The sequence below is a fragment of the Drosophila yakuba genome, chromosome 3L (assembly GCF_016746365.2).
Source record: "Drosophila yakuba strain Tai18E2 chromosome 3L, Prin_Dyak_Tai18E2_2.1, whole genome shotgun sequence".
Classification (NCBI taxonomy): Eukaryota; Metazoa; Arthropoda; class Insecta; order Diptera; family Drosophilidae; genus Drosophila; species Drosophila yakuba.
Window position 1 is genome coordinate 10,926,493 of NC_052529.2, and position 69,467 is coordinate 10,995,959.

The 69,467-nt window shown below is 42.3% G+C and overlaps 10 protein-coding genes across 14 annotated transcripts; 6 read left to right on the forward strand and 4 right to left on the reverse strand.

Moving 5' to 3' along the window:
- The first annotated feature begins 15,509 nt into the window (after positions 1-15,509).
- LOC6533623 (zinc finger MIZ domain-containing protein 2) lies at positions 15,510-34,748 on the forward strand. Of its 3 annotated transcripts, none has more exons than XM_002094294.4 (11): positions 15,510-16,342; positions 28,190-28,748; positions 28,865-29,026; positions 29,490-30,268; positions 30,330-30,448; positions 30,514-30,646; positions 30,714-30,927; positions 31,017-31,756; positions 31,822-31,951; positions 32,078-32,476; positions 32,550-34,748. In XM_002094294.4, the coding sequence occupies exons 1-11, from the start codon at positions 16,278-16,280 to the stop codon at positions 32,679-32,681; spliced, it is 3,432 nt and encodes a 1,143-aa protein (XP_002094330.1). In that variant the 5' UTR covers positions 15,510-16,277; the 3' UTR covers positions 32,682-34,748. The 3 variants fall into 3 exon arrangements, with proteins under 3 accessions (XP_002094330.1, XP_015050191.1, XP_015050192.1); XM_015194705.3 differs by having other exon boundaries at positions 15,511-16,728; XM_015194706.3 differs by lacking the exon at positions 15,510-16,342 and having other exon boundaries at positions 27,990-28,748.
- LOC6533624 (ATP-dependent RNA helicase DDX42) lies at positions 34,521-37,213 on the reverse strand. The gene has a single exon (XM_002094295.4). The coding sequence runs from the start codon at positions 37,145-37,147 to the stop codon at positions 34,778-34,780; it is 2,370 nt and encodes a 789-aa protein (XP_002094331.1). The 5' UTR covers positions 37,148-37,213; the 3' UTR covers positions 34,521-34,777.
- Positions 37,214-37,287: 74 nt separating this feature from the next.
- LOC6533625 (biogenesis of lysosome-related organelles complex 1 subunit 4) lies at positions 37,288-38,069 on the forward strand. Its single transcript, XM_002094296.4, has 2 exons — positions 37,288-37,525; positions 37,580-38,069. The coding sequence occupies exons 1-2, from the start codon at positions 37,382-37,384 to the stop codon at positions 37,943-37,945; spliced, it is 510 nt and encodes a 169-aa protein (XP_002094332.1). The 5' UTR covers positions 37,288-37,381; the 3' UTR covers positions 37,946-38,069.
- An 860-nt stretch (positions 38,070-38,929) lies between these two features.
- Positions 38,930-40,304, reverse strand: LOC6533626 (pollen-specific leucine-rich repeat extensin-like protein 1). The gene is made up of 2 exons (XM_002094297.3): positions 40,199-40,304; positions 38,930-39,998 (listed from the first exon to the last, which is right to left on the reverse strand). The coding sequence occupies exons 1-2, from the start codon at positions 40,208-40,210 to the stop codon at positions 39,027-39,029; spliced, it is 984 nt and encodes a 327-aa protein (XP_002094333.1). The 5' UTR covers positions 40,211-40,304; the 3' UTR covers positions 38,930-39,026.
- Positions 40,305-41,071: 767 nt separating this feature from the next.
- On the forward strand, positions 41,072-42,198 carry LOC6533627 (MIP18 family protein galla-2). The gene is made up of 2 exons (XM_002094298.4): positions 41,072-41,293; positions 41,347-42,198. Exons 1-2 carry the CDS (start codon positions 41,173-41,175, stop codon positions 41,694-41,696), a joined length of 471 nt encoding a protein of 156 aa, XP_002094334.1. The 5' UTR covers positions 41,072-41,172; the 3' UTR covers positions 41,697-42,198.
- A 62-nt stretch (positions 42,199-42,260) lies between these two features.
- On the reverse strand, positions 42,261-44,506 carry LOC6533628 (mitochondrial inner membrane protein OXA1L). 3 transcript variants are annotated; one of them, XM_039374336.2, is made up of 4 exons: positions 44,368-44,506; positions 43,935-44,004; positions 42,767-43,823; positions 42,261-42,694 (listed from the first exon to the last, which is right to left on the reverse strand). In XM_039374336.2, exons 1-4 carry the CDS (start codon positions 44,421-44,423, stop codon positions 42,510-42,512), a joined length of 1,368 nt encoding a protein of 455 aa, XP_039230270.1. In that variant the 5' UTR covers positions 44,424-44,506; the 3' UTR covers positions 42,261-42,509. The 3 variants fall into 3 exon arrangements, with proteins under 3 accessions (XP_039230270.1, XP_015050193.1, XP_002094335.1); XM_015194707.3 differs by having other exon boundaries at positions 43,935-44,208; positions 44,394-44,504; XM_002094299.4 differs by having other exon boundaries at positions 43,935-44,208; positions 44,368-44,504.
- Positions 44,507-47,837: 3,331 nt separating this feature from the next.
- On the forward strand, positions 47,838-48,597 carry LOC6533629 (pupal cuticle protein Edg-78E). The gene is made up of 2 exons (XM_002094300.4): positions 47,838-47,944; positions 48,115-48,597. The coding sequence occupies exons 1-2, from the start codon at positions 47,933-47,935 to the stop codon at positions 48,505-48,507; spliced, it is 405 nt and encodes a 134-aa protein (XP_002094336.1). The 5' UTR covers positions 47,838-47,932; the 3' UTR covers positions 48,508-48,597.
- A 1,318-nt stretch (positions 48,598-49,915) lies between these two features.
- On the forward strand, positions 49,916-50,812 carry LOC6533630 (pupal cuticle protein Edg-78E). Its single transcript, XM_002094301.3, has 2 exons — positions 49,916-50,020; positions 50,305-50,812. Exons 1-2 carry the CDS (start codon positions 50,009-50,011, stop codon positions 50,695-50,697), a joined length of 405 nt encoding a protein of 134 aa, XP_002094337.1. The 5' UTR covers positions 49,916-50,008; the 3' UTR covers positions 50,698-50,812.
- A 1,203-nt stretch (positions 50,813-52,015) lies between these two features.
- On the forward strand, positions 52,016-52,884 carry LOC6533631 (endocuticle structural glycoprotein SgAbd-8). The gene is made up of 2 exons (XM_002094302.3): positions 52,016-52,395; positions 52,460-52,884. Exons 1-2 carry the CDS (start codon positions 52,384-52,386, stop codon positions 52,814-52,816), a joined length of 369 nt encoding a protein of 122 aa, XP_002094338.1. The 5' UTR covers positions 52,016-52,383; the 3' UTR covers positions 52,817-52,884.
- Positions 52,885-53,624: 740 nt separating this feature from the next.
- On the reverse strand, positions 53,625-57,221 carry LOC6533632 (diphosphoinositol polyphosphate phosphohydrolase 1). Its single transcript, XM_002094303.4, has 4 exons — positions 56,031-57,221; positions 54,882-54,980; positions 54,656-54,811; positions 53,625-54,592 (listed from the first exon to the last, which is right to left on the reverse strand). The coding sequence occupies exons 2-4, from the start codon at positions 54,978-54,980 to the stop codon at positions 54,314-54,316; spliced, it is 534 nt and encodes a 177-aa protein (XP_002094339.1). The 5' UTR covers positions 56,031-57,221; the 3' UTR covers positions 53,625-54,313.
- Positions 57,222-69,467: the final 12,246 nt, after the last annotated feature.

Below are 69,467 nucleotides of genomic sequence, written 5' to 3' on the forward strand. Positions count from 1 at the left end.
CATCCCATCCCATGGTATCCCATCCCATGGCACGGCCCTCGTTTGATTTTTTCCTTGCATTTCTGGTCTGGCGGCACGGCATCCCTTTTTCGTATTTCGGCATCAAAATTAATAATAACAATAAATTGAAAATGGCAGACCGGCAGAGCGAGTGGGTGCCAGGGGGTGGAACGGGAAGCCGACTTATAACCAGGAGGTATTGTACCATTTTACGAGTGCATGCAACAGATAAGGAAGGAATTGTAGTAGTTCTTACAACTTTCAATATGCAAGCGTGTCAGCAAAAACTCATTAAAACGTTAATAAATAGGAGGGGTGGAAAAAATCTTTGAGCTTTACTTTTAATCTCTAAGACAGCTAGATGATTTTGTATGTATTTCATTATCAACAATTTAAATAATTAAGAAATTTTAAGATTCCACAGAACTATCTGTAAGTCAAATGTAAAATCATAATAAATTAAATATTTTGTTTTAATTACATTTTGGCTTATAAATATTATGAGGTTCCAATCCAATCTCTGTTTAACTGGTATTTTTGTTAAAAGTTAAGTTTAGCCCTATTAATGTGACCCCTGCTGTGCGTATCTATTCTGCCCGACTGTCTGTCAACATTTCGCTGCGACCGTGAGTGTGTGTGGTGCTGGTGGTTGACGGCTTTTTCGGTTTCCATTGCAATTGCATTTTCAGCACACAAAGTGGGTTGAGTGGAGTGCAGGGGAGGTGGGAAGTGGGCTGGGAAGTGGGGTGGGTGCTGGTGCTCATACCTCCATTTGACACTTGGCCAGCGTGTTGCCATTTATGCTTTTCCATATTGATTTTCCCAACCGCCCCGTCTCTCTTCTTCCTGGCTACCCGTCTTTGTCCGAAGTGCTTGTGTATTGAATTCCAAATGAATCGATTAGCCACGTTGCCTTCACTTAGCCCATTGATTTGCCATCGTTGTTGTCGCTTTTGTTGTGCTATGCTGTTCTCTTTTCCATTTCCACATCCACTTCCACATTCACTTCCTCTTCCTCCCTGGCCCTCTTACCCCTGATTGTTGTTTGCTTTGCCTTGCATTTAATTAACTTTTATGAGCATTTCCCATCTCTGAATGGCAACAGTACTTGGCTGAATTACCTGAGATGAGAGATACTTCGAGTGCGACTGCCCCATCGATTTGATAAATCGGTGGTTTATTCAGTGGATTATTACACCAAAATTAAATAGTTATGGGGGTCAATTTACTGGGTAAGAAGAGCACCTCTTCTCAAAAGGGTTTGAGTTTAGTAATCAGTTAATTCGATTGCCAAAGGTCAAAGTGAGCATTCAAATAAAAGCATTAACCTTTTAATACCTCTGTGTTCATTCAGAATGGCTCATTAAACTAATATTTCCTAAGCATTGTGGCAGAAAAGCAATCCTTAGAATAAGAGAACTAATGTTTAAGCTTTATTTGAATACATCTAATTTTCTATAGAATAAATTTGCTATAATTTCCATGTTATCTCAAATACACAAAGATCTTGGATAGCACATGCCACAATTATAAGCAAGTTCCCGTTGCTAATCAAACTCGATCAAACACAATTTTAACAAACTGCTGCCCAAACCGTTGGCCAATTAAGACTCATTTCAATTTGCAAACGATTCCAACTGGCGCAACACAAGGACTCAAGTATCTGCTACCCTATAGCATTTCCTCAAGGACGACAATTTGAAACAATTTCCTTTCATTATGCCTTCCAATTTTCCCTCGCTGACTTTCAACACTTTTAATTTGCTTAGGCTGCCGGCACTCAGGCAGTCGGCAGTCAGGAGGCTGGCACAAATCGCATCGTTCAGCAGATCGCCTCGAGCTCCCTTTTCGAAGCAGCGATTTCTCGGGGTTTGTTGCGGATTTGGCTGGCAAATTTTATTAGCCTGTCCTGGGGGCTCGACTCGCAAAGAGCAGGGCTCAAGGATAACCGTGGCCAGGCGCTCAGCAAAGCCAGAACCTAAACGGATCTGGACGGGCGGCGAAGCGGGAAACCAACCCCGCCATACAAACAACATCCGCACCACCATCGACAACACCACCACCATCGCCATCGCCACCACCGTATCACCACCACAGGGCTCAGTGAGTGGTTTGACATTTGTGCTGACGCGCGAACGTATGCACACAAGGATGTGGACCACGGCGATAAGAGGGATGGGTTTCGGGAAGAGTGATGAGGATGTGCACGTAGCAAAACGATTCATTAGTTTGAAATATTTGCTTCCCTGCCAAGTTAATTACCTAATTACCCCATTCAAATACGCCACATTTGCGATAGCAAGGCAACACTTGTAGTATTAGTGTGACCAGGTGTACAAATGATTCAAACTACAATCAGTTTGTGTAATGATCTATTTTCTCTAGAGCGGTATACATACATTGTACTTACAGCAGTGTGCCTTTAAACAGGAGTAGCTTGCTGCCTTAATCTCAAACGAACATTTAAACGAGGACAATTTTTCTTTCTGTGCCAAGATGTAGATGTTAAGTCTGAGGGATTGATGCCTCGCCAGGGTTGGAAGTTGCGCCGATAATCTCGATAATGAAGTGACTTCGCCTGCATGGTCATGCATCCTGTTTGGCTTCCTTGTTTATCTCTCTCCGTCTGCGCTTCGATATCCGGCTGGCATTCAGCATCCAGCATTCAGCATCCCAGGATCCAGGACTCAGCATTCCGGATTCGGTTGGCAAACCCTTAAGTGGTGGGTTTTTTTTATTCGTGCCCGGTATTTACTTGCCTCTCTACCTCTTGCCACGCAGACTTTTGACCATTTTGCACGGAAATTGAATTTAAATTGGACGTTTTTAACCCCGGCGTGCGATAATCTCAAGTCAATACACAGAAATCTACATGAGACTGGGACCGTGGGTAAGACGGCTACCGAATGCGAGACCCTGACAAAAGGTATTGCGTAATACACGGGCAACTTCTCCGCTCTGCGACTTATCCTCCGTGGCAAATGTTCTTTTCAAATTCTATTAGCAAACAAATTTACTGAAAACCAAACACAAGAGCCCATAAAGAGGGTTGCTGGGAGGTAGGGAGGGAGGTTTTCTCGGCCCTCTCGGTTAGGTAAGACCATGACATACAACACGTTATTTGGTGTAGATAAATGAGACAATTGTTCCATCTAATTATCTGATAATGCCAGCGATTTCAATGATAATGAAGCGATCTCACCGCGTAGCAATGTCGAGCGAAGCCGAACGAACAATGGGAAAGGCAAACAGCCCTTTTGGTTTTGGGTTAGGGAATTCCTCGAAAGATTCCAATCCAAATGTTTGTTTAGACAGAATTGGTTATGAATAGAGCTTTGAGCATGGCATGAAGTTGCGATGAATTGGCTTAAGTGAGATGGATCCAGGATCGCAAACTTTACAAATTGGTTGATAGATTATTATTTATGACTCGGAAGAATAGGTAGGTACATGCTTGATCACTTAAAACTGATTTCAGGGATTGCATTAAATACATATTTTTATAAAATTATTAATATCAATTTATTTGTAGTTTTTCATACATTTCGATTTCAACTAGGTGCGTAAAAAATAATATCATATATTAAACTTTTGTTCACATAATTTTTAGTATTAGGGTCACACTGCCACGAAAAGTGTGCACAGCTTTTAATATCAATAAGGATTAAATTTTGAATTATTCTTCCCTTAATTTGCTGAAGTGCGTTTTACAGGGTATTTTCTCCCTGCATATGTTCTTTGTTGAAAGTGGGTATCTCGTCGCCTCTTGAATACTAATTCCCTTTCACGTCCACCGAGTTTGCTTATTGCTTTTCATATTTTTTGTTGGTCCTTCGTTTTTGTGTTTATTTTTGTCCATTTTTTTAGCTTTTGCGTTTTGCGTGTTTAACCCTTTGAGGTTACATTTGGCGTGTGTTCGGGGACACCCCACACCCCCCGATATCGGGCAAAAAAGGTTCGTATTTGGTATACGCACCATAAAAAGTAAGCGAAAAAAGCGGAAAAGGATTTCTTCGACAACAAAACAAGCGAAACCGATGAAAAGTAAAAGGCCAAATAAAAATACATGAATTTCTAGGTATATACATAAGTAAATGGCCATGCGTTTATATACGTTTGCACACATACAATATCCTCGTTCATTTCTTTTTTTTTTTGGTATATTTAATCGCAAACGATGACGCAAAAAGAGTTCAAAGAAGGCAGGCATTATGAACCCCGAAGTAACCCCAACACCAAAAACCATAACCAGACAAGGGGCTGCTGGCCAAAAGATGCTGAAAGCTGGAAAGGGGTGGAAGGAGGTCTCGAAGGGGTGTGCACAACCCACACCTCACCTCACCGAGGACATTTAACCCTTACACAGTCGGGCAAACATGTGCGTCGCAGGGAAGTTATTATTGTGATTATGATGATTGCCGTTCAAATAATTTCGAGTTTGAGCTTTGACTTGAAAGAGATTCCGTTTGGCTGCCATGATCTACCCCCTCTCGACTTGCCATCATCATGCAAATGACTCAATGAATGGGAAGTACATATAAAACCGACCTCTGAGCCGGAAGTTGTTCAGGTAGTCAAACAAGGATGTTCCTTCGATAAGACACCCTGTTTTGATCGCCGGCGAGAGCGCAACAGGATGTACATTAGGAACCGCTAAGAGTCCAATAAAACGCTACCCGGGGGATATCGAAAATAGAAAGAAGAAAGGCCGAGGGAAGAAAGAAGTGAGGGAAAGTAGTAAAGCCACCACCGAGGATAAAAATATAGGTGCACTAAGAAGAAGCCGAATGGATATACCTAAATGAGAACAATCGGTTTGCAATGTAAAGGTTTTTGCCTGCAGAAATCTAAGTCTGTCACTGGGAATAAAATTGGAAGGAACTTATTTGCAGTATTTAGAAATTATTTTAATTGTATAAAGAATTGCACTGAAAAGTACACTTTGTTATAAGCAATGTGTTGGACAACTTATAATACCCACTAACATCTCAAATTTCAATATTACATACAACATATGTATCAGCACTCAATCATTTGAGACTATAAATGGGCACCTAATATAATGTAATTATGGAAATCCCACGAACAAATCATAAAATAAATGTTACAAATTGTTCATTTTCACTAATCTTTAATTAAGTACCCATTTTTCGCGGTGTAGATAGGATCAGTACCCACTAAAACCGAACCGCACAGGGGCATCGGTAGTTCGTAGGCATGTGAAGAGGCTCGAAGGCCTTTTGTCAACCGGGGAACAACAGAAGCCTCGAGTAGGCACAACTGCGTCACCGTCAAGAGTTGGCTAGACAGGATAAGCAGGAGCTGCAGGAGCAGAGGCCCAAGGGTCGAGGGGCAGGAGGACTAAGGACACTGAAAGGCAGTCAACAAACGGCAGACAAAACAGACAATTATCGGGCCACGCAGTCATGACACTTATATCATGTGTGTAAAGCGATATTCCGGGCCATGGAGAACATCGATGGAGTGGACTTGAATGGAGTGGAGCGTGCTCTCTTTGTTCCGCGAGTGTACGAGTATCTGTGAAACTGGCTCTTAATTCCTGTCTATATCCGTAGCTGTATCTGTATCTGTATCTGTAGCTGTAGCTGTATCTCCACAAGCTGTGTTTGTAGCTCCATCTGTGTATTTGTGGCGTATCCTTGACATTCGCCGTCGTTCCGCCTGAGGAGCTGCGAATTCTTTGCGCCCAGAGCTTCTCGTTTGGTGAGTGGTGCGGTTTATTGGTTTGTAATAAGCTCTTTGAAGTGTTTAATTGAAGCTTTTGTTAAGCAATTAGACGGCAAAGTGAAGTCGCGTCGAGGTGTTGCCGCCTATTGGTAATTGCCCAACCTAAGTGCTATCTCCGTTTATTATGATGAAAGATAACGTTTTATCGGTGCTGGGGGAGAACTTCACGAAGCGATGTGGAAAATTGGGATAGGGGTGAACTGATTTTTACCTAACCCAGCCAGCCAGCCAGCCAGCCAGCAGCATTTCCATCGCATACTCACTCACCTTCCCTCTCCTTAAATATTATTTATTGTAGCCGCATTTTATTTTTGTGTATCTATGGAATGTAAGCAGACAGCCGATTGCATTCGAGCATCTTCCACTGCAACGGCGGCGGCAGCTTGTTTTGTGCCAGCCGACACAGCGATACAAAGATACAAAGATACACGGATACCCAGAAAAATGCCCAGATACAGATACATTAGCTCGTAGGCAAGCAGTTGGGTAGTCACTCAGATTCAGATTCCGATTTCGATTCCGAATCCGAATACAAATACGAAAGCGTTTCAGCGTCGCATGCAAACGCAAAAACAAAACCAAATGGAATTATCATTGACCGCCGATCATGATCATCATCGCGATGGAATACAAACACCATCGTCATCTGCCTTCTATCTGTATCTGTAAATGTATCTGTATCTGTGTGCGCCTTGGAGGCAATCTGCTCTACTATATCCATCTGCCCTGATATGATCGCAAACTGACTGATCTATTTGGGCGATGACTACGTGAGTGGATTATTCTGTGACGGCGGTGATTTTTGAAGGTGGGAACTTAGGGTTTGTTTGGATTACCTTCATTAGATGACAAAGAAGAATCACTCACCGTATAATTTGGAAAAAAGGCGGTTAAGTGCGTTTTCTGTATAATTTGGTCTAAGTTGTTCACTTAAAATTAATAGTGGTGCTCGACTGTTTATTCAATTTTATTAAAATTAATAATGGCAGAATTAAATTTCATTAAAGTGTTACACTTTTTCAATCAGTTTATTATGAATTTTTTTTTAATTAAACGCTATTAAATGCATACTGCAAATTTATACTATTAGTTTAAAATGGTCAATGTAAAAGGTTTAAAGATTGAATGAATTCAATTTACTGATTAAATGGCTCTTATGATCTCCCATTTCTTAGACCATCTCTAACTTCGGTTTTCCCATCACCACGCATTTTTCCGAAGGAATTTTCCTCTCTGTTTGTTGTTGCTGCCGCTGTGTTGTACTTGATTGTGGCATAATTTCTCGCTCGCCTCCATTTATACAATCCCTCACTGTCCGTCTCTATCGCTCCCCTAGCCCCATCCCCCTCGCACTCGCCACAACCAAGTGCAACGCATAAATTTTTTATTTGTTTGGTATTCATCTTATTTCGTTTAATGTATTTTTATTTTCAGATTTTTTGTTGGCCTGTGTTTTCCATATTTTTTTGTTCAGCTTGTTTGGTGTTTTTAAGGTAATTTTGTTGGCGAAGAGGGCCAGTTGTTGTTGTTGTTTTTGGTGTTGTTGTTATTGGTGTTATTGTTGTTATTGCGCATAAGTATTTTGTGTGTTAATTTGTTCGTCGTTGGTGTGGTTGACGGGTTGGTTCAGTCATTCAACTATATAAAGTATTGTCGTTCCTTCTTCCTCTGATTTATTATTCGTTTCGTTTCGATTTCGTTTATGTACAACGCACTTTTCACGTTGTTGTCGTTGCTTTTGTTGTTGCTGTTTCGGTTGTTCGTTGTTGGTTGTTTGTTTGTTGTCGATCGTTGTTTTTATTTATCGCTCTTGTTGTTGCGCTTTTGAAGCGTGGGCATGTGGCATCCACTTTTGTTGTAATTGCGTCGGGTAACTGCATGAATAATTATTAAGTTATTCGAGGAGGGTCATAAAATAGGGGGTATGCAGAAGTACTGCACTCACCCCAAAATTTATGGGATTTCTCCCTGATATCCGACTTATTTTTAAACGTGCTCAATCATTTCTTGAGGGGCCGCATAATTAATCGACAAACAAAATAGGGTCTTCTGAGGAAATGCAACTTTAAGCAAATACAAAATGTATTTCAATTGTAATATTATTTTTTCTAAATCGTAAATTGTTTGCTACTTTAATTTGTTGAATTCACCTGTTTCCAATATATGTAAAATAACTTTTTTTTTGTTCATGTCAAGTTTTGCTCATTTCCATAATTCCTTTTTAAAATTAGTATTCAGCATTTGCTTACAATAGCATTAAAATTCAATTACTCTTAACCACCACGAGTTTCCTGAAATTCGATCTTGTGGCGCAAACTGAAAAATTAAATCTTCAAAGTAATCCAATTTCCAATCTCCTAATATTTCATCTCGCTGCCGAAACTCCAAAATCAATTTTAATCTCTAATAAAACCCAATTTAACACTATTAAGCCAGCCTGCAGGAAAAACCCAAGCCAATTGCTGTTTTCAGTGGCTTTAATTAGGCTTATTAATAGAGAAGTTATACGCCCGGTGTTAAGCCACCATTGCCGTATCAATTTACCGCACAGGGAAAAGGCAAAAAACAAAAACCAAAAAAAAAAACACCCAGAAAACTCCAGAAGTTGTAACGCTCACAAAAAAAAGAAAAGAAAAGAGAGCGGGAAAGAGGAAAAGCATTTTCATTCATTCCAAATGCGAGAACAGGAATCGAGAGAGCTAAATAGAAATTCCGATGGTGGAAGCCATCATCATCATCATCATCACCAACGCCATCGCCATCGCCTTGTGGCTCATCCTCATCCACTTCTCGGATGTCTTGAGGCTTCTTTTTCGGGCTCTTTTCGCTCGGCGGCGTTGTGATATTTATGTTTTCATCAAAAGAGCAGGCGAACAATCAAAATGCGCTGCACTCGACTCCAGAGCAGGGACCCAATGAAAAACACACCGATGCAGATGCAGATACAGATACAGTTGCAGATGCAGATACGGATACGGGTGCGGGTTTGGGTTCGAGTTCGAGTTGGGTATTACTACAGCTGCAGGTACAGATACAGATACATATACTTCTGCTGCAGCCACAGATACTACTACAGATACAGATGCAAGTGAACTGAGCTAAGGTGAAGTGAAGAAACTACAGGCAGACAGACGGCAGCAGGCAGCGCTTTAACCTCATATTTATCCAACAGATACTTATAGCGGAGCGCAAAAAAGCAAGCAGCGACAAAAGAAATGAAGGCCCCTCAGTCCCCACCAAAGTCCCCACGACACTGAACACAATCCAAACCCACTTCTTTGCATCAATTTGTTATTAAACTAAATAATCATTTTATGTCATTCTATAACCATTAAAAAAGGATTATATTTTTGTTTTAATATTAACCATTCATACATTAAAATTCGAATTTAAAATGATTTAATAGGTGATTTAATAATTTACCGCTTGATTGACTTAATTTTGAAGAAATTATAATATTATGAAATTTGATTTTAAAAAATATGATTTTATATATTTCAGCAGTTAGCATAAGTTTTATTTCGGTAGTAGAAATAAATAAAAAAAAACTATTTTTTTAAAAGCTTGAAATTAAACTTAACTTCATTCCGTTCTTAATTCGAATTTCAAAGTTTAAGGATTAAAAGTACCTATTTTTCGTTGCTGACCTCGATAAATTTTAAAAATATGTGAAAAACACATATCGAGGAGAATAATATTTTAATAAATTTAAATAATTTACGGTGCACCCGAAACGAAAAGAAAATACCCAAAGAGGCAGTGGGAAAGAGGGGGGAAGGAAGGTAAGGAGGAGCGAGGCAAGTACAGGCAAGAAAACAAATTTCAATAAAATATTATTACGCTTACGTTTATCGAACGCAGGCAGCGAGCGAGCGAGCGAGTGAGTGAGTACGGGCATGAGTACGAGTACGAGTATCTTGCAGATACTCAGATACACGTCCGCACTCATTGTGCGAGCTGCTCGACGTCGTCGGAATTCCGATGGCGATGATGAGGTTGCCGCCGATCCGATGGAGAGGATGATGAGGTTCGGCTCAGTTCAGTTCAGTTCGGTTCGGTTTCGGTCGCCAAGCGTTATAAATAAACCATATCCATCAATTGCTTAACTCAAAACAGCGCTAAAAGATACAAAAGCGATACAATAGCAGCAGCAGCAACAACAACAACAGCAGCGGCCGCAGCGCCACATATAAAGATACAAATACAGATTCAGATACAGATACATTTGCCCGATCCCAAAACGAAACCCAAATAAAAACAAAAACCCGAGCAGCGCAGAGCAAAGGAAAAAAATCATAAACGAAACCGAGCAAAGAGCGAGAGGAAAAAATATAAAAAAAAAGCGAAATAATAAAAATAAAAACGCCAAGAAAATCGTCAGCGTCGACTGATAAAATGCATGAAAACCAGTGGGGGGAGGTGTGGGGGGTGGAGGGCTGGCTAAATCTCAAAGTATCTGCCGGCAAAGAGCCACCCAAGCCCCCCCTTCGCCGACGCCCCTGCTGGCAACCAAGTTCCTCCTTGATTTTTCCTCTTTCTCTGCCTTTTTCCTCGCATTTATGCTGCTCTCGTGAAAAAAGGAGAGCCCAGCGTTTGGAGGGCTGTCCAGGGGCGCCCGAGCAGGAGGGGGTGCACGCAGGGGCTAGAGTGGCCCAAGGGGGGACGGGGGGGTGGAGGGTAGGTGGGAGCGGTGAAGACGTCGTCGTTGTCGTTGCCTTTCTTTCACTTTGTGTGGCAGCCAGCCAAGCACTCAGCATAATTTTGCACGCTCTTTTTCTCCTACGTTTTTCGCTGATTATTTTCTGCAGACCCCAAAAGGGGAAGGGGGCTGGGGGTCTTGGCGGGGGCGAGTGCGGGGGTACCGACCTGCACGTGGAAAGGTGTCTGCTTTAGACCCAAACCATCCATAACAAAAAGCAACAAAAGCAGCCAGCAAAGTTCATCGTTTACTGCCGCTGCTTTTAGCTTTATTTTTTATGTTTTTTTTTCGGTTTTGTGGGTGCTTTCTTGCTACCCTACAATTAGTTAGCTCTTAAGCTTAAATATAAATATTCAATTGGCCATTGTATAAATATACTCAATAATTAAATACAATTTTACCCATGTGCTTTATAAAATATATATGCTTTGTTGTGATCCTTAATTTTTTGTTTACATTATACATATATCTTAAAATAATATTATTTAAACTCATATCCTTAAGCAACGTGATTCCACTTTTTTTTAGTTATTAAATAGGCACATTAAGTGTTTATAATAAACATGTTTGTTTCCTTGAACTGATCATGCAGTTCCTGTATTCAATTTGAATTCGGAATTGGGCGCACAACTTCCTTTCTACGCAGCACGCTTTTTTCGCCCCTTCAAAGAGTTCGAGTATAATCGCTTTATAAGTGTATTTCGAGTTTCGCCCTTCAGCTTTTCATTTCGGTTTTTATTTTCTTTCTTTCTGGCTTTGCCTTTGCACGCATTTTACTAGCGTTCGCTTTTCCGCCCAGCCACCCCCCGGCAGCAACAACAACAACAACAGCAACAACAGCAGCAGCAGTTGTAGCTGCAAAACAACAGTTACAACAGCAGTTGACGATGCTGCGCTGTCTCTGTCGCACCCCATATGACGCTCTCTTTCACTCGCTCACAAATGCGCAACATATTTGCCGACTGACCGACGCAGCGACAAACAGACACTTGTGCCGCCCCCCCTGTCCACCCACTTTCCACCACTCCCCTCCTTCTCCACTCCTCTACGCGACCATTTCCCTACTTTCCACCTGCCCCCCTCTTCCACACAGCCCCCCATACCCCACCCCCTACTTTTTTTGCTATCGTCTGCTGCTTTGCTATTTCTCTTTTTTTCACTACTATTTTCACGCTGCTGCTGTTGCTGCTGCTGCAGTCGCTGATGTTTCTACTGCGATGTTGCTGCTGCGCTGGCTACATAATTGATTTTAGTGCTGCACTCGTCCAAATGCGTTGCATTCTGCTGCTGCTGCTGCTGTTGCTGCCTCTGCTGGCGTCGCTGCCCCCGTTGGCAGTTACTTTCAACGTAATCTCAACATTTGTTGTTGATGTTGCTGCTGTTGCTGTTGCTGCTGCAAGTGTGGTTGCTGCTGTTGTTGCTGCAAGTGTTGTTGCTGCTGGCTTTGGTGTTGCTGTTGCTAATGTTGTTGCTGCTTTGAGTGTTGCTGCTGCTGTTGTTGCTGCTGCTGCTGCGAGTTCTTCTTCCAGCAGCAACATCAGCTTCCTAACTCCCCCTGGGGGCAAGCTCCACCCCACCGCAGTGCCCCCCGCCTCCCCCCTGGTATCCAACAACTGGTGGCAGCGCTTTCGTCGCTTGCTTTTGCTTTTGTTGCTGTTGCTGCTGGTTTGGGTTTTTGGTTTTTGTGAAAACCAGATTTTTGTCGTTTTATGCATTAAATTGTTTTTACAGCCGCTTTTGGCAGCCAGAACAGGGTGATACGTAAGCCAGTTATACTGACAACTTCGATGACAATTTAGATTTATGCGGTTTTAATGCATTTAAGCAAGCACCCAGAGTCATTAATTATCAGCATGTTTACTTAAAATGATTCGAACATATTTCACATATTTTATGGGCATCCTGATTGGACCGACAAATAGAGCCAAAATAAAATTAAAATCATTATTAAGTAGAATTTATTTCTAAAATATGTTATTTATGTATATTTATATTTCCATGAAATTATAAAGCAAGATTGCAATAAGCAGCACAGAAGGACTTAAATTTATAAAAGCCATTTAATTCGAATGCTTTTATTCCGATTTTCAAACTCTGGAACATTCCGGAATCAACCTTAATGCACAAACCTTGTGGTGAACCTTTAACCTCGCCATTAGCTAATAGTCCTGCCCACCCCCACACATCCCGCGACACCCTGTATGTGGTGCACAGTGCTCTGGTCTGCGTCGTCGTCACAGCAAAAGTAACAGGAATAGGAACAGGCACAGGAACCAACACACAACACACACACACAGTGGGTGGGGTAGAGCGAGGGGGAGGTGTGCCATTGTGAGGGGGAGGAACGACGAAACAAGCCAACAACCAACGCATTTACACAGATACAGATGCGGATACAGATACAGATACTGGCAGGATGAGGGAAATGCAGGGCAAGGAGTACAGGGTGGGGGAAAACGGGGTCGGAGGAAAAGGCAGAGGACCGGCAACCGGGTACCGGGTACCGAGCAACAAACAGACCCATTGTCCCTCCACCACCCCCACCACCCTCACCATCACCCTCGGTGGCAGCAGCAGCGGCAGCAACATCGGCACATCAGCAACAGCAGCATCACAGCAGCAACAGCAGCAAGCGATGACGATGACGACGGCCTACAACGCTGTACACTTCCTTTTACACACCGTGCAAACGCACACTCATGAGCACAGTAGTCCCTCGAATGTTCGACCCTTAACCATCAGACGTCAGACTCTTGAAGTGCAGTTTTCTGTACTAAGGTGCTTTAAAAACATTATTTGTATATTTTAGAAAGTCCAAAATTTTTTACAATTCATCTTATATAATTTAAATAATTTACAAACTTCTAAAATAAATATTAAATACGTTAAATACGGAAAAAGTGCTTACAGATAATATAAAAATACGTAGAAAACTATATTCCAAAAATCGACCTTCTTAGCTTGATATGCCCAGAGAATAAATGGTTTGAAAAACAATATGTTATTTCATTAAGCCGCTTTAAATAAATAAATAGGAATTATTCTTCAGTGAAAATACGAGTGACCACTGTACAGTCACACAGGGATTTTAGCCACTCGTGTGTGAATGTGAGGCCTGAACTCAAACTCAAACCCAAGCCCAAACTCAACCTAAACTCAAACCCAAACCCGAACCCAAACACAAACCCATAAGCATAACCCAATGAAGCAGCCTCTGCCAACGGAGCAACATCATCATTATTTCCATCATCATCGTCGTCAGCGCACAACTGTCGGCGATTGTTGTTGCCTGGTACTCGAGCCAGAAAAAAGGACTTCCTTTCGCACAGGACCTCGCTAGCCCTCTCGCTCAATCCACGGGCGTTTCATGGGAATTATGACAAGGACTGCCAAAAATCGAGGCAGAACATGTTAAATAAAATAAAACATAATTTTATGCCAGAGAGCAACAAACACATTAACACGGTCGTCGCAGCGCAGTCGTCGTGGTCGTCGCCGTCACCGTCGCCGTCGGCGTCGACGTCATCAATAAATCGCGACCCCAACGAACCACCCACAAAACACCCAGCCACCCAACCACCCAACCACCCAACCACCCAGCCACCCAACCACCCAACCACCCACTGGAACCACCTTCGTACTCCGCACCCGAATATTGTGTGCCCACCTCAAACATTATACAAAAGCTTACAAGCCACGCATACAAACGAACTGTCTTCGCTCTCTCTCTCTCTCTCCCCCTCTCTTACTCACTCTCTCTCTTTCACTTCGGCTCATGCTGTCACTTTCGCGCCGCATAGCGCCCTCTCTTTCTGCCTCTCTCGTGCTGTGCTCGTTTGTGTTTTGAAAATTTAATCTCGATATGGCAACAAATATGCTACAATTTCATTGAGATGAACACCCGATACCAGAAAGCCGACGAGAGTTTCTCACGCTGTGCCAAGCAGCGACGTCGACGGCGAAAGAGATGGGTATATGCGAGGCGAAAGAGATGGCACGAGGGCCCGAGCCCAGAAGCGTAGTAAATACACTACTACATTTTTCTGTGCTAATTGAGTGATAAATTGGGAGTGGATTTTGGCCCAGAGAGAGAGAGAGAGAAAGAGAGCGTGAGAGAGGAGAGTGGGTGGGTGTGTGTGTGTGTGTGTTTGCGTGTGTGGGCAATTGATATGCTCAGATTAAATTGTTAAATGTTTTTTATTCGGGTAATTAAAGTATTTCAATTTTGCGGTCTGCTCGGCAAAAGGGTTGCCAATTTATCAGACGGCGATTTAATGATTTTACCAATCAATGAAATTTGAACTATAACCAAGCCCTATTGGTTCATAAAACCATAGCATATATCAATAAATAAATAAATATTTACTAATTCATGCTTAAGCAATCTAAAAATAAAATATGTCTCTTGCCCTGCTGACATTTAAAAAACAATTAATCCCGATGGCGCTGCACACGCCGTAAATCATTCAAAAATCAACCACAAATCACAACAATTAAGACAAATGTGCTGAAAAATCTACTTAACGCAAACACTCATACACGCTCACACAAACACACACATATGCAAGCACGCAAACACGCATGCAGCCATTAAACGCTTTCAAAACAAACCCAATAAATGTCAGCTGCCCGCAAAAAGGTAGCAGAAAGCAGAAAGGTATGATTCTCAGACGGCATGCTGCCAAAGCAGAGCTCTGCAGAGAGCGAGAGAGCCGTGCAAAAGGTAGCAGAAAGTGTAGTAGAAAAACTACTATATGCCTTTTTTCCGCATGGAAAGCAAAAGCAAGGGGCCCGCGAGGCGAAGAAGTCAAACAAATTGACATACGTATACATAATTATTATTTTACTTAAGTGCTCGCGCGTCGTCGCCCCTTAACAGACCGAATGAATACGAAATACGAACTACGAACTACGAAATCCGAAATACCAACCTGAAATAAATCAACCCGACGGAGAGAGAGAGAGAGAGAGAGAGCGCGCTTATCTGTGTGCGCTCCGCTGCACTCGTGTGGGTGAGCAGCCGAAGTCGCAGCTGCACGGCATCGGCATACCGCTCTGCTCAGTCGGTCGCCGGACGTCAGCTCAGCTGCCAACTGCCAACTTCATTCAGTTCCTTTCTGGCTGCCGTCGAACGTTGTCGTCGTTCGGTTGAATCGAATCGAAAAGCGCAGCTCGCCAAAAAGCCAGGCCAAAATCTCAAAGCCACGGCTCAGTGAAACAGTTATCAGAAATTTTCGAAAAAACGCGTAAATAATTTTCGAAAAAATAAACACCAAACAGCAGCAAGCAACCAATTTCAAGTGGCAAAGTTAAACAAACGAAGCAAACAAACCACAGCACATTTTTTGGATTAAGTGCCACATAGTTCCTGTTAGCAGCAGCAACACACACACAACAACCACTTGGATTACTATAAACAACAGTATTATCACATAAAACTAGCACAAAAAAATCGCTGAAATTTTCTTCAACAAAATTAAATCGTTTTTAAACTACAACAATTTGCTAGGCAACCAAAAAAAAAACAAATAAATAAATGGAAAATATATAAAGAGAAGAGAAAAACGAAAACAACAAACTTGTGCAACATCCCAAAACAAATGTGAAAGCGTGACAAACAAACAAAAGATACGAAAAACAAATGAGCAAAAAGTGAACAGAAGTGAAAAGTAAGAAAAAGTGAGTGTTTGAAAATGCTGCAGTGAACCATTTCGAAGCACAGAAATTAACAAACGAAAAAACAGCCAGCAACAATTTTTAATAAATCCACAACAACAGCAGCAACAACACAGAGAGACAAGTGTTGTTGTCCCATGTATTTGTTGATGCCATGCAATTGATTGTTGACAAAATTCCCATGTATTCCAAACAAACAACGAAGCGCAATTCCAAAAAGTAAGTTTTGAAGAACCTTTCAAAGAATTGAAAATTGAAATTTGATAAACAAACTGCAAAGCAAACAGTGAAAAGTGCCCAAACCAAAGCAAACAAACAAACAAGCAAGCAAACAAACAGCAAACCAGAAGAAAACCCCTTCTAGTGAACTGATAAACTGATAACAGCGGCGAAAGAGACAGCAACAAGCCGGGGGAGAGAGATAGCGTTCCACAGCTGCTGCTGCTGTCGCTTCTTCCTCTTCTTCACGTGGTGCACCTGTCCCAGCCAAAAAAAAAAGAACAGCAACAACAACAGCAACTACAACTTTAACATCAACTACGAACAACAATAATTTACACACCACGCGCTGTTGCCATAAAACCCAAAAGAAAAAGAAAACTTAGGTAAAATATCTAAAAATAAATTCCACTTAAACCAAAACAGAAACCAAAAATGAAAAAAAAAAATAGAGAAACATAACAAAAAATCACAGCAAACGAGCCAAAAGAATTTTTAAACTTCAACTTATTGTCCGTGTGCCTCTCAACTTGACAGTCAATAAAATCCGACTGGCTAAAAATAATCACAGACCAGGCTAAAAATAAAACAATTTATAAACACAAAGTACAAAAATTCTTTATGGCCATCAACAATTTTATTTCTTATCCACTAGAAACTTTTAATTGTTGTGCTTGTATCCAAATTACGAACAATCAAAATAATCAAATGGAATGTGCTTTTGTTTTTAGATATTTTATGTAAATTTTTTTTGTGTCTTTTACTTATGCTTTGTTTGTTGTTTGAATCATGTGCATATTTATAAACCATTGCAATAGTTGTGTAGTTTAATTAGCTTTAAGTGTTGAGCAAGAAAAGTTACAATTATTCTCGGGCCATTTGGTGACAATTTTATTAAATATATTTGATTATATGGAAAGTTTTGAATTAATTTTCTTTTCGACAAATTAGGCAGTAAATCAGCCTTACAGAAATATTTGATTGCCATACATTTTAAGATGTGTTTTTAATTGACTGTTATGACTTCATTAAGCAGCATAAAAATTACTGATTAAAATGGTATTTGTAAATGCATTTTCAGTAGCATTGGCCAAATTTTCATTACATACATAAAAAATCATATCTTTAAAATCAAGTGACTATTCTCCCAACAATTTTAACAATATACAAAATAATATGGGGTATACATATATCTTCCAGAGTTAATAAATTCAGTCCATTTATTTAAACGTACCAAGCACCAGCATTTTTAGTAAATTAATGAAACCGCCCAAATTAAATGCTACGAAATACGAAGACACCCTCATTGCCGGGAAAACCCATTGAGATACTTTAAAGTGCCAGCCGGTGGATTCATTTTGACCGAATTCCCACATCAGCTGTTAGTTAGACCGCCTCCTCACGCCGCCCCCTCGCCTAATGCTCTCTCGCTCTCACGCACAGCTGACCCATAATTGACACGCACACAGGCAGACGCAAATAGACGCAGACACACAGATACAGCGATATACCGATACACCGAAACACAGATACAGATACACTCGAAAAGTATCTGAAGTGAAGCCAAGAAAGCATTCGGTTTGAGTCCAAAAACATTTCGACCTACTGCTGTTGCTTTGTTTTCTACGCAGAGTAGGTATTCGTGGCCGGAGTTTTCCTTTTCCATTGAATCGTTCTCGAGAAGTAAATTGTGAATGTGGATGTGGAAGTGGAAGTGGGTATATCGATACCGAGAAAGAAATTTTCCCAACGATCCGCTTCGTTTGCGAACGAGCGAGCAACCCAAGAAGCGAACAACCGAACAACCGAAAACAACCGCTCAAGTCTGTCACTTATTTCTCAGTTCGACAATGTTTTCGCCCATTTCCCGTGTGTCTATGTGTGTGTGTATTCGTGTTTGTAGCCTCTTCTGTTTCTGTTTCTGTTTCAGTTTCAGTTTCTTTTGTGGCAAGATGAAGGGGGAAACCGAAAAAACAATATATAAGAAAAAGGTCACTCGAAGCGAGGCAACCTCTTCGCCCCACTCCAGTTTTCCCTACCATTTTTCTCACATGCCACGCATTTTTCCCCAGCCAAACTCCCCCTCTTCTTCTTCTTTTTCCCCAGACAATGGGAAAACTCTCGGCAGACATTTTTCGGTTCGCTTGTAATTCATCATCGCTGCAAAGAAGATGAGAGCAACGCAAAGGGTATGGGGCTTAAAGTAAGAAAATGAAAAATGCCGACCACAGGTAAACCTTAACCCATTTGCAATAGTCGCAGCTCTTAACCCAAGAAACAGGTAGTTGCACTTCGCTTCGGGTCGCCGGTGAGTTCCCAAGAAAACGGTGAACAGTTTTGTCTCGAAGTATCTGGAATTCATACTTCTCGATTGCTGGTAGATTTTTCCGAATATGCGAATGTGATGGGAATTGACCTTCTTGGAAGATAAGAGAGCAAACCATTCAGCAAATATAACCTTTCATGAATCTTTAAGGTCCCATTTTACATTTGTAAAATTCCAGCAATAAATCTTTACAAGTGTGTTGAAATTACCCGGTTCTCTGGTAATTTATCAAAAGAGTTGTCAGCACAAGCCTCCACTTCTAGTTTTATTTGCGAAGAACTTACGTTAAAACAGTTTAAAATTCCGGTTCGGCAGATCAATCCCATGGTTAATTAACGCCCTGAGCTTATCGTAAACACCCTCTAATGTCATCAACCCACTACCGCCCCACACTTGGGCGTCCCATAAAACAGTGCGTACAGAAACTGCGTAAGCCCGCGACAATCATCAATCAACCACCGAGGCAACCAAATCACAGCCCATCAGGCAACCACCGAAAGGACTTGAGAAAGATTGCTACCTATGTATGCATGTATGCAGTCGTATGCCCAGCGATTCTGAAGGGGAATCCCTCGCTCCTGGCCACTTCCTGTTTCCCTCAACTGTTTGCGATTTTCACACGGGAAATAAAAATGTGATACAAACGAGTAAATGACAGAAAAACAAAACCTAAACGCGGAAAACCATTTGCAAATCGCAGAAGGCAACAACAACCCTCTGCCACTGTTTTCAAAGAGGGATAGCTCACTGCATTCTCGGTGATTAAACCCAGAAAGAAACAAACAGAAACAGCAACATACACGGAACATTTAGCGAGTGGAGGAGCGTCCGATATTAATAAACCCATCAGACAGGGGGCTGGAAACTGAGCAACCCCCGTAACGAAATCCACACTCGAGGGCGCAACAATAGTTACATGTGTAAGCCGACAAAGCCACCCCTAAAATCGCGCCGCTTTAACCCCTCATCAGTCCAGATTGAAGGTCACACACGGCACCAAAAAGCCAGAGTGAGATAGCGGGAGACAGAGAGAGAACTAGATCTGTGGTGCATATCTAATCGCACAATTTGAATTTGATTGGACATTAATGGGTTAAGCAGTTGACTCTTGACTCGCCTCGGGCTCTTCGAGGCACCTTGAAGAGTCGGCGCATACTCGCACACTTCAGTCCGCACAATTCAGAGTTCGTTTAGTCACATGATAAAAGTTCCCAAAACGCAACGAATACCGAACGAAAACATTTAACGACCCAATTAAAAGCCCCTGAACGAACCTGATATCAAACTAGACCGCACCGTAACCAACACATTCGCATAGATATAGTAAAATATATGCTTAGCAGCCACAACAACCGCACAGATAACTGTCAACCACCGAAAACTGAAATAACAACAAAAAAAAATAACACTACCATCGCAATCGATGGGCCCAGAACGTACTGAGCTCCAAATCAGAGGTAACCAACTCTTATCACACGGCGGTGGGGGGCTGGCAAGCTAATTATACCCGCAGATCGTACTATATCTATATCGAGAAACCGAACCAAACCAAACCGAAACAAAACCGAAACTCCCCACGTTCTCATTATGTTTTTCGGAACAATGGAAAGTTTCATTCTCTGAATGGCTCTACCTGTACGCAACCATCTGCTCTTTTCTTTTTCATTTTTGCTCTTATTTTGACCGACATTAAATCGCGTTTAGGTATGCAGAAATATTTCAGTTATCGATAATTGCTTATCGCGGTTTACGACCAGGTAGTAGTGCCTTCATATAGTACGCCAGTCTCGCGGCATTTGGCATTCTCCGCAAAAATGGTCGCTGGGTTTTTGTGAATGGAACGCGATGGAAATGCGGTTGGGAAAGAGGAAGGGAGGGGAAAAATTGATTAGACTCAGGAAGCAAGTGAGTGCAAATGATAAGTACGTATGAATATTTAAACCATATGTTGGCAAAACTAGCTGATTAGTACACAATCGTTGATTTTCTAGAACAAGCTGTTACGAAAATAGCAAGTGCATTAGATCATTTTGATAACCAAATCAAAGCAAAAGCCAATCTAATCATTAACTAACAAAAAATCAAACTTCCCTTGCTAATCAAGTTAATATCTCTTAAAGCAGTATTTATTACATTTAGATGCGCAAAACGCTGTTATCACTGCAAATATTATTAGACACTCTTGAACGCGCACCAAATTTCTTGAATATCTAAAAGAAAAATCTTTCACACTGAGATCAGGTGGCGCCACCTGTCGGCTGCGCCTCTCTACGCGCTTCTCAACATATCAGCTAAGTTCGATTTTGCTTATCAATCGAAGCGCTTCCTGTCCCATATTTGCCGTATCTTTTCTGTGTTAACCTTTACCGATGGCAAGTACTTTGTGCCAAACATTTTCTTGTACACATTTCGATCGGTTTATTTTGGTTTTTTGTTTTTGCGGCTGCTATTTAGCTGTACTTCAGTAGACATTTTTGTTCGAAACTGGTTTTCAAGTACGACGCCTGCGTCGCTGTCGACGTCTTCGTTGGCGATTTATGCGTTGGGTTTTGAGTCGCTTCAAGTTTTGCGGGCTGTTGCAATTTTTGTCTTATTTTGTTTTGTTTTATTTTTAATGTGATTTATGCATGTTCCTCAATGTGTGAGTGTGCAAAAATACTTGAACGAAATTATTGCAGCTTCTTTTTTTCGTACATTTATTTTTGTGGATTTTCGTTTTTGTTGTTGTCGCGAGCGTTGACAGTCGCAGCCTTCGATTTATTTTTAATGTTTATGTCTGTCCGAATGTTTACGATTTTTGTTAGGTTTTTTGCTTACTTAATTGGCGATTAGATAAATGCCAAAAACGCAACGAAGCCAATGCCGATGACAATGGAATAGATCGCACTGAGTACTAAATCCCCGCCATCCTCCGTTCAAAAGGCCTCTCCAATGTTGTTTCTGCCTCCGTTGACTGGCATAAATTTAGTTAGAGCAAAACGCGATAGATAAGATAAGCAAAGCAAAGCAAAACCAGACCCGTCAGCAAATCGAACCCAAAACATCGGATCCCCAAACCGAAAAAGTGGCTGGGTAAGGTGTGCAAAAACCACATCGCTGATTGATAGTCACAGGGGTATTGTGGGTGGTCGGTGGTGCGGGGGGCTTTCTGGTAGTTCGTCCATTAGCGACCTGATTAGCGCGTGTGTTACACCAAGCACAGCGCTTTTTGTTTTGGTTTCTTTTTCCAGTTTTTTTTATCGCCAACACGAGCAGACTTCAATGGCGACACCATCAGCCATCAAAACGATTTTGGTTACAACACCACAAGGACAAAACAGCAGACGACGACTACAAATACAAACACAATGCGGAGCCATCAGTGAAATGCAATTTCCGAATTTAACAATGCACAGACACCTGTAAATAGCCAATCCAAGTGAATATCCATCCATGAATATTTCATAACGTTTACTAATATTACGATGCGTTCCAATGAACTGATAACTCGATTTGAATATATAACTAACTCGTTATCTTTCAAACATCGTTTTACCTTTTAAACTTATCTATTACGGCTAGGTCATAAAAAGTATTAATTTCTATAAGCATAACGTTAGTTGGGACTGAATTAGTTTTCCAATTATTTGTAGAATACAAAATCTTCCACTCATTGCACAAAACACGTACACTTTGTGGTTTTAGTGTTCCGTAAATCATTGCTGCAACAGTGACCACTGTACCCTGAACTCTAATCCTAGAAAATGCAAATTAGCCAACACAAAGTTGTATTACAAACAGCGATAGACACACACGCCTGAAAACTAAAACGAATATTTTAGGGCCCAGCGCACACTGCGTATACGCAATTTCAAAAAGGGCAGCAGCAGCTAACAGTCCGGCGCTGCCAATAAATAAAAGCCAGTTACAGGTGCTGAAAACATGCACACACAGCAGCACACACAGGAGGGGGTAGAAATATTTCAAATATTACTCATGCCACATGTTGGACAGAGATCCGCCCGCTTTTCCCTATTGTCCACCGCAAGCGGCAAAACATTTATAAAAATGAATTTGCAAATCCGCAGAATGCAAACCGAGCGTAAAGTGGGAGGCAAACATTTTGTCGGCGATTGAAGGGGCTGAGTGCTGAATATGTTTTTGCACATATTCAAAAATCTGCCCAACTGCCAACCCCCATGCGCCCATTCCATTGGAATCACCACCACAATCCATCCGCCTGCTGACCATCTGTATTATTTGCATTGGGTTTTTAATCAAAAATTGCGCGATTTCTCTTCGCTTTTTTGCCGCAGCTTTTTCTTCGGCTTCTCTATTTTTTTTCCCTGTTTACAGTTCGATTTTTATTATGTTCACCACTCCACCCCCCAAACCACCAGCTTGAAAAACCACTCGAGCGGAGGGTTGTTGGCTGCTCCTGGTTGGTGGTTGCTTTCTTTTTATTTCTTGCTTTGTTTTCTGGGGTCGAGTCTATTATGCTGATTTATTTTTATTTCCATTCTGATTGCAATTTATGCCAGCCAGATGAATTATGAAAGCGATCGAAGAGGGCTAGGAAAACTCGGCGGGAAATTCAATTTAAATGGGATGAGTTGAGATGAGGCCAAAAATTTTCCCACTGAGCTTGAGGCGACAAAAAGTGCTGCATACCAACAGGCGCCGCCCAAATGCGAATGGCATACAAAGTCCCGAAACTAAGCTGCGTACAAAAAATTATTCCCATCCTTGGGTACTCAAATCACAAAAAAAAAGGAGGAGGCAGTACGAAAAACCCATACACAACCTCCCTTGACAGGCCAATATGGAAAAAAATGAATTCACAACCGAGTCAGGGGCAAAAAACAGACAGACGACAACTGCCAACTCAAAATTGCACTGGACGGAGTGGCAGAAAATGTCGAAAAAAGTATTCTTTGTTGTATTTTTTCAATGTTTTTGGTTTTTGTGTGTGTGTGTGTATTTCATATGCGAAAAGTGCAGCCAGCAGCGGGTGGTTTCGGTGGTGCGATGGCTGAGTTGCAAACACCCTTGAAAAACAACTGTCAAACGCATTTCAGCGGTGGGAGGTGTGGGGTGTGAGGTGTGAGATGGGTCGACTGAAACTGCAGCGAAACAATAAGGCGAACATAGTGGAGTTTGAGTGACTGATGAGCCCGAAAAGGTCCTGAAACGGCGAAGAGAGCAAGTCCAACATTGTTGATGTGCTATTGGTTTGGCAGGGAGTGCAGGAGCAATTTCAAAAATGCTTTTTTACCACAAATGGTATCAGAAAACATTCATCACAAAGCTCAAATTAAATTATGTGAATTTATTGATCATCTATTTGAACTGCTTTCTGGACAGTAACTTGCTGGCAATATATCACTTTCTAATGAAAAATTTTAATATTTTGTATGCCTGTCTCAGTTCTGATATCACATTTGATTGAAACCTCCCACTGCGGTGAGAAAACTTATTCCCAACATATCGTTCTGTCATTGGCTCCACGCACGTGTCTCACAATTTTTCATGGCCTCTAAAGCGAACACATACTCGTACATGTGGTGGTATATATTACTTGTTTTGTTACATGACGCCAACTGCCGTCTGTGAAATAAAAAACATGGAAACGGAATATAACAAAAAACGCAAAGGCAAATCGAACACAAAAAAAAACAAGAAAACACGCAAACAACAAGAACAATAAAAATAGAACAGGAAAATCAGGAGAAAAAGTATTATTTTTTTTTTTTTTGGTTGAAGGATTGTTGTGCCGCGGCAGCGTAATAAAGTTTACCAGACGTGTTTCCCCCCCGAAAAAGGATGTTCTGGGCATCCTGAATGTCGCATTGCCGTCTGGGCCATAATTCATAGCGGCAGAAACAATGTCTATAAATTGTGAAAATATAGTCGAAATAAATTGGATATGAAAAAACATAAGCCCCCGGGCAAAAACCTTTAGCGACGCCCCTGCCCGTTGACATACGGAAATCATTTCGTGTGCCAAATGAGAAATAATTTTTATTACCACAGCAAATCAAAGTGCGCACAATTTACAATTACACAAGCAAACTAAAGTCGTCGGAATCGGTTGGTAAGGGGGTAAAGGGGTAAAGGGGTGAAGGGGGGAGGGGGGATGGGGCCAGAGATCGTGCACTGATTTCGATATGAAGCTATATCTTCGAGCACGTGTTTCCGATGGCCTCTGAACTGAGTTTTAGTGCTTCTAAACAGCCTTTCTATCTCACACGCCTGCGAGTTACCTGTTTTGCTTTGTTTTTATCTAATCAATGAAGAAATTTATATCTAATCAAAGTACAAAAGGCAGCAACAACGAGAACGCCACTCGCAAACTGAAAATACTGAAACAAAGCACCAGAGATCCCGCATTCCGCACACCTCTCCCTACCAAAACCCAGCTGCCTGTTTGCTGTAACTCAGTTTTTTCCAGTGCAAGTCACATAATGAGACGATTATATGATCGCTAGTGCGCAACTTAGTTGTTTGCCCATTCGAATTCTGCGCTCCACAATATCTTTTCCATTTGAATACAGTTTCGAGCGCTGTCTTTCGTTTATTTATCTCGCATCTGAGCTTTTTACTATTTTTATACCCGTTACTCGTAGAGTAAAAGGGTATACTAGATTCGTTGAAAAGTATGTAACAGGCAGAAGGAAGCGTTTCCGACCATATAAAGTATATATATTCTTGATCAGGATCAGTAGCCGAGTCGATCTGGCCATGTCCGTCTGTCCGTCCGTCTGTCCGTCCGTCTGTCCGTCCGTATGAACGTCGAGATCTCAGGAACTACAAAAGCTAGAAAGTTGAGATTAAGTATACAGACTCCAGGGACATAGACGCAGCGCAAGTTTGTCGATTCAGGTTGCCACGCCCACTCTAACGCCCACAAACCGTCCAAAGCTGCCACGCCCACACTTTTGAAAATTGTTTTGATATTTTTTCATTTTTGTATTAGTCTTGTAAATTTCTATCTATTTGCCAAAAAACTTTTGGCCACGCCCACTCTAACGCCCACAAACCGCCAAAAACTGTCCTTCGCACTTACACTAGCTGAGTAACGGGTATCAGATAGTCGGGGAACTCGACTATAGCGTTCTCTCTTGTTCAGAACTGTGTTTTAGTTCTCTCAATGAAGGTCACTCGGTTTCTAAGTGCATCGTGCTGATAAGAAAGTGTGATTGACATGGTTTCTTCTGTTATTTGTTTTTATTTGTTAACTACTGCTTAGCAAACTTTGCATAGCATACTTTGCGGGAGGAAATGGTTAATAATACTAAAATCATTCAAAAATATTTATTAATAAAAATCTATTTATAGTTGATCATAAATAATGTTCCATTCACACACAAAAGTGGTCAAGTGTAGCCCTGTTTGACCGTTTCTTTTCACCCGAGTGAGCACTGTAATGCCTCAACTAAGTCAGACTGTACTGTGCGATCTCTTTCTCGCCGTGTTTGCCTTTCTCCCTCGCACACTCGACCTAATGACCCGCTTTGCTCTGTTTACCTCTCCGCTCTGTTTTTGCACTTGGAAATTGCTAGGTGCTCGATGCTAATTTATCGTCACAGTCTCGCGGCAATCACAGGTTCAGTTCCACCAGTTCAGTTCTTCCCCCACCGCCCCCCTCCCACGATTCTACCGCCCGGCCAATTCTTCCCGCACCCCCTCCCGCAATTCTCCAGCGATCTTAGTAGACTTTGCCGGCTCGGGCTTTTCGTCATGCGATTATCAGCCAATCGCTTAGTGTGGCATTTATTTGCATTTCGCTCGCTGCTGCAATTGTTGTTGCCTTTTGTGTTACGTTTTGTTACGTATTTTGTTGTTTTTTTTTTGTTTATTTATTTTTATTTGTTTCCAACTTTATTTGCCTTTGTGTTGTTGTGTGTGTAGTGTGTGTGTTTGCGTTTTGCTGCTTTTGTAGATGCGCAATTATTGTGAGCGTGTTACTTTATATTTTTAATGTGCGACTTTTTTTTGTTGTTTCGCTTAGGATTTTACCCTTCGAAAAAAAGTTTTTTTCCATAAATAACAAATTAGAACTTGAAGCTAAACTAGAGCACAAGATTTTATAGTTAAATGATACATTGGAACTGGAATATTAAGTATACGACCTGTTTAATACAATTATTATATTAAAAAAAATTGTATATTTTCAAATATATATTAAAATCAAAAAAAGGTAGCGTAAATAATACAACTCTTGCCTTGAAACCTAAAATTTCAAAAATTACTCATACGCCCCGTGAAATATTATGAATACACAAAATGTCGCTGCATTCCTACGTAGCACTTGATAAAGCATAAATAAAATATATTTTTCTTTCGTACTTATCTGAATTCGTATTTTGTCAATGCTATGTAGTGTATTGCCATCTTCGGCTATCGAGTTTTCCACTTTTATATGTGTTTTCTGCTTCGCATTCGCACTGCGTTCATATGCTTCATATTGTTATTGTCCGGCTGGCAAATATGCTTAATTATTTTTACCTTAAAAGTCGCGCCATCAAAGCGAATGCGAAAACAATTTCAATGGATGGGTGGAACAATTCCAGGCAGCGATGTCGAGGGCAAAGCAAAACAAAACCCATACTCATACCAATACTCAATACTCAAACATAAACCTAAACCTAAACCCTGAGCCCATTTGACATTTTCGGGCTTAAATGTCACAGCAAATCGAGGGGAAACAAGTGCAATGGGAATTATAAGCAGTCGAGAAGATGGAAAATGCAATTGCAAATGCAATTGCCACACAGCAACACACAGCAACACACAGCAGCAGCACACAGTACAATGAATGACGTTGACAATGACGATGACGATGATGGAGATATGGCTAGGTGGTTGAAACTGGGGGCTATTAGGGGTGTCTGGGGTGTTTGGGGCGCTAGAAGCGGGCGGATGGATGGATGGATGGATGGATGGTTGGTTGGATGGGTGCTGCGGATACTGGGGTAAAATCACGAACATAAGCTGCCTTAGGCTGACATCATCCACGGAGGTCGAATAATGATTCCAGCAGCAGGGAGTCGGAGAATCAGCCGCGATTCTCAGTTCTTCAGATGTGACTAACCAAATCGCGAGATAAGAATGTCGCGGGTTGGTTAAACCCAAGACTAATACCCAAGATCTAAATAACTTTACGAAGTTAAAAACCCAAAGTATTAAAAACAAAACAAAAAAAACGATAAGAACAGAACATACATTTTGGAATATAAACTGTAGGTTAGGAATTTAGAGAGTACAAAATATATAAAACACAGCAATGTGCAGTAATACGAAAAGTAAGAATCACATGGAGCAGGCATGGGATCTAGTTTCGCCAGCTAATTTGTAACCTAGGAACATTCAAAATTGTCAAGTGGTCGATTGTTCTTGAACTTTTCTGCTCAATTCGTGAACTTAAGTGGCAATATGTCTCAAAGAGCGTATTCCTTTTATGATATGGAAAGAACCTACTATATTGTCACACTGTGGATTCCAACTAACTCATGGCTTTATATCTACTACGAACTTTGCAGGAAAAATGATGAAATGAACCAGCAGGCGGGCTCCTCAAGGGCGCCAGCCACCGGGGGCCAAATCTCACCGCCAGGTGCCACAACAGTCGGCGTGGACCAGCAGCAGCACTTGCAACAGCAGCACCAGCAACAGTACTACAACCAGCAGCAGCAGCAGCAACAGTACCAGCAACAGCAGCAGCATCAGCGCGACAACTTCCTAGCCTACCAGCAACAACAGCAACAGCAGCAACAACAGCAGCAGCAGCAGCAACTCCAGCGATCGGGAGGCGGCGGTGGTAACTTTATGCTGGGCAATGACCTGGTCGGCGGCGACAGCCTGCGCAGCCTGAACAACACCTTCGGTCCCAACTCGGAGTTCACGTCGCTGGGAGGCGCCAACAGCTCGGCATCCTCCTCGCTGAGCGGACTGAGCAGCTCGAGCAGTCAAGGATACACGGGCATGGTTGCTGCCAGCCAGCAGCACCAGCAGCAACAGCCACATCACCACCAACAGCAGCAGCAGCAGCAGCAGCAGCAGCACATGGGCAGCATGGATGCCATGGGTGGTTACAGTCAGGTGAGGATTACTACTTAGGAAGAGTAGATTGAAGTACATAGCCAAATGTACCAAGTGTTCCAGATACCCTACCATTTCGAGTCACTTACCTAACCCATTTATATTGCATCTTTCAGATGGGTGGCGGCATGCACCCTGGACCCAACAGCGGCATGATGGGCAACATGAATGGCCAGTACATGAACGGTGGTTCCGGCCAGGGTGGCTACAATGGAGCCCAGGGCATGGGCATGGGCTACGGCGGTGGAGGCAGCATGGGACCCCAGAGGCATCATCAAGTGAGTAGCAATAGGGATGTGTATTAGAGGGTATTGCGGGCATGGACGGATGACTTCACTGCCGCCACTTTTAGATGACCAGCTGTTGACAATTCATTTGCGGCAGTCAACTGATTTAGCTTTAAAAACGTTTAGCCATTAACGAATCATTCGAATCGCACCCAAAACAGAAGTCCGCAGCTTTGCAAATGACAAATTTCAGACTATAAGAGCGACATTAATCCGCTCAAGCTCTGTGGCTTTATTTGCCGCAGTTACCCCGCTTTTGGATGCTTTTAATGGGAAAACGTTTGACGCCTTATTTGAGCTGGAAACCCCACTTATTTTTACTGTGTACTGTGTGTTTTTTAAGAGATAAGAGTAGAGTGGCACGACTAATTGCTCGAGTACAATAGTTTCCAAGAAATCCCATGTGAAACGTCTGGAATATCCGCTTATCATTGGCCTTCCCTTCTTGTTTCAGATGACGCCCATGAATCAGATGCAGAATATGTCCATGGGCCCGGGAGTCGGTGGCAGCGGCGGCATGGGCGGCGGCATGAATCCTCTCCAGCAGCAGGCGGCGCAGCAGCAAATGGGCGGCATGAATCCGATGGCCAAGATGCAGGGCATGGCCAATGGTGGATATCCCCAGCAGGCGCCACCCAGTCTCACCCAGCAGCAGCAGCAACAACAGCGACGAATGGCCCCCTATCCACACCCCCAGATGCACATGGCCCAGAAGAGGGCGGCTGCGGCCGGAGTGGGAGGAGCGGGCGGTATGTACCCGGGCAATCCCATGCAGCAGCAGCAGCAGGCGCAGATGTACGGCAACCAGCAGATGCATCCCGGATCCGGCGGTGGAGTGCCACTGCCCATGCAGGCGGGCGGAGCTGGCAATGGTTACGGACGCAGTGGACCCATGGGCGCCGGCAATGGAGGCTACGGCCGTATGTCGGCGGCCAATGGCATGGGTCCCAACGGTGGACCAGTAATGGGACCCATGGGTCCCGGTGGCATGACCGCTGGAGGAATGGGTCCCGGTCCAGGGTGCATGAGCCAGCAGCGCTTCATGCCCCAAGGATCCGGCGGCGGCGGAATGCCCGGCGTGGGCTATGGTGGCGTCGGAGGAGGAGCCGCTGCCCATCAGGGTCAGTTCTATCCGGGCAGTGGCCAAAGTGCTGGAATGCAGCAGGCAGGTGGCATGTGCCCGGCTGGTCCGGGCGCCGTGGCCACCACCGGCAATCCCTACCAGAATCAAGGGTGAGTTCTCTGATCTTTACATTAAGTTAATCACTTAATAACGTATTTTTGTGATGCTCAGTTTCCAGCAAAACTATCAGCACAGTCCAGTTCCTGGCAATCCCACGCCACCGCTGACGCCCGCCTGCAGTGTGCCCTATGTCAGCCCCAATCCGGACATCAAGCCACCCATGGACAACAGTGAGTTCTCCTCAGGTGCACCTCGCTTTGAATGTTTGCTCACATACTTGCTACTTGTTTTCTAGGCGAAGAAATGAGACTGACATTCCCGGTGCGCGACGGCATCATCCTGGCTCCTTTCCGCCTGCTGCACAACCTGTCGGTCAGCAACCACGTGTTCCATCTGAAGCAGAATGTCTACAACACGCTGATGTGCAGGTAGGACTCACTCACCATCTCATATATCCAATTGACAGTTTATTGATGATGTGGCTTTCATTTGCAGAAACGACTTGGAGCTGCAGCTGAAGTGCTTCCACCAGGACGACCGGCAGATGAACACCAACTGGCCGCACACCGTCACCGTCTCCGCGAATGCCACGCCCCTGAACATCGAGCGGTCCGAGAAGAACAGCACCGCCCTGCGACCGCTCTACTTGAAGGCCGTGTGCCAGCCGGGCAGGAATACGCTCCAGCTGACCGCCAGTTCCTGCTGTTGTGTAAGTATTTGTGCAACAAGGAAATAAAATTATTAATATATATGTATATGACTGGTATTAACTAAACCCTTTATCTGTCACTTTTACAGTCTCACCTGTTTGTGCTGCAGCTAGTCCATCGACCATCGGTGCGCCAGGTGCTGCAGACGCTGCACAAGCGCAATCTGCTGCCGCTGGAGCACAGTGTGCAGAAGATCAAGCGCAATCTGAGCCAGCCGGAGGCGAGTGCTGGACCGGATGCCACGTCCCAGCAGCAGCAGCAGGGAGGTGGGCAACAGTGCGCCAAGATCTCATTGAAGTGCCCCATCACCAAGTCACGGATAAGACTTCCGGCCCGGGGACACGAGTGCAAGCACGTGCAGTGCTTCGATTTGGAGGCGTATCTGATGATCAACAGCGAGCGGGGATCGTGGCGCTGCCCGGAGTGCAGCAAGTCGGCGATCACCGATACCCTGGAAATCGATCAGTACATCTGGGCCATACTCAACACACTGGGCAACTCGGATGTGGATGAGGTGATCATCGATTCATCGGCCAACTGGCGGGCGCTGCAGCACAATGGCGGCATGCCCAATGCACCGCCACCCTCGAATGTTCCTAGCAATCCCAGTGGCGTCAGCGGATCCGGCAATTCCGGCAACGGAAGCGTCAACCCCACCCTGCCGGTCATCAAACAGGAACTGTGCGACGACATCGCCAAGGTCATGTCGCCGGGATCCACCCAACTGCCCACTTGGGACAGTGCGCAGGCCATGAGTCCCTACAACATGCACGACATGAACTCCATTGCCAGCGGCAACATGATGGGCAATGGCGGCAACACCAACCAGTGAGTATTAAATAATATACCTTGCTTGTTAGTCAGTGTATTAACTTATTATTTACCCTTTTTAGTGGCAATCGCAGCAGCTACGACGGCTTCAGTGGCAACCACAGCGATGGAAGCGGCGGATTGCCGGGTGGCGATGGTGGTGTCAACTCCCTCGACCAGCTGAATGCCATGGAGAAGTCACTCAGCGATCAGGTAGGAGTCTAAACAATATAAAATATTATAAATATATACCAAGCATCATTAGTTATCTATTTATTATCCAGTTTAGTAGTTGAAACACTTGTACTCATTCCAATGCTCTTCCCACCTCACTTTCAGATGCCCCACACCCCGCACACCCCTGGAGCGGCCAGTCATCCGATGACGCCCGGCGGACCGCCCAGCGTAAGCAGCTCCCACAACGAACCGATCAGCGGCGGTACGCCCAACGCCAACGGAAGCGGAAGTGGCAGCAACGGCAGCGGCAACAACAACAGCAGCACGGGCCACAACTCGCCACAGACGCCGGGCACGCCCAGTCGAATGGGAGGCGGCGGTGGCGGCGGCATGGGTGGAGCTGGTGCAGCAGACAGCCAGCAGCAGCAGCAGGAGCAGCTCCTCAACTCCCTGATGAGCAGTCAAACCCAGCTGAAGTTCAGCGAAAGCGATCTGAGTGCCGAGCTGCAGAGCTTCGATGCGGCGGCAGCGGCCATAAACGATACAGCCCACGATCTGAATGTGAGTACAGCACACATTAATCTCTGAGTAATAGGAAAAATACTAATTTATATATTTTTGTTATCGTGTATAGCTGCTGCAGGATGTGGACCCCATGGAGATCCTGTCCTATCTCGATCCCCAGCCCGATCTTAACACGCCGCCCTCGAGTGGCAGCAGCAACAACAACGCCAGCGACGACTTGCTGGCCACGTTATTCGAGTAGACCCGAACAGGAGAAAGGGTAGCTGGGTAGCTGGGAGAGAGTTGGAGAATTGAAGTGGCAGAAATACCATAAATTGTATATAGTATTATTAATTTTAATGAAATGTGCACTAGACGCCAGTCGCGTACTTCAACCAACATTTTCGTTTCCTCACACAAACCAACAGCAGCAACAAGTAAACATACACACAAAAAACAAACAAAAAAAAAAAAACAAATGGATAAACTATTACAAACAACACACTGGATGAGAAATCGAAACGGAAATTTGAATTTGCCCGTGTTGAAAAACAATGAAATGTGATTTAAAAATTAATTAATTAAATTAATTGGCATTTAATTTAAAGCTAACTGAGAAAAACCCATAAAAATTACAAAAAAAAATGCACACACTAAAGCGTAAAAGAATAACAAACAGTCATTATACCATATAAAAAATTTAAAAATATTTCAATCAGTTGAGAGCATGAAAATTCCTTCAATGAAATTTACGAATTTAAAATGCAGCAGAAAGTCCTTTGTTCGTTTATTTGAAGATTACATTTTTTGTTCGCCTTATCCCAGACTTTTGTTGCAAAATGTTTCTTGTTCATTTACAAAGTATTAAAAAAAAAAAAAGTACTAAATCAGCAACAACAAAATATGAGCAAAGAAAAACAAAAACGAAAATCAAGAAAAGAGAAACGAGAAACACAAAATACATACAAGTGAAATCCCAACAATTTTATTACATTTATAAAATGAAAACATTTACATTTTAATTGTTGCATAATTTTAATTATTTTTTAAAGCCTATCTACATATTAAACGTAAATGATTTAGCTTGGTAAATGATAAACGAAATTTAACAGACCAGCGGAGGAAATATTAAGAAAATATTAACTATAACGAACAGAAAGTAAATGTGTACAATTAAGTGACAAAGCAAAAATGCATAATTAGTGGATGAGAGAAACAAACTATTAAAAGTGTAAATCAAATTTAATGCTAGATCTAAAATATATTGTATATATTGGATATGTATGTTATATATGCGGCAACAACAAAAAACACAACCCCTCCCCCAAAAAAACACACAAAAGCTAATTAATACATTTAAATAATGATAATAATAAATGAAGAAAACAAAAAGTATTTGCAAAACTAACATTACAGTGTTATAATTTTGTTTGCGTTTTATTTCCACACACAATTCCCAACCATTTTTTTGGATTTTCTCTTGAGTTCCGATTTGAGTTCGTCTATACGTTTCGTACGATGTGGTTAACATGGACCAATTTTTATATACAAATATATATGTATAACACCCACACACCGACGAGTCTTTGAATAGAGTATATACGCGAACTATATATAACGGAAAATATATATATTCATGTACGTATCTGATATGATATTCAAATATAGCGAAATTTTTAAGCTTTGCCTCGGCTAATTCCCCGTTCAGCGCTTAACAAAACGAAAGAAAAATATCGAAGAAATCGAAGAACTCGAAAATTTACGCGAAATCGCCTCGATGTGGTAGTTAAATGAATCTCAAATCTCTTCTCAATGTTATCAAAAAAAAACACACGTAATTAAATTATTATATAAACACGTATATCCAAAAGCGAAAAAGAAACAAAATTCGTAGTGGTTTCATTGTAAAACAATATTTCATAATGATTAACGAACAATTTAGCTTCAAGATTTCGATATTCCAGTTCGATTTCTTCTCTCGCTTAATGAAATGATAATGATAATGAAAATGACACGATTAATGATTAACGATAACAATATCGATAGGCAGTTGGGATGCGCAAATGTGATTTTATTCAAAATAAAATACACATAACCATGATTACAATTAATGAAGATTTTTATTTGGATCTGTGGGATCGTTCGCTGGAACTGGCTGCGAAGGAAGAGAGTTGTACATACGAATATTTAACTAACGTAATCTTTATGAATGAACATGGTATATATCTGATTATATATAATATGTTTAAATTTAGTTCATAAGCTGTAATTTTAAACGATGGAACAAAAGCAAATACACATTAAATAATATGAAGAGAAATAAACCAAACAGCAGCATAACTTTACTGGGCTCCCCGTTCAATTCCAGCGGCTCTTCTTGGCCCTTTTGGCGTCCTGGTTGCTGCTGCTATTGGACGCTGAGGAGGAAGCACCCTGGCCAGATGATGGCGGTGCCATTGGCGCAGCGAAAACTCCCGAGTCCGGCAGAGTTTTTTCCCAAGTCCGATCGCTGGACGCACGGAACTGGTTGTTGTACTGGGATCGGAATGCCTCCCTCATCGCTGCATAGCGATCTGTGGCTGGTCCTGCGCTGGAAGAGGATTTACTAGAGGGTCCTTCGGTTGGGCTTTGGACAGAACCACTGGCACTGGACTCCGAGCCACCACCAGATCCAAAACCACCGCCATGCCCCCTCTCCCGATAACCCAATCCTGTGTGGGTATTTGCCGGTCTCTTGCTTTTGCCCTGCTTGAAACGTGAACTGCGGAACCAGGAACTCTTCATGGCCAGCTCCATTAGATCGTCGGGCACCTGCTGATCGGCTCCCTCCAGGTTCCGCACCAGATGTCCAGCGAACTCCTTGTCTTTATCGGTGACTAGAGTGAATGCATTACCCTTTTCGCCGGCTCTGCCCGTTCTTCCGATCCTGTGCGTGTGCGTTTCAATGTCCCTGGCGGTGTCGTAGTTTACCACATTTTTGATGTGGGGTATATCCAATCCTCTGGCTGCCACGTCGGTGGCCACCAGTATATCACACTCTTTCCTCTTAAACTGAGTGATGACCTTGTTCCTGTCCGCTTGATCCATATCGCCGTGAAGTAAAAGACAATTGTATTCCTTGATTAAAAGATTGTTGGACACCGTTTCGGCATCGACTTTTTTTGTCACGAAGATCAGGACACTTCCTTCAGACAGGAACTTAACCAGGTGAACCAGCAGCCAATTCCATTTCTGCAGGGGATTGGGGAAGACGTACACAGACTGGGTGATGTCCTGGTTGGCCTCGTTCAGATCACCCTGTACTATTCTCACGGGATCGGTAAGCACATCCCTGGCCAGACGTTCGATCCGCTTCTTAAAGGTGGCCGAGAACATCAGGCACTGGCGATCTGGTCGCACGTGGTTGCAGATGGAGCGAACCTGGGGTTCAAAGCCCATGTGGAACATACGGTCGGCCTCGTCAAGCACCAGGAAGGTCACCCTCCTCAGATTGGTGGCCTTCATCTTGACCATATCTATCATTCGTCCTGGCGTGGCCACAATAATCTCCGCTCCCTGTTCCAGAGCTTTACTTTGCTCCCATTTGGAACCTCCACCGTAGCAGCAGACCACGTTCAGGTTGTAGACCTTGCCAAACTTCTTGGCCTCGTTGTAGATTTGCAGGGAGAGCTCGCGAGTGGGTGCTAGAATAAGACCTATAGGTCCGTCGCCTGGTTTCAGCTGTTTTTGATCCATCACATGCATAAGCATGGGCCAGATAAAAGCTGCTGTTTTACCGGATCCAGTTTTGGCTATTCCGATGATATCTCTGCCGGACAGGGCGGTGGGCACAGCTTGCGCCTGGATGGGTGTGGGCTGTGTGTACTCCGCTTTCCTCACGGCCTTAATGAGCTGTTCATCGAAGCCGAAATGGCCGAAGGACGTGACTGGCTTGGGTGGCGATGGACCAGTTACCTTTACGCCCAGTGTGCGCCTCAGTTCCCGAACTTGCTCCTCATCCAATGCGGCTATGTCGTCATGCTGTGTGTAGAAGTTCTTCTCGAAGGGTTCGTACTCGATTTCGGAATGGTAGATGGTCGGCAGCGGGTCAATGTCCTTTTTCTTCGGCGGTGCTATAGGATTGCCATCCTCATCGTACTCGATTTCTTGATCGGATCCCTCGTCGCGTAGCCCAGCATTGGGATTCTCCTTCATGTAGCGATAGTAGCTCTCCTCGTCGTCCTCATCATCGATGTCACCTCTTATCGCCTGAGTGGGAGGCTTGGGTGCCTGTTGCCGCTTCTCCTTCTCCACCTGCTGGTTGATGCCCGCCATGAACTGCTCGAGGGGATCCTCATCCGAATCGGACTCCTCCTCCTTTTTAGCCGAAGTAGGCGGTGCTCCCGGTGATCCAGGTGCCGGTATATAGGCTTGTTCAATCTCCTTTTCCCGTGGCTCATCGTCATCATCGAAATAGTCATCGTCCGTGTGCACCTTCCGTTTGCCAACCAGATTGCTGGCATTGGTGTACTGGCTGATGGAGTCCAGAGTGGAGTAGCCGTGTTTGGACGTCGATGTTGTGCTTCCAGTAACTCCACCACGGCTTGCTCCTCCTAATCCTCCACGGGAACCCGTATAACCCCGGGCATTCAGCATCGGGGGAGGCGGTACGGCGTTCATGTTGTTGCCGGAACTCGCTGGCTTGCGGTAGGGGAATCCCCCACCGCCCATGCCTCGGTAGCCACTCATCGTGCTGCAAATCCAAGCAAATGCTCCAAACCAACAATTTCCAAAATCAATAGAAAACAGTGAGACCGCAGCAGCAGCGGTACAAAAATGGCAACTCTTTTTGGAAATCCGATGGGGTCACACTGTTACTGATAGGAGTTTTAACCGCCTTAAGTATGGACACACTGATCAAAAGAGAAAACAATTGTTGCGTTTATTTACAAATATTAAGTTAATTAAATCAATACCCGGGAAATGCAATCGAATGTTGAGAATGTATCGCAGGACTATGCCAAGATACTGCAGAGCGCCGACTTGGATAAGGAGATAAATCCGCTGTGCACGAATATAGAGGATATGCTGGCCAGATTAGATGAGTTTGAGACTCTGCTGGCTTCGGTTAGTTGTTTTCATTAAATTTAGTGAGATCACTAATAGTTTATTGCCTTTTAGGTGCGTGCCGAGTCCAATGGCATGATGGCCAACAACGTATGCGCCATCCTGGGATTCGGAGACAGTTTCGAGCAGCTAAAGACGAGGATCGACAGTATGGAGCAGTTTGTGGGTGTAGTTAGTGCCAATTTGACGGAAGTCGAAAGATCGGTGGATATAGCCGAGGAGGAGCTGCATGTCACGGACTACAGCCTCAAGGGACTCCTCCTGAAACCGCTGAAGGCCAAGCTAGGTGTCAGCGATCCCAGCACATTTAGTTCCCTGCCACGATCCAATCTCATCCAGGAGGAGTATCAACCTGTGGAGATCTACAAATCCGATGATTACTTTGGAAAGTCGGATGAGGAGAACTACGTAACCAAATAACTAAACACATAGTAAATAACTAGAAGAAACATAGCTTTAATAGAGCTGTTATTACCTGAAATAGCAAACAACTTGTTAAGGATCTTTGCAGATTTATAACCATTAAAACTTATACTTTTATAAACTTTGTTAAATGCAACTCAGTTGCTTCTCGGAAATATTTAATTTGCATTTTGTGTTTAAATGAGGCAATTCGGATGCTTTTTGAATATGCAATGACTATCAAATTAAGAGTAAGACATCTTAATTCAGTTTCGTATTTACATTTAAGCACCTACTTGTAATAATTGTCATAATAATTATGGCGAAAAATTACAAATTGAATGGAAAAAGCCGAAGCAAACAATACCTTGTTTATTGTTACATCTGGCTGTTTATATTTATTTAACTGATTACTCACTAACATTGGGGTAGTGTATAAAATAGCAGTTAGCTACGTGCATGCCATAAATATTTAGTGAATAATTAGCGAAGAGGTGCTTACGTAAATATTCAATATTTTTTACGAGAAGCGCGTAGTTAAATTGCTCTAATTTATACGGGGAAGTCCGAGGAGTTTCGCATTTAAATTGTTGCCTATAAGGTGGAAATATTCTAAGAATATTCCAATACAGTTTTACTATAATAGCAATTATTTGTGTCCGCCTCGTTGAGAACGTAAATTAAATTTATTACCAGGAAGCTACTTGGCGCATAAATATTTAGTGCTTGAAGGCGTTTGCAATAATTTTCGTCAAAACCAAAACTTTATAATTACCAGTTTAGTATTAAGTGTTATGAAATAACTAAGTATATTTAAAACTTCATTTCTGTGCCTGTTCTATCATATTCATTTTTAGAACTTCTACAAAAATGATCCAATTCAAGTCGGAATTGCTGTAGGCACCACTTTTTAGACAATTCATTGTGTTTATTAGCTAAAAGCTACCTTTTTATAGGTCTCCATCCACCTAAATATTTATTAATTAATTAACACACCGTCCCTTTATGTAAGCATGTTAATATTTATTTTTATTTTAGTTCGTTTTCGCTGACTACAAATCTCGTGATGGTCCCATTAGCGTCTTTTGGCATGGGAAGCCTAGGCCTTTGCTTTCTCCTTGCTTTCCTCGGAACTGGAAGTGGACTTATCCGCGTGCTTGTTCTTCTCGAAGAGCTCGGCCACGGGAATGGGATGGGGAATGTGGAGATTGGGGATGGAGGGAGTGGTGCTGCCCAGCTCCGACTTTGTGGTGGCCGGCAGATCGGTGGTGGTGGCTTTGGTTTGCGTGGGCACGGGAATATCGCGCTTATGACGCTGTTCCGGCGCCTTTCCACCGGTCAGAGATTCGATGGCCTTCTGCAGCTCCTCGGCTCGGTGGGGATTATGCTGCAGGGACTCACGGGCCTTCACGCTGTCGGGTTTCTCCACGGTCTCGCGCTTCTCCTGCTTCTTGGGCAACTCGGCGGTGTGAGCCACAGCGGGCAAGGCATGGGGCAGCGAAAGATCCTCCACCTGGGGACGATCACCCGCGTCATCCTTGTGGCCCTCCTCATGGTGAGCCTCACGTTTTTCCTTCTTGTGTTCATGGGCTTCGGGTGCCTGCTTCACTTCCTCCTTGTGGGGAGCCGCATCGTCACCATGGTGACCCTCCTCGTGGTGAGCTTCCCGTTTCTCCTTCTTGGGTTCCGGCACCTCGGGAGCCTCCTTCACTTCATCCTTTTGGGGCACTGCATCGTCACCGTGGTGGCCCTCCTCGTGGTGAGCTTCCCGCTTGTGCTTGTGCTCATGTGGTACTTCCGGCGAAGCCTTCTGCTCTTGATGACTAAGAAGGATGGGCTCCGCGGGATCGATCAGTTGGTGGGCCTTCACGCTGTCGGGTTTCTTGGGTTCATTACGCCTCTCGCGATTCAAGGTGGGAGCATCCTTAAGCAGGACAACCTTGGCCGTGGGCTTGGGGTCAACGAGCACATCGGGACTGATGGGACTGGGTCTGGAGAGCTCTCCAGAGGCGGACTCCTTGACGTCCACAGGTGCTGCCTGGGTGAAAGCCACCAGGGCTAGGAGAATAATCTAAGAAAATGTACAACATGGATTAGAGCACATTTTAGATTCTTGGGGAATTTTTAAAAAATGTTGAATTTTAATATCATTCAAAAGTAAAATCGCTTAGCACCCCTTAATTAACCGATTACAATATTGTGTATAAACAAACACGATGACATTTTCACTTTTCGTGGAAAATCTTAAAGAAAACTGAGCTCTCGACTTACAACCGACTTCATGCTGACCGCTGGGAGATGTGACCCAAACTGCTGATCTGAGCCAAGTGGCGACCCATTTTATAAACCCAACCGATCGGAGGCTCCTCCACTCCGTTGGCAGCGGCTGTTAACCAGTTTGTAATTCGGTGCTAATTGCGAATAGATGCACGCCAAGTGCACGGAAACCCGTTCACAATGTAAATCTGCTTTTCTACGTTGATATTGATAAGTCTGGCTAATTATAACCCGAGGAAATCGGCGTCAAGTGCGCCGGCTTCTCGCGCTTCTCGTAAAAGCAGCGATATGGAATAAAAATATGGAAAATAAAAGCGGGTTTGGCCGGCGAAATGGGCTCAAGGCTTAGTCAGCAGCGCTACCAAGTACGGACTCATCCACATCCACATCTGCTGGCCATTTAGCACTCGCTCGCAAAAAAGTTAAGCTTGGTTTAACCTAAGTTAAGTATTCCCGCAGCTAATTTGAGGAGCACATAAATATGGATCGCGAGGCGTCTGTAATTACGCCCTTTACGTAAGTTGACAGGTAAACATATCAATTGTGCGATGTTTTCCTGGAACTGTACGTTGTGATTTGATGTGATTGATCCAGTAATTGCCCTGAATTTGTATCGAATTTAAGTTGAAATAATTCAAAGCTCAGAAAAAACTACAGGTCAACTGTGATTAACTTAAAATTATTGAATTAAACATCAATAATTAAGCTGAGTAGTGTGATGCGCGCATAAATGTATAATTAATTCAATGAACTAGTTTATCAAAAAATTAACAAAATGGGATCCATTTCAAATTCAAATCAATTTCGCGCCCAAAAAGTGTCTGCACACCATAAACTGAATGTGGTGTTTTTTGGGAACTTTCTAGTGCGAAAAGTGCGGACACACTGAAGACTGTTAGTTATTGTTTCCATTTCTTCTCCTCAAAAAACGTGTAAATAAAAAGTTTTAAAAGGAAGAACAGTACAAAATGCCCACGGAAATCGAGAACATTAACCCCAATGTCTACGAGAGAATCAAGGATAGGGCATTGACCGCCAACGAAGAAGACGAAAACGTGCCCGATCCCTTTGACAAACGAGAGATTTTTGGTGAGATAAAAAAAGATTGCTGAGGAATATATCTAATAAATAGCAATTGCCAGATCTCATCAGGAATATTAATGACCCGGAGCACCCCTTGACCTTGGAGGAGCTGCATGTGGTGCAGGAGGATCTCATCCAGATAAACAATGGCCAGAATTCCGTGCACATCAGCTTCACACCGACGATTCCCCATTGCTCGATGGCCACTTTGATTGGGCTTTCCATCCGGGTGAAGTTGCTCCGCTCGCTGCCACCCCGCTTCAAGGTCACCGTGGAAATAACGCCCGGCACGCACGCCTCCGAGCAGGCGGTGAATAAGCAACTGGCGGACAAGGAACGAGTGGCTGCTGCTCTGGAGAACAATCACCTCGCCGAGGTGATCAACCAGTGCATCTCCGCCAAGGGTTAACTATTTAACTATTTATCCTCGTTTTGGATATATACACATATGCTGTTGGTTTAGTAATAATAATATTGGTCTAAAGAAAGTTGGTGCCTGTTTTCCCTTTCCGAATCGATTGTGATTGTGTAGTTGGTTTTTGAGGTATGGTAATGTTTATTAATCGTAATTGTTTGTTTCCCTGTTTGGTTGGTAATTATAATTGTTTTTTATACCCATGATAAGACTTATGTGGATAGATTAACAATTATTCAAATTGGCTTAATGTTTACTTTTATTTTTCCAGTTATTTACAAAGCTATTGAAGGTTTTATTTATTTTCCGAGCCTATGCTAACTAATAGCTAGTAATCGAGGTCAGCAACTTGAAAATCCACCCGGTTTCGAATGATTGATGATTTTTGATTTTATAGTCTACTAATTGAGTGCCCAGCATTTTAACTTAGGCAAATAGTATTTGATGAGCACTTTTATATTTGTTAAAGTAATATAAATGACTTAATTCTCCACAATCATTTTCATACTTGATTGCCTTTTAAGACCGTATCTTATCTCAACTGAAAACACACATCGATTTAATTTATGGGTGATCATGTATTAATATACATTCGTATCTTCCATGACGAATTTATTTTACAGCGATTACATCTACCAAAACTTTGCCTCCAACTTCTCAAATTAGGATTCATCAGCAAACAGTTTGCCTCTGTATATATACAATCTATATTTTAGCAGCAAAACGGATGATGAAAAACTATAGACTAAAGGGTTAAATTAACGTAACAAGACACAGCGCTCAGCGGCGATTACAGGATGCGAGGAACTATCCCTGCTTGTTGGGCGGCTCCTTTAGCCGCATGTGCGGCTCCGCGGAGATGGGCTTCGCTACATTCGTGGGATCGTACTTGTACGTCTTGACCAGCGGACCCTTGCCTGCCTTGGCGAATCGGATCTCGTCCAGGCGCTGTCGCTCCTCGATTTCCTTCGAGATCTTCATGTTGTCCCAGGCTGGAAAAGTGATTGAAAAGCTTGTAAATCGGAAAAGCTCAATGATAAAGCGGGAAAATCATTGTTACTTACACTCCTTCATTCCGCCGACGAATCCCTTTTTGGGTGGCAGTGCACTGGGCGCATGGGTCAGCATCTTTTCGATCTTAAAGTACTCCCTCACGGAGGGAATCCTCAGCACGGCAACCTGTCCCAACGATATGAAGTTACTGCAGGCCCAGTAGGTCAAAATGGCAGCAGGGAAGTTCATCGTGAACGGGAAGATCACAATGGGCAGGGCTCTGAGCACATATTTCATGGTGTTCATGTTGGCAGCCGACAAGCGAGCCGAATCCGTTCCAATCTCAATGGTCAGGTACAACGTGGCGCTGGTGATCATGGGCAGCAGATAGAAGGGATCCGCCAAGGTGAGATCTGTGAACCAGAAGAGGCCGCCATCCCGCATAGATTCCACCGGCGCGTTGGCCATCTGTCGCAGTCCCATGAAGAAGCTAATGAAGAGCGGGGCCTGTGCCAAGGGAACCACCATGTTCTTGAGAGGATTGACGCCTTTCTCCCGCATGAACAGCATCATTTCCTGGGCATAACGAGCGGATTCAATGGCATTTCCGGACTGCCTGGCCTCGGTCATCTTTAGCTGTAGCATCTGCATCTGCGGCATGTTGTTGTTCATCTTGGCGGAGTTCCTCTGGGCTAAGATGACCAATGGAAAGATTATGGTTCGCACTGCGAGTGTTCCAATGGCGATGGTGCCCCACCAGGGAATATCCCAGGTGCAGTGCAAGAATTCCATGCAATTCTGCACCATGCCCACCGGCGACCAGCCGCCCAAGCCAATTGAGGCGAAGGAGGGTTCTCCTGCGGCATTCACCACGTCCAGTACATTTAGACCATCGGTGGGTGGGGGCACTGGAGCAGCGGGTATGTCCGGCAGATCAACTAGTTCCGTTTTCGGCACCGCCTGCATGAACTCCTCGCCCTTGCTGGCTGAAACTCCCGCTGCAGCTGCTCCACCACTGGCGAAACGAAGCTGGCCGAGATTGGACCATTTCTCGGGGGTCGACAAGGGCAAACTGCTGCCCCTGGTAATCCTTTGGAGGTGGAGATCTCTCCTGCCTCCCGCAGATGCCTGCAAAGCAGAGTTTTCATTGAAATTTGGGTACTTTTTCGAACACAAACATTGGCCGACTTGCAGGTTATGTCACAGGTCGCCGGCTCTTTTTCAATGATCTTCACTCACCTGTGGGTTGAAACGGCCGGCTGCCGAACTCAAGGCCATCGCCTCGTTCGTTGTCCTCCAAAGCTGCATCCTGTGGGCGAGCATTTTGTGCGCTGCGCTCGTAATTTGGTCAAAATAAAATTAAAAGATAAAATTCGCCTCGTTTCGAGTTGGGCGAGTGCGAGTGAGATGGCAAAAGGCACGCGGGCGGGTGAATGGCAAGAAAGAAGCAGAACAGCACAGCTGTTCAGAGAGAGCGCCCTCTGGCACTTTTTATTGAGACTAACGTTGGGCGCTGAAATTTGAAATCAAAACCACAACTTATTCCATTAAATCTGTATTTTAAAATTACATTTTGTAATTAATAGTTTTTACAAATAATAAAATATGTATTATTATTATTTATTTAAAAATATGAAATATCTCTTTGAACCATTTCTATTATTTTACATACTTGTATTTATTAATCATTCCGCTTACTTTACTTTTTTCCTTGCTGGTTATCTTCATCAACCCCTTGAAGACCTTAGCTTGGCTAAAATTTCATGTTGACTTAAAATTTTATTTTGAATAACCCCACTACTGACAAAAATCCAGAAGCCTGCCTTTTAACCTCCTCAAATTCTTTAGTACATTGTCCTTATTTGATTCCATGGCAAATTATATCATGGGTTGTGACAATAAAGTTTAATTAAAACTGCATAACCAAACTATGATATTTAAAGAGTCGTTAAAATATAAATATTTCTTAGTTCCATTGTTTTTTTGACATTAAAATAAAATTGGTTCTCAAGCAAAGACACTCAAACAACATTGTGAAAGGTGCGAAAAGTCATTTTTAAATTAGGAGCCCAATAAATTAAGAGCCAGTTAATTTTTGGAAAACTACATTAATAATCTCGCAACTCGCTGTTAAAATCCATTCAAATATTGACATCCCGGAAGGCCAACAGGTTATGGGAAAATGCTAAAAGTCAATATGACATATTTGGCAATATATGTATCAGTTTCAGTTTCAAATTCAGTCCAATTAATATGCACACGAGTTCAGCCCAATTAATTTGCATTTCATTTAATACACTAAAAATGAAGTCTTAATGTTTGGACACATGACAACCTTTTAAAGCAGTTTGAATAAAATTATTCGCCTTAAAATAAGAGGGTCGTGTATGCTTTGACCTAGTCATTAAAAGTATTTTTATGTAACATTAAAAAGACAAGTTAACCCACGCGTTTAAATAAATTTTCAAACTACTTTTTAGAAAACATAAAACTAATTTACTGACTTACATTTAAGTAAATGAAATCCTTTCAAAACTGCCTTAGATTATATACATCTTTAAATCTATTATTTCGGAGAAAAAAACACTTGCCTTAATATTATTATTCTCCATGGATGGTTAATATATTTCCTTTATAATATTTATATTAAACTAATTTAAAATAGTGTATACTGATGTCGTGTCTAAAAATATAATATATTCAGTTCTCATTAGGAATACGATGATCTCTTTATGAAGATTGGCATGGGAAATATAAATTATAAATTCTTTTCGGCATGGCTGACAAAACTTGCACTAATATTGACGCCTGATCTGCATAAAACTGAATCGAAACCTGAGAGATTATATGCAAAATTATACATATCTTTACCCCAAAATCGGTGTGAGTTATTGAAGCCACCGAAGCCATTGACGCGCACCTCAAAGCAAAACCAATTTGTTTATTAATGAAAGGAAAACCAGAAAACCGAATAAATCGTCTAAATATACTATAATATTTGGAACTAGTTTATGCGAAAGATGCAGTTTTTGAGTACAAAAGGTAATCGTTACTAAGTAGTCACTCAAATATAGCAAATGTCATCATTTTTGGAATCGACCTTACTCCTTTCTTGGTACCACTTTTGGGGATATATTTCTTTATTTGACTCGTCTTAACTATGGATAAATGGCCCTTAAACGACTTACAACATTCGGTTAGTGTGAGCGACTTAAATCTATTTTAGTATGATTTATTTAAATTTATGCGAGACTTCGGCAATGCGGGAAGGTTGTTTTCAGTGGCAGTAAAGACTGAGCTTTAAGATTTCCAATCACTTTTAAGCCACACTTTAAAAGGCAGCCTCCTCTAATAAACGACATTATTAAGTGGCATTAAATTAATAATCATAATCGTATATCACTATGCATAATTATGAGAATAAAGTTCAGGGGATCCCCTGTCTAAATTCGTGACGACAGCAAGTCCAAGGGTGCTAAATGCGTAATCGATGTTTGATCTGTTCGCAGAATTAACACGCCACTGTGCCTAAAATCGGTAAATTAATAAATCTTTTAAATGTCTTCGACACGTTACCATGTTACCGAAACCCACAAAAAAATCTAACTTCGTCTTCAACGCAATACATTTCCTATCGATCCGAGCAGACGGACTATTTCACTCTTGGCGTGTGTCATAAAGTTTAGTTTTACGACCGACGTGTTCTCATCGCATGGATATCTCCTCAAGGCCAGGCCACCCAAGTTGCATAATCTCATTGGCACTGGCACATCGAAGAACTATCAGCACAGTGGGCAAAAGCAGCCATTAAAGGAGGAAAAGGTTCCAAGTCCTCAAGGAGAATCTCAGTATTTAATAAAGATTTTATAGCATCAAGATAGTCTTGATAATGAACCATTTGTTTTAACTGAATAAAGCTCTTAAAGTCTCTTTATTATTGGTGAATATTTTTTATATATTTTCTAAGTAAAAGATCATCCAATGTTAAAAACCTAGTTGTAAGAACTTGAATATGTGAAAGTACCTATGCTTAAATATAGTGTAGACATGAGTTATCAATATCAATATGCAACAGATTTCCCTAATCGAAGCTATAAATAATGAAATATATAAGATTTTATTATTTTTTTAAGCTTCCTGTTGGCTGGAGAACTGGTCGCGAGCCACCGTGCTAGAATATGCTGTGATATTTTGAGAAATCGCATTAAAGGTGCCGCTGGTGACAAGATACGTTTTGTAGTCTTTGGATTTGGATAAGACGGACTAGGCGCGCCTGGCAACGGGTTAATCCAGTTTGATATCTCACTCTGTGTACCAATTAGGCATTAACTCACTTTTATGAACCAATTTGTTAAACGCACACATTTCAGCACCTCCGACAAACTCTACAAATGCGTAGAGCTATGAAAGGGTTGGACGAATCAAACTGGAAAAGTTAACCATTGAGCGTTGAGCAGACTGGAGTAAAACCATAAATTATGCTAAAATTGTATCGAGACTGGTCTGTGTTTTAAATGCACTTAATTAATACACCTTTTTGGGTGCGCCGGCTGAAACTGAATTTGGAACCAGAAACCGATGTCTAACATCCAACGGATCTCCAACCTCTAAGCGGACCTATGCGGCTGCGACATTGACATTGCCGCATGGGGTTCGAAATAACTTTTGCTCATGCAGTGCCCACACGCACAGCAGCGGTCAAGCTCGTAGGAGCGATGTGCAACAATCCAGTAATAAGCTGCCTAAGTGGGATTATGAATTACTCGATTGATATGTAAGTATTTTTAAAACATAATTGTGTAGAAAATAAATGATAATTGTTAAATAAAATTCAAGGAACAAGGCACGCATAGATTACATGTATTTATTAATTATTTAATATTTACTATTATTATTATTAATAATTTAATTATTATTTTAAACACATACTGCTTGTGTATTCACCTTAGTTGTGTGACTGTGCGTCACATCTATCCATGACTGGAAACTAAAAGAGTGGATTTTTGAACTTGTGCGTGGCTCTTCGGCTCTTTAGTCACTCTTAGTGCTCCAGTTTGGCCAATTTGGGCTTTCGGCTTTATTGTTATTCAGATGAGTTTCCTGCAGCAGAGCGGAATAGTGGTTTCGGTGTATCTTGTTTCATGTCGAGAATCAGTATAAAAACCTTTGCAATCTGCAGAAAAGTCACATTCACAGTCGTCTCTCAGCTTAGACAAACGCACTCCAAGCCATCCAAGATGTTCCGCTACGTAAGTCAAATATTCGCAGGATATTCGCTTCGAGGCTTAACAAATAAATAAAAAATTGTTTGATAATCTAAAAAATTAATAAATGTAAAATGCATAGAACCTTACACAAATCACGCAATCGAAAATTGCCTTTGACCAATTCTAACTAACTGTGATCCACGTGTTTATAGCTGCTCGTCGCCTCCGCCTTCCTGGCCTGCGCCTACGCCGCCGCCACCTACAACCAGGACGGCAGTGCCTACATCACCAAGATCGGCTCTGACATCCAGCCCGAGGGCAACTACAACTACCAGTACGAGACCAGCAACGGAATCGCCGCCCAGGAGGCCGGAATCGGAGGAAACCACGCCAGCGGAGGCTACTCGTACTACTCTCCCGAGGGTCAGCTCGTCCAGATCTCGTACGTTGCTGATGCCAACGGCTACCAGCCCCAGGGAGCCCTCCTGCCCACTCCTCCCCCAATCCCAGCTGCCATCCTGAAGAGCCTGGAGTACATCCGCACCCATCCCCAGTACGTCGAGAAGCAGTACCGCCAGCCCGCCCTCCAGAGGGTCTTCGGTTAAGCAGGAGAGGAAGTCTCATGTGATAACAAATCAAGAGCTTTACTACGATTTAAAAAAGGTTTTAAAATAAAGAAAAAGTAATTACATTAATCGATTGTTTGTTTGTCAAAAAAATATACATTCTAGACTTTTAAACTATAAGGATGGCCTAGAATAATGGGTTGTTAATATGAAATACGGCTTAAGATATCCGATTTTTTACAAAAAATGTTTTTTTTAATTTTTTGATAAAAAATAATCCTTTTTTTTCGATAGCACCAAAAATAGTTGTCCAAAAGTGGAATGCCATACCTCGTTGAATTCGTAACAAAATTCCCTATCGATCCATGTACATAAATAAGAATGCTAATTTTTTGCCATTTTTCGCAAATTTTGATGATGGTACCCCCTTATCCAAAATGCGAAAATTTGTTAAATTTTTTTTTTTGAAAATCGAAAAAGTAGGGATAGACATGGTTAGCTATGTTTATAAGCAGCACAAAACAGTATTTATTTTAGATGTGCGGCCATTATTGGCCAAGTTATGGGGAAACCGCCGATTGAAAATATCCGATTTTTTACAAATTTTTTTTTTTGATTTTTTGATAAAAAATAATCCGTTTTTTTCGATAGCACCAAAAATAGTTGTCCAAAAGTGGAATGCCATACCTCGTTGAATTCGTACCAAAATTCCCTATCCACACGTGTTCAAAAAAGAAATTCATATTTTTTTGCCATTTTTTGCAAATTTTGATGATGGTACGGTACCCCTTATCAAAAATTCAAAAATTTGCAAAATTTTTTTTTTCGAAGATTGAAAAAGTATGGATAGACATAGTTAGCTATATTTATTAGCAGCACGCCGATTGAAAATAAGTATTTAATAGTTTACTAAAAATACTTGTTTGTGATTGTGATTGTGGATTTAGTTGTCAAGGGTTTTCAGAGCAAGTTTGTTGTACCCAACTTTGTAAAATTAAATTTGATATCGCCTAAATGTTTAATTTAGCTGCCTATTTCGAGTTGATAACGATTTGATTATCTTCTCTTTAATGGTTTGGACCATAATTGGTTAACATAAAGCTAATGTCACTTTTGTAAGCTAAAGCAATGCAAAAATGGTTCGTTTAATTTGATCAATTAATTAATGATAATTTTTAATAAAAAACTTATGAGATTCTATCAAAATATATTTGCATATGTTTTTTTTTAATATATGCACAATTTGTTGTATAAACTATAACTATATTGCCCGATGAATAATTATCCATATTTTAAGAGTCCAACTTCAGTTAGCATGTGTCTCTTTACCTTTTTAAGCCGCTCATGCCGCTCCAGTTTGGTCAATCTCAGTTTGGCCATTGTTATTCATATGAGTTTCCTGCACTCGGCCGTAAAAGTTGCTTGGGTGGATCTGGTTTCGTATCGAGAATTCCTATAAAACATTGCTGAACTCCAGCAGAGTCATCATTCAGAGTCGTCTCTTAGTCGCAGACACACGCACTCCTCCAAATCAGCCAAGATGTTCCGCTACGTAAGTACAAAGGAAGGATAACTATACAAAAGCAGTGAAATTCAAGGATATCCTATCCTATCCTAATAATTTGACTATAAAAATTTCATGAGAAACTAAGTTTAATAGTGAAAACATGCTGGATTTATAGATACTCGTATCATTATTAGAATAGAATATTAAAAGTTTCATTAGTGCAACACTGCAATGTTGCATAAAGAAATATTTAATATTTCCACTAATTGCTTTTATGTCAATATATGTTATGTCAGTCCCCTAATAGTATTAATAACCTTGTCTTTTAGATGCTCGTCGCCTCCGCCATCCTGGCCTGCGCCTACGCCGCCGCCACCTACAACCAGGACGGCAGTGCCTACATCACCAAGCTCGATGCCGACATCCAGCCCGAGGGCAACTACAACTACCAGTACGAGACCAGCAACGGCATTGCCGCCCAGGAGGCCGGAATCGGAGGAAACCACGCCAGCGGAGGCTACTCGTACTACTCTCCCGAGGGTCAGCTCGTCCAGATCTCGTATGTTGCTGATGCCAACGGCTACCAGCCCCAGGGAGCCCTCCTGCCCACTCCTCCCCCAATCCCAGTTGCCATCCTGAAGAGCCTGGAGTACATCCGCACCCATCCCCAGTACGTCGAGAAGGAGTACCGCAGGCCCGCTTTCCAGAAGGTCTTCGGTTAAGCGGAGTCGGGAGTCTCATGTGACAACACATCAAAAGCTTTATTACGAATCGTAAAAATGTTAATGTAGAAATGAAATAAACGACGAAGATGTAAAAACAATCTAAGAAGTCTAATTTGCTTTGCTTAGTGTAACCTGGACCAACATCAGAGTTCATAAATTGAGCAAGAGGAATATGAAAAAATGTCCCTCCTCCGTAGCGTCTATAGTTCCTAGGACCGAATGGATGGAAAACATGGTTAGCCCGATTGACCATCCTGATCAAGAAAATCTATACTTTTTTAAAACCGATCTTTAGTTCTATCTGCTTCATAGCCTTTCTTAAGAACATTATGTTATATATTTAATTTTTATGTGAGTGTGACAGCAGAAAGAACAATGAACTAGAGCGAACGATACAGAGCTCATCGATTATCAGATACCTATTACTTAGCTAGTGGGATTGCGAGGGAAGATTTTAACAACTTTTTGACAATATAATGTTCTAATAAATGTTGATAGATTTTGGCCTGACAAGTTCTTGCATCTGCATGCGTCTCTCAAATTTTTAAATTGTATAGTTCCCGATATCTCGACGTTCACATAAACAAAGAGACATCGGTTCTTGTATACACTTCCACTCTACGAGTAACGGGTATATAAACTAATATAAAGGTAATATCCTTCACTACATGTAGTAGTGGCTAAAATAGTATTTATTAAATGTTGCTTAATGGTCCATTCGCCAATAGTTCGCGCAAATAGAAAGTTATATTTCATAGTATACTTTTTGGATAATACCAAAATGTCAAACGTTTTTCAACTTATTTAAATGCAAGCTAAACTATCTAAAATCGGCAGCAGTCGGTAGAAATTTACGATGACACTTGGTGTTTTGCTGGGTTTTCAAGTTCGACTCAGATCCGAACGCAAACTGCTCTGCCGGCATTTGCCCGCATTCATATTCGCATTTGCATATCATTAACAACAAAAGCCGCTAATCGACTGACAGCCGAATAGTATTTTGGCGCCTTCATACCGGATACTCTAACTTATCAGGATGGGTTGGCTTGGTGTCTAGCTTTGGTGTCTCTCAAAATACTATACCAACTATGCGTTTTCAGGTTTAAATTACACATTCTTGAGTTTGAAATGTCAACTTTTTCTTTTACATTAAATTCGTTTGTTTAAAATTTATATTAGATGTTATAAGTAAAATATATCACTTTTACTCTTGAGTCGCCAGACTTATAAAAAGAGAGTAAAATATTCGTTGACTTGTCTTTTGCACATTCAAACTCGGCTTACGATTTATATATTTATTATGAATATAAGTCAAGATGAGATAAGAAAAGAGGCATTGTGGGGCAGCATCTGTAAATCGAGATCGTTGATCTGCGATTTCTAAGGCGCAGATAAGGAGAGGCCTTAACTCATAGAGTTGGATGCATGGGTTATAGGGCGCCTGGGTCGTAAAGCCGTAGTAAAAACAAACAACAGGCAGACAACAAATGACAACGCTCGTAAAAACGCGGTCAAATTCATATTTTCACATGCGCGAATTAAATTAATAATTCGGATTGGCGAAGTGTCACCTGTTTGGCGATGTTGTAGGTGTAGGTCAGTGATCGTTAGGAGTATAAAACGATCTGTCGTCGAACTTGGAGATCAGTAATCAGTAGCAACTGCAGCGAATCCAGCACCAAAATGTTCAAGACCGTAAGACCGATGCGATAGTAGCGACTACAGAACATCTAATTAAGTTATCTTTTCCGCAATCAAGGCGCTAATCATTTCCCTGTTCCTGGTGGCCGCCACCCGAGCAGCAGATGAATCACAGGCCCAGACCATCAGGTACCGCAATGAGATCCAGCCAGATGGCTCTTACAGCTGGGAATATGGAACCTCCAACGGCATCGACGCCCAGGAGAGTGGAGTGGGTGGAGTCCAAGCTGCCGGTTCGGTGAGCTACGCTGCTCCAGATGGAACGCCCATCCAACTGCAGTACACTGCCGATGAGAACGGATACCGTCCGACTGGTGCCCATCTGCCCACGCCGCCTCCCATTCCGGATTACATCCTCAGGGCTTTGGCCTACATCGAGGCCCATCCATTCGAGAGGATTCAGCTGAAGAAGTAGTCCTTAAGCATCTGAAATAGATTTAATGTAGCAAAATTCGTATAAACAATAAACTAAATTTAGGAAAATCACCTTTTGTTTGATGTTCATTAGGCTGCAAGTATAAAGAAAGCAAAAGCTGAATTATTTTTTAAAAAGCAAACAACTCACGCTGTGTTTTGTTTTCTTCTTTATTGGTTGTAAATCATCGTTTAATTGCAACAATTTGTGATATAATTTAGCGTTCCGATAAAAGTTCGTTTGTCGGCTTTAGTTTGCAACTAAAGTTCAATTGATAGATTGATCAAATCATAGATTCAACTGCCAGACTTTGCTTCCATTGAGCTTGAGTTCAAATTTCGTTTTGTTGCGCGCTTTTGAAGTGCCAAAAAATCATCGAAAAAATGTCACATAAAATTGTTTAACTCGTATGTATCTTGTATCTCTTAAATCACATTGAAAACATGCTCCTCTTTTTCCTAGCTGTGTTAATATTATAATCGCAATTGTTTCTTTTTTTTTTTGCTTCTGAAAAGTACAACGTGCACATATCTTAGTAGTTGAATTAGTTCATAATATGTTGTTTGCTGGCTTCTCTAACTTCTCGCATTTTGTTTTTACAATAAGTTAACGTTTATCCTTATATTTCCCCTGCAGTGGGTTTTATATTCTTGCATAGGCAACTGTTGTTAAGTATATTAAGGTTTTCTAATGATTTATTTGCCGTCATTTGTCCAGTTCGTTAAGTTTGTCAAGTTGAGTCTAAGGTTTTTGTTTTTGTTTGTTTTGAAAATTGTCCTTGACTGTGGGTGATTTGAAACGAAATCGATTCGTTAGTCATCGCTTAAATAGGTTTCGTTTTATTTAGGCCGCTTAGCATAGTTAATTAAGATCTCCTTTTGCGCTTGTGAAAGCCTATTCCAATTGGTTTGCTTGTTACATTAATCAATTAAGACGCCTTTTGAGTAAATTATAAAAAAGAGTAGAAAAATCTAATAGATATCGTTAATCTGGATTTTGTTGTTTAGTTCATCTAGTTTTAGTTTTTGTTTTAGTTTAATTTCGTCTTTGCAAAAAGTGCTATTCGCTCAAAAATTATTACATGTTGTTTTCGTCTACATCTGCGTCGTGTTATAGATCTCGAATAATATAAGTTATCGCTAAGCATTGATCGAGTAGCGTTTTTGTTTTCTTCACCTCCTCTTCACTCTCTCTGGAGTAAACACATAAATTTAGTTCTGATACACTTACTAAAGACATAAATGAACGCCGTGACTTAAACTTAAACGCAAATGGGGCTATGTGGGGGATGCGGGGTAACATAAGTATCGCTTAACCAACATAATCTAGAAGACTGCCTGTCTATATGTAAATTTCCAAAATGTCAAAATGTGTATGGTTCTCGGTATGGGGTTAGTTGTAGGGTTAGTGTTGGATTAGTCTCGCGGTTAAGTGTGGTGTGCATGTGTGGTTCCTGCTTCCTGCGATCCGCATCCTGCTTCCTGCATCCCGATGCCTTTATGCCGTGGTGGGCGATGCGGCTGGGGTGGCGGCATTGGTCAACTTGGGCGGATGCGTGGCGTTCACCACGCGATTCGTGTTGTCCAGCGTCTTCGAGTGCTGCAGCTGCATTAGGTAGTGCTGCTGCGTCGGCTTGTGCAGCGCCAGCTGCGAAAGTGCATCATCGATGGTGAACCACTGGCGCTTGCGGCCGATGCTCCGCGAATCCTCCCACTCGTCCAGTTCCTGAGTGACGTTCATCACGAACACCTCGGTGCGATGCATGTGGTCATTGTTCTGAACGACGGGACACAGTTTAGAATCAGTTTGAATGGAAAGTAGCTCAAGTTGAAGTATTACCTCGAAAACACCCAGACAACGACCCAGATCGCCAACCACGCCGGCTTCCTCGAGCACTTCGCGTACGGCGGTCACCGCAGACTCCTCTTCGGGCTCAACACCGCCTCCTGGAACGATCCACAACTCCGGACGACGGGAAGAGGTAACCAAAAGTACCTGAGTAGTAAATTGTATGTTAATTGAATTTATTTCTTAAAATTGCGAAATCTTACGAAGTGTTACTCACCTCCGCCTCATTTTCCGATTTCACACAGATACAGGCAGCTCGCCGCCTGAACCCATCCTTGTCGTAGATGCGAGTCGAGTTGGGCTTCTCCTTGACCATCTGGAAAACAGAGCACCCAAAATAAGAACAGTCACATTCGAGGGCCATAAGTTTAGCCTGCCTGATCCCTTCAATATTTTACTCCCTTATTGCACGTTCGAAAATAACAATCGCGATAGGTGACAAAGCTCTTCATATATCATTTTATAGCTTGACGCCTTTAATTTAAATGTGCGGCACATGAAAATCGTGATTCCGGCCTTATCAGATGTGAGATTGTGGGGCCATTGGCGAATTGCACCGACTGTCCGTCCGGCTTATCACTTATCAACCGGTCTTTCTCCGGCGGATAGCGTGCCGTACTCGTTTCCCGATTTCGTTCCTCGTTAATGGTATATGGACTATTGTATGGCACTACTTTTTACAACTGCTGAGGGGGATACCAAACACGCGGCTAACATATTGATTGATCGGTGTGTTTATAATCGGAAAACGTTTAAAAACCCCATCAGACAGATTAGCAGACCGTTTGGTGCGGTAGGGAGTGCATACAAAGCAAGGTGTGCTTAATGGCCCTATATCAACTATAGTATTCAATGTTATCTTCATATAGGAGAATTTATAGCACTAATAACTAGACACTGAGCAAATTATCCATCTGCTACGTCCTATTGGACACTGCAGAAGCTTATAAAAAGAAATTTAAGTCTTTTATATGTCTGTTTTATGGATATACTATGGTCAACAAAAACGGAGGCTCTTAAATGAAATATCCAAGTGTATTACTAACGATTACCCTATGATTACCCTATACTAAGTAGGAAATTATCTGCACTTTGACGTATATATCATTAATGCAATCTTTATGGGATTTGAATATTCTATTAAGACCTACACTACAAAGAAAATCATTCTCATAAGAAGCTAAGTACTTGTAAACATTTTAAGCTTTGCATGTTAATATGTTTATATCTACGTGAGTAATCCCAACATTCCCCATACTTTATATAAGATACTACATATCTGTTTACTTTTGGGGGCACTATCAACGTATTCCTTGTAGGGTATCTTTCAGGTCTGTTCCACCCCGTTCCTTATCCCCGTTCTTACGTTTGCAGTGGTATTCGCTGATAGCAGATGCGCGTTGTTGTCTTCTTAGGCACTTGTTCTCCTCCTGCTCCGCGTCTCTTTCCCTCTTATCGCTCTGGCGCCCCTTCTCCTCGTCCGCTGCAACAAGTGTTGGATGTGTGTGTGTGGGGGGAGCTCTCGGTGTTTGCGTGTGGAAGTGGGGAGCCGGTCGCTTTTGCTTCTTGCGATTTTCTGCTTTTCTGGCGATCTCGTGCCGCTTTTTCGCAGGTGCTTCTCGGCCACTCTTGCGCTCCCTCGCTTTCCTCTTTCCTCCTGTTCCGCACACAACGGAACACAAAGGGAAATGGCGAAAAGTGCACAAACAAAATCTAAAGACGACAATTTCTGCGCTCGCACGTCACACGAGACGTTGTTTTGGTATTGGTGGTTGGTGTTCGTGTGCCGTGTGTTTTTGTTGTTTGGAAGTAGTAACGAAAAAAGAACTGTTTGTTTGTGTGGGTGGGTGTGTGTGTAGGGAAAAAGCGAGAAACAGAAACTTGTTGAAAATATACAACAAAAAGTCAAAAACGAGAAGAACCGAAATGAAGAAGGAAATAAAGCGCAGACAGGGCAGAATTATTTAACTACTTTGCAACAATTGCATGTTGTTTTTGTTTTTTGTTGTTGTATTGGTTTTACACGGGAGAGCGTGTGAAGCGGTTAAATGTATGCGTGTGTGAGTATCTTTTTCCTCGTCTGTCTCTCTCTCACACTCGTTCTTTGTCCCCAAACTTGAGATCCGATTTTAGATCCCAGCTTAAGTTGTTTGCTTTTGTTGCAGTTTCACAGCTCCTCTATCGCCTTTTTCGCCGTTATCCAAGCGACACACATGCACACATGCTTGCGCTTTCCATTGCCTCCGCAATATCCGGCTGCGAAGAATGTGCGAAACGAATTGGCACACGGCTGCTGGAAAAGCGGAAAACAAAACGACAAAACGCGTGCTTTTCACCGTTCGTTTTTGTTCACTTTGCGCTCTCTCTGTGCTCTGCTTAACATCTTTTCAATTGTTGTTCCAGTTGTGTTTGTTGTTCCACTCCATCCACGGAATTAATCAAAGTGCGCTCCACTTCGGTGCGAGGAGACGGCGAACGCACACAGTCTCACGTTTTGCGTTTGCTTTTCTCGCTTTATTCACGCTTATTCTATTCACTTTCCAACAGTGTGACCGCGCGACTATCGGAAAGTTACGCCGTCCGGCTTTTATATATTCATACTGCTTGTGCCATTTTCGATTTTGTAAATACCAAAAAGCCCTTTCAAATTGATTTTGTCCGCTAAGCTAAATCTTGAAATGCAAACAGTTCGGCCATTTGTAATATCAATATATAGTTAAGAATAATGCAAAAAGCTTGACATAGTTTGCCAGCAGTTAAATAGAATAATTGATTTATGGGTGGAAGTCTCCCCTATTGCGGTGCTTGTACTTGCTTCTTTAGGGTGTTGTTGTGGCGCCCTCTTTCGCTTTCGTCGCGAACATTTACACCAAGTTTGCATGACAGGCACTAGAGGGCGCACAAGTGTATTTAAACGTCTTGTATTGTTAGGCTGAAAATTATTTTTTTAAATATTTCTGTTTTGAGACTTAAAGCCATTTTATATTTTATTTGGACTTGACTTAAGATTGTAGTTTCAGTTTATTGTTATTGTTGTTGTTGGTGACTAAAACACTTTGATTATTTTCGGTAATCATAATTCCTTTGTATCGTCCTTTTTTTCAGAATCCTTGCGATGAAGACCATCCATGTCTTTTGCCTTAGTTTAACAAGTTTTTCATTGTCACAATTTTAGTGCTATCACATGTTATATTCAGCATAAATAAACTTGAATTAACCTTAAATTATCTTTAAGCATTTGAACTCTGCATACAAGTCAGCATGATTTACACGCTCGAGACCCCAACGCCGCCCAAAGAGTCGCACATTTTTGAGTCGCTGCCAGGAAAATTCGGTGAGGATACACTGAAAAGGAGGGGGAGTGCGAAGAGGACTTGCGGGCAGGTCGGAGGGGCTGACTTTATGACCCAGGCGCAGCGAGTTACCCAAAATTTGTTTCTTGTCCTGTTGTCTGTCGCAGGTTTTGTTGTAAGCTTTTAATGCAACTACTTAGCATGGAGCATGAAGCATGGAGCTTGCAGCATGGAGCACACGGGGCTTGGGGATTTCTTGGTGTCCTTGGCTCGCCTTAACCATTTTGGGGGAGAACTCCTCCCCCAATTGGCTCCTTGGCCGACTCCTTATGCGATCTCCTGGCTTCTTTTGCTTGCGACTGAGGCAAATTGCTTATTTCTTAATGCATTGCCATTTCCTTTTTTGGCTTTTCTTAGACAATTTGCCCCGGCATCGTGTCGCATGAGTTATGGCCTCAGTTTCCATTTCCATTGCCGTTTTCATTTCCATTTTCTTTTGGGTGACCATGCAGAAGTGTTAAGCAGTTTAACGCGCTTTTTTCATGTGCTTTCTTCGGCTTCTTGGGCTTCGTCCACAGCTTCAATGGGCGACACTTGTTTAGATGTTAATTCTGCCAAATCGATCGGCTGCTCCTGCCCGACTTCCTCGTCTCAGCCCCGCCCACTTTTCCGCTGGAGGGGCGGCACGCCTTGCTGCACATAAATTCAATGTCATAAATTTGGCACGAGGCGTCGCTCTGGCTACCAAAAAACTTTGCCTATTTGATGCGTTCGTATGACCTCAACCAGATAGAGAGCAATGAAGTCAAATGTGGACAGGAGGCGATGGTAATGGACCTCCAGGACCTCCAGGACATCAGGATATCGAAGCGGGCAACCAGAACGACAAGTTTATGCAGAGAATATTGCAACTTTAAAATATTAAGTATACGTTTAGTGCATAGGATTACAGCTGTATTAACATATTCGACAACATTTTCATGGTTTTAGATGTTTTAAAATAAAATACGAAACCAGTAAAATAAGTGATGTAAATTTGAATTAAAATATGCATATTTTTCATTAATAATTTAAGGAAATATCCAAGCATTGTTAAAACAAATTATCATAAGCATATTATTTGAGTTCTTGAGTAAACCATTTAATTTGCTGAAAATCTTTTAAAATGCAAACTGAGATAATTTGTATTTTAAGTGTGTTGGCTTCGCCTTTTTCGTTTCTTAGTACAATTGCAGCTTTTTGAAGGACTAACTCGAAAATCCATAGACCAAATCAAAATGCACTTATTTTCGTCCTGTCTTCATTTAATTTTTGTTTCGCAATTGCACAATTTTTTCGTGTTTTTCCCCCATAAAATTGTTTTCCTTTCCCCGTTTCCCACTTCTATTTTTTTTCGTACGTTATCCTGCGGCTGTTGTGGTCAACGCTCGTTCGTCCTGTCTACTGTCATTGTCCTGTTTGCCTTTTTCCTTTCCCAATTTTTTCCCCTTTGCCAGGGCAAACTCGTGACCACGTGGCGAGGAAACTTCATGAATTTAAATGAACCCGATTCCCTTAAGTTACTGTTAATTGAGCCGGCAAATGGGATTCAATCCGATGCGACTTTCCAAACTTGCTGACTCCTGGCGCAGGTGTCGCAATCTGTCCTTAATTCACTAATCCCACTAATGCCACGCCCCTATCATCAGGCGGTGCGATTTTGCCGCCCCCTTTTCCTCTTGGCAGCATATTGTTTCACTTGAAGCCGGAAGGAGCTGGGCGGAGATGCAGGACATGGAGTCACCTACAAACGCAATTTGGCAACAAAATCCAGCAAACAGCCAGCGAAACAAAACAAAACACAAGACAACAAAACGAAGCAACAAACATGCTACAATAACAACAAGTACAACAGCAACGGAGTGCCCAGAATTATACAATTTATGCGATTTACGAGCGGGCTCCTTCGCCTTCTTCTGTCCAGTGATGGTTATTTGGCTACTTTCATAAAGTATTAAACGTTAAAAATATTAAAAATATATTAAAAATATCTATAGGAGTCAATAAAATGTTTAGAAAATATTTAAAAGCATAGGCAACCATTAATGTATTACAATGATGTTCCTTAAAAATATGTAAATATATGTAAAAGATTATTATTTATGTGCCTTTTTCTACATGTTTACAAAACATAAGTTATTCTATGATTCCCTAATAAGAATATTTATGAAACGTAGTTGTTTAAAACTAAAATCTTATTCTGAGGTCCGGCTTAAATCTACATACTTATTTTAATTTATCTAGCTTTACCTTGGTACCTTTTTTTTTTAACATCCCATCGCATCTCTGGCTGCGAATCGGGAGTCCTTTGTCCTGCTTTTTTACCAGCGGGCTGGAAACTATTTCTATTGCTGCGGCGCCGACATTGCCTGGGCAAGGATATGCCGTATTTCCGTTTACATAATAAATTTGCTAACCACGTTCTGTCCTCGTTGGGTGCGCCCCCTCCTCTCCCTTCCCCTTTCCCGCCTGGTTTTCCACCCGCTTTTCCTGCTGCAGCAGCCGTTCCTCCTCTCCTCCAAGTGAAATGCGGCATCGCCACCAGCGCCGCCATCGCTTGGCATCAAGTGCCTTGTGGTTTTCTGCATCTGAGGATGAGGTTGAAGTTGAAGCTGAGGTCGGAGCAAAAAAACTTGGACAGCCACCGCACCGAAGACCTCTGCGATTTCAGCGCTTTATAAACTTTAACTTGCTGAAATTGCATTTGCTGCTGTGACAATTGCATGCCTCTCATGTTTTTTTCCCCCACTTTTTGGCGGAAGTCCGACGGCGACAACTACTTTTGCTTGATCACTGGGCGGCCGCTGGTCCGCTGTGGCCTCTAATTAATCTATTAAAACGAAACCACAAACGAGAGTCCAGTGCGCCTACAAAAAACCAGAAAGGAAGGCGGCATCGCCACAACGAAGTTTTCAATGCACTCTTTTATATTTTGGAGGCTTAGATCCACGTTTGTATAAGCCAAAATATTTGTATTAAATTAAGGACGCAAGATTGGTTGTTCAATCATATTGCTATTTAATCACATAACATTTTATAAAATAAGAAATAGACTTACATTTTTAAAAAATATAAAATTATGAAATATAATGTTTTATAGATGAATGACAACTTCCTGTTTAGGAGTAACCTTCTCACCATTCAGGGTATAAGCCATCATTGAGGAAGTCGTCTCCGCTGGGGAGTTGATTTGAATTGGCCCCCACCCAACCCAATCCAAGCCAAGCCAAGCAAAGTCAACCCAACCCGATCGACGGCCCAACTGGCCGCTTCCGTTTTCCGCTGGAAGTGAAATCTGTTGGCGGCGGATGCCATAAAAATGCCAACTTAGTGGGCAGGTATACTAACTTTACTATATGTATATGCAGTCGCTGCAGGGCGTGGCAGCCGCCTCAGATCTCGCCTCTTCCCACACAGCCAGCTCCATCAAGGGATCCCGCTCCCAGTATTCAGTATTCAGTATCTTGCATCCAGCATTAAGCATTCAGAATCCAGACTCCAGACCCGTCAGCTGTCCCGGGGGTTCAACAACCGATCCTGACTGAGCTGAGCTGCCGTTCGTTCTACTAATGGCTTGCCACACTTTACATTAGCGTCACAATTTATTGGCCGACTGCTGCGCCGGCGCAGACGCATCTCAGACATTGAAGTTGCACTGCGCGAAAAAAGATGGGAAGTTATTGAAAAATTATGAAAACTTAAATAATAAGTTGTGTTTATAAAATAACTTGTAATAGTTTGAATTATTAAATTATATTTGAATTAAATTATTTGAATTTCTAATATTAAATTAAATTGTAGTTGAAACGTGGTAACAAATCTCTTGTGCAGTTGGGGGTGCATTTAAGCCATAATATAATAAAGAATATAATATTGTAGGAAATCAAAATAAATAGCATCATGCAAGCTTAAAAAAATATAGCACTAGATTAGAATATCATTTCCAAAAATTAAGAAAAACACATTAGCACTATTATGTAAAGGATACTTAAGCCAAGTAGAGAATTACATTTTAAAAAAGCACTTTTCTTTGGTTACACCGCATTTGCAGTTAAATTTCTCTCAGTGCATTGTACGGCCCACTTGGCCGCCTGCTCCACGCATTGCTTGGTAGCTAAAATGGTCATAATAATAATAAAAATTTTCTGCAGTCGCCAACGCGTCGCAGTTGCAGTTGCAGTGGCAGTGGCAGTTGCCGTGGCTGCTGCAGTTGCATTCGCTGTCGCTATCGAGGCGTTTGAGCGCATGTTTGACGCATCAAATGATGACGACCACAACTGCTGCGATCAAGATGGCAATAATGATGATGATGATGATGATGATGATGGCAACAGGTCCGCCAGGCATTCCCCAGTACTCCACCTGCCCAGTTGAGCCCCCGCTCAACTCCTACCTCCCAACTCCCCATTCCAGCTCCAAACTCCCTGCTCCAAACTCCAAACTCCCAGCAGTGCGTATTGCAGTGTATTGACAGGTGCATGGAGCCGGGCGACGGCTGCTCCAGATCACTGAAACAGGCTCAAATCGGTACGGTTTGGCTTGGCTCGCCGATGGGCTGAAGGTGGCTATAAGTCGTTGCGGGGACTTGGCTGCCTGGCAGTCAGTGCATCCATCATTCTCCAGGAGGACTCACCGCGATCGATGGTAGGGGAATTTGAGGGTTTTTATTATTTACGTCTTTCATGGTCGCATTTCAAAGCATTCAAGTTAGTTTTACTGAACAGAAGATAAGGTGGAGTTACTTCATAGGTAAAGTTTTTGAAAACAACAGGAGTAATCAGAATAAATTATATTTACTACTATAAAGAGTATAGGAACATCTAAAGAATCAAATTTATACTTCTAAATTACATTTCTTGCAAACTTATGTCATATAAAATTCATATATTTATATGAAAGCATACTTGCATATAGTTTTGAATGCAGCATCAAGTCTAATTTATATACATTTAAGTACTTTTAAGAAACAGCCATGACATTAATTTGCTTACCTTATAGACGTCTCTTCACAATAAATTCTAATTCCATGTCCCCTGACACGGACGTTGCAATGGACCAAATCCTCGCCAGAAATCTTTGCGAACCCCGGGGGATTCTTTGGGTTGAATTCGATTTTCGTATCCATATAGCCATGAATTTATGTTTAATAAATGCCCTGTTCTTCTATAAGTTAATGCTTTCTTTATTTGTGTGTGTTTGTATACTTCGCATTCCGATCGGTAGCCTTCATCGCCATCACCATCACCACCTGTCCTCCAAAAACTTCTTCAGATGGGCAAAATAACACCCACAAGAGCCGACGAGTGTTCATTGTGAGCCGCAAATAGCTCTGCACGCTCTTCTTGGCTCAAGTCTGATTTTGATGGGTGCACTGGGAGAAATATGTGATAGATAAATAAAAATTACATTCAAATGGGATTTATATCTAAATCTTTAAACGGACATGCTCTACTTACACATTTAAAGTTCATTTACACAGATCAGTTTATGGAATTCTTTTTTTTTTTTATCAAGTATAGCGAATTCACAGAAGTATTTGATGAATGAAAACCATGCATTTGCACTCTATATTTTTCTGAGTGCACTTCATACTATGTTTAGGTTGGGCTTTGCCTTTGAGCTTGACTTTGGGCCGTGGTCCAGTGGTTGGCGGCTTCTTTTGTGGCTTTTGGCCAGTGCGGTGCAGTTTTTAGATTATTTGTTGCTGACAGCTTCATGAAATATTTATTATTATGGTCGCCGGCTCTGGCCGAGATCTCCGTTGTGCAGTTCCCCATCCCCATCCAACGAAAGGCAGGTGTTGGGTGGGTGCGGGTGCTGGAGCTGGTTACCGATTTCCGATGCTGGAGAACCTTTTGGGCTGGAGAACCCCCCACACACACACACACACATAGGCAAAGCAGTTGGGGCTATGGCTACCAAAATTGAGGTGTTTGCCTCCTTTCGCAACTTGAAAGCCAGAATGCCGAACGAATGCCGATGGATCAAAGAGACCCGGGGAACAATGCTGCGTTAAAGGTAATTGTTTGTCAATTACTCGACTCCCGAGACGCAGCGAGCAGCGAGCAGCCAAAAGGCCAACCAGCAAACCAGCAAACGGGCCAAAACCCAAAGGAGTCGAATCGAAAGCGCGTGGCCACGTTCTTCGCCCCCTCCTGCCCCCCACCCCCCTTTAACTTGGCAAAGAGTCCGCTCCTTTGGGCCAATTATAGGCAGCCAGCTCGTTAGCATATACCAAATCGTATCCGCATGGCAATCGGCATCGCCAATCGCTGCCGATAATCGCGAGGAGTGTAAAATTATTTAATTCCCGCTTATCGCAGCTGCCGATGCCGCTTCGTTTTACCACCATCACCATCACCACTCCTTTTGCCCAAATCCTCGAGGAGTGTGTGAAAATGTGTAGCAGTTGGTAAGACAATGATATCTGAACTGGCATTTGGCATGGGCATAGCTTTGAGATTTGCCAGCCGTTTGGGATGAGTGCTGCATTTGGAAAGGGTATGCTATGGGTTCATACAGCAAGAGAATCGAGGATGGCAATAAATGGAACTCGAACTTAACTCTACATATATATATCCGGTCCCAAAATGGGTATGTAAGATATCTATATATTTAAATAAATTATTATTCTTTCAGCTCTTTTCTTCAACAATATTTGAATATTTGTTTTTTCCATGCATTTATAAGTATATTAGTGATTGTACTTGTAATTGTACATTTAAGGCATATTAAATTTAAAGTAGCTTTTCTCCAACTTTTTAGGGCATTTGGGCGTCTCCTCAGGTCGTAAATCTCCCACATCCCAGGCGGAGTTGTGGCATTGTTGACTCGCCAGCGAGTGCCAGTTTGTACACAGAAAAGTAATTTCGAGCATGTCGCTGCAATCAGAGGACGCCGCCGCCGCCGAAGTGAGAGATGCCTCGCTGATATGGCCCACGGTGCACAGTGGCCAAATGCCACATGTTGCCACATGTTGCCAGAGTTGAAGGTGCTTGGTTGCTTGGTTGCTGGTTCACAGTTCCCAGTTCCCAGACAGAGTGCTGTTCCGGCTGCTTAATTGCCTGCGATTTTCAAACGCACTGGACGCACTCGATTTATCACTCATACGGGATGCCATGAACTGGAGCTGCAGAAGTCGGAGTCGGAGGTGCTATATCGCCAGTGACACTTTATTGGGCGATAACGATAAATTTACAAAGATTTATGAAGTGCACTGCAGCATGTGGCTGGGAATTGACGCCTCCGTCTTGCTAATTCAAACAAATTAAATGAAAATCCCAACAATTATTGATCACTTTGGCTGGTTTTGCGAGTAATGAGCTTGTTTCACTTAATGAGTTCAGATCTCGCATTGATATCAATTTGTTGTCATTGTTGGCGCAACAGAAAGACATGCGCGTGCACCAACGGGTTAAACGGGAAAATCTTTGGGAAATACTGGTTAATTGTCAGCCTTAACCAACCCTTTTACCCACTGGGTTTTCCATTTACATGAATGGCTTTTTAATTGATTAGAAAGAGTTAAAACGATTGGTTACTTGATTGTAACAGCAAATGGAAAAAGATTGACTATACATTTTTATACCCGTTACTCGTAGAGTAAAAGGGTATACTAGATTCGTTGAAAAGTATGTAACAGGCAGAAGGAAGCGTTTCCGACCATATAAAGTATATATATTCTTGATCAGGATCAATAGCCAAGTCGATTTGGCCATGTCCGTCTGTCCGTCCGTCTGTCCGTCTGTCCGTCTGTCCGTCCGTCTGTCCGTCTGTCTGTCCGTATGAACGTCGAGATCTCAGGAACTACAAAAGCTAGAAAGTTGAGATTAGGCATACAGACTCCAGGGACATAGACGCAGCGCAAGTTTGTCGAATCATGCTGCCACGCCCACTCTAACGCCCACAAACCGCCCAAAACTGCGACGCCCACACTTTTGAAAAATGTTTTAATATTTTTACATTTTTGTATTGGTCTTGTAAATTTCTATCGATATGCAAAAAAACTTTTTGCCACGCCCACTCTAACGCCCACAAACCGCCCAAAACTGCCACGCCCACACTTTTGAAAAATGTTTTAATATTTTTTCATTTTTGTATTGGTCTTGAAAATTTCTATCGATTTGCAAAAAAACTTTTTGCCACGCCCACTCTAACGCCCACAAACCGCCCAAAGCTGCCACGCCCACATTTTTGAAAAATGTTTTGATATTTTTTCATTTTTGTATTAGTCTTGTAAATTTCTATCTTTTCGCCAAAAAACTTTTTGCCACGCCCACTCTAACGCCCACAAACCGCCAAAAACTGTCCTTCGCACTTACACTAGCTGAGTAACGGGTATCAGATAGTCGGGGAACTCGACTATAGCGTTCTCTCTTGTTTTGACTTAAGAAGGAAAATAGAAAGCTTTGATTGTTTTAATCATATATATAATAGACATATAGTAAGCAGCTTAGTAAATTTTATATATTTATTTTATGATTGGTAACCTATTAAAACTAACTCTTAAAAAAGATTAGTTGTTTATATAGTTAAGAAAAATAATATAGTTATTCAAGAGTTGCTGGATTAGCTAGCCAGAGATCAAGTTACCCCAAATCGATGTTACCAATAACGAGTTGTTTAAGCTGTTCTCTCTAGGAAACTGTTGAAAGTGAGGGCGTTATTTTGGAGTCTCCCCGCGGAGGAAGCGTGGGTGTGCTATTCCCCAGACGCAATTCCCAACGAATTATGCAAATTTCCCAAGACTCCACTCCCCACTCCGTTAAGCTCCACATCCGGATTTCCAGTCTGGCCTGTCGTCTGCTCTTGTGGGTGGACAATGTGACACGCGTCGTCGTGAAAAACAACAGTTTACTCCCATGCCAAAACACCAGCTCCAAAGTGTGACTCCAACTCCAGCTTCAGCTCCAACTACAACTCCAACTCCCATTTCATATGGACCCCGAGCTGCTCTTTGGGACCCAAAAGCCCAGACAGACGGACAGCCGTGCAGACAGTTTTTACTGTCTTGGCTGCAAAATTTATATTATTTCAAGCAATTTGTCATCGTTTTGCCAGCGCAGCAAAGAAAGATGACTTCGCAGGCGGAATCATTTACTTCAGTGCAGCAAGCGGATTTTATTTATTTAGCTGCGATTTTATGAATTATTCTATAGAAAGCCAGTCATCTACTTCTCGTGGGAAGCTGTTTCTCGGCGGTAAATGATTTCGCGGCTGTTATCAGGCTGAAGATTCGGTATGAGACATTTTCTGCACCAATTTTCCACTTAATATCTTATACCCTGAATAAAGAGTCGAGGCTTTTGGAAAATGAATATAAAGCTGTTGGGAAGAGCCTGCTTATAAATACTATATTTGCCATTGATCTTACTATATATATTACTGTTTTACTATATATTTTACTATTATTAAATTCTGCAATAAAATTGTTCAGATATTTCTACAAAATACGTAGAAAGACGAACACTATAAGTTGGTTTAAATAAGTAACACTTATAAATTAAGCTGTTGAAATATTTACATGGTTTCTCTTATTTATGTTACATTTAACTACGTATCGAAATATCAATTTACAGGGTACTTCAGCTTCGGCTTCAGCACGTTCCCTCATGTGTGCAGATGCTGACTTCCCCTGATTTCTGTGGCATAGAGCTCTTTATGCGACATTCAAAATATGTGGCACATTGTACGGGCTTTGTTGTTGTTGTTGTTGCTCGTCGTTTGTTGCATCTACATGCATTTATGAGTTATTAAATCTTGCGGATTTATGAACTATTTGTGGGCGTTGAGCGACGACACGCGAGCTGGGAAAATAAAGGGCGTGGGTGCGGCGAGTGACAGGCGGTTAAATCAAATTTAATGAGCACTTGAGTTTCGCTGGAGATGCCCCCCCTCCTTCTCCTGGCACCATAATCGTAATCCCCACCTTAATCGACTCTCTAATTTCCCGCAGCTCGGAAAGTTCTATCAAAAGTTTCGCCTGGCAGAGGCGGCGGCGGCGGGGGCAAAAATTGAAATTACGCTAATTAAAATGCAATAAAATGTCGCTGAAATTGCGGCCAATAAATCATTACGATTCGCGGGGTGGGCGAGGGGAGAGGGGCTGGCGGGCGGTGGTTTCCACGGACAATGGTCAGCTTAACCCTCTGATACATTTTAGTTCTGTTCAGTGTCTTATTAGTTTAAAGCTGTAAAGCCAAACAACAAAATTAGAGATGAAGAAATACTTTTAGTATAAATATTTATTTTTTATATATCAATAATTATCAATTAATGACTGAATACTAAATGAAGCCAGTTATTTATTGGAAAAAAATTAACTTGTTGGTACGTTTTGCTTATTACTTATTTTTTCCAGGACATCAACCTTTAGCAAACAATTTTAAATGTATATTTGAAGTACATAGGACGTAAAAGCGCAAAAACTAGGAATTTTAAATACAGTCAACTAACACTTTTAATTCTATGAATTGACAGAAGAATGGCAATGACCAAGTTCAAGTACTTAACCACGAACTTGGACCAAATCGATGGCAATAAGTGGAGTCTGCAGGTGGTATTCGAGTGTTGGCCATAATCCTCGGGTATGTTACACATGTGTCACCTGGGTATGCAGAGGGTTAAGAGCCAGGAACTTGAGGATCCCGAGGTGCGAGAGCCGACAAAGGAAATGTGGCTGCAATTTGCTTGAAAAAGCGATGCGCTCATCATCATTAGAGTGTTCCGACCACAGCTCACCCTCTCGATTGCCCCGATATGGTCCGACTATTTGCTTTATGATTTTGTTAATTCTGCCATTGAGCCTTAGATTGGCCATGGACATGGCCATGCGGACCATGGCTATCATGGTACCAGATTGGCGTCTGTGGGAAAGAGATGCTCCTCCTCAGGGAAGCCAAGCTGATTAAAATTGCACAAGCTTGGCCAAATATTTTAGTGCCACTACTCCAGCTTCTGCTGCTCCTGCTCCTGCGAAAGCTAGCTGAAATTATGCGCAATTTGGCCAACAATGGCGTTTCCATTGCATCGTTTCGGTTAATCGGCAATCAATATATCTCAGGGGGGCGGGGTGCCTCAGCGGGGAGGAGGGGCAGCTGACAGGGGCGCGCCCATTAAACATAAACAAAATTAAGTGACCATTAAAATGCCATAAACTGGCGGCGTTCATGGCCATGTCGCTGGATTAACTGCAGTTCGAGGCTAAGAGCGCCGAACTGCGAGTTCCATACAACCAGCTATCTGCTATATCAGAATGGATCCTGTGCACTGAGAAAAATCAGCTGTCTAGGAAAATCAGTTTAGAACTGCTTGTTAGAGCGAAATGAAGGTTTATTAACAGCCCAGTATTATTTTATAATTTCTTAATGAGTTTTCTTATATGAGGTGACTCTTCTGATTTCGTATGAAAGTAAATTACATTTTGCGAATATTTTCCTAGTGCATCTGTAGCATCTGCATACCCCCTCCCA

Coding starts and splice junctions, on each gene's coding strand:
- LOC6533624 (XM_002094295.4), bottom strand. CDS start 37,147: ATGAGTGGCTACCGAGGCATGGGCGGTGGGGGATTCCCCTACCGCAAG.
- LOC6533632 (XM_002094303.4), bottom strand. CDS start 54,980: ATGGTCAAGGAGAAGCCCAACTCGACTCGCATCTACGACAAGGATGGG. Junction 54,812..54,881: donor AATCGGAAAATGAGGCGGAG/GTGAGTAACACT, acceptor TTTACTACTCAG/GTACTTTTGGTTACCTCTTC. Junction 54,593..54,655: donor GTTGTCTGGGTGTTTTCGAG/GTAATACTTCAA, acceptor CCCGTCGTTCAG/AACAATGACCACATGCATCG.
- LOC6533623 (XM_015194706.3), top strand. CDS start 28,083: ATGTCTCAAAGAGCGTATTCCTTTTATGATATGGAAAGAACCTACTAT. Junction 30,269..30,329: donor AATCCCTACCAGAATCAAGG/GTGAGTTCTCTG, acceptor TGTGATGCTCAG/TTTCCAGCAAAACTATCAGC. Junction 30,449..30,513: donor CAAGCCACCCATGGACAACA/GTGAGTTCTCCT, acceptor CTTGTTTTCTAG/GCGAAGAAATGAGACTGACA.
- LOC6533625 (XM_002094296.4), top strand. CDS start 37,382: ATGCAATCGAATGTTGAGAATGTATCGCAGGACTATGCCAAGATACTG. Junction 37,526..37,579: donor TTGAGACTCTGCTGGCTTCG/GTTAGTTGTTTT, acceptor ATTGCCTTTTAG/GTGCGTGCCGAGTCCAATGG.
- LOC6533628 (XM_039374336.2), bottom strand. CDS start 44,423: ATGAAGATAACCAGCAAGGAAAAAAGTAAAGTAAGCGGAATGATTAAT. Junction 44,005..44,367: donor GGAATGATTAATAAATACAA/GTATGTAAAATA, acceptor GCTCGCCCACAG/GATGCAGCTTTGGAGGACAA. Junction 42,695..42,766: donor CGTCGGCGGAATGAAGGAGT/GTAAGTAACAAT, acceptor TCACTTTTCCAG/CCTGGGACAACATGAAGATC.
- LOC6533627 (XM_002094298.4), top strand. CDS start 41,173: ATGCCCACGGAAATCGAGAACATTAACCCCAATGTCTACGAGAGAATC. Junction 41,294..41,346: donor TGACAAACGAGAGATTTTTG/GTGAGATAAAAA, acceptor AGCAATTGCCAG/ATCTCATCAGGAATATTAAT.